Raw genomic sequence first — 69,563 nt, 5'->3', positions numbered from 1 at the left:
AAAGAGAGAGTTGAGAAAAAACAAGGACAGAGAGTTAATGGAAAAGACGGAGGCGAGTGAAACTGGGAAGTATTAGACACCGAGGGAAGAGAGATAACAGAGACTGCCGAGGGAAAGGGGGGAAAACTGACTGTCGAGGGGAAAGAGGGAAAAGAGAGGGTTGAGGGAAAGCAGGGGAAAAGAGACAGGCGAGGGAAGACAAGGACAAGAGAGAGTTCATGGAAAAGAGAGGGGCGAGGGAAAGTGGGAAGTATTAGACACCGAGGGAAGAGAGATAACAGAGACTGGCGAGGGAAAGGGGGGAAAAGTGACTGTCGAGGGGAAAGAGGGAAAAGAGAGGGTTGAGGGAAAGCAGGGGGGAGAGACTATGGAGGGAAAGCAGAGGGAAAGAGACAGGCGAGGGAAAACAAGGACAAGAGAGAGTTAATGGAAAAGAGGGAGGCGAGTGCAAGTGGGAAGAATTAGACACCAAGGGAAGAGACGTAAAAGAGACTGGCGAGGGAAAGAGAGAGGCGAGATAAACCAGGGGAAAGAGACTGGCGAGGGGGGGAAGAGGGAAAAGAGAGAGTTGACTGGAAATAGGGGAACGAGAGAGTTCATGGAAAAGAGGGAGTGGAGTGTAAGTGGGAAGAAGTAGACATGGAGGGAATAGAGTTTAAAAGAGACTGGCGAGGGAAAGGAAGGAAAAGTGACTGGCGAGTGGAAAGAGGGAAAAGAGAGGGTTGAGGGAAAGCAGGGGGGAGAGACTATGGAGGGAAAGCAGAGGGAAAGAGACAGGCGAGGGAAAACAAGGACAAGAGAGAGTTAATGGAAAAGAGGGAGGCGAGTGCAAGTGGGAAGAATTAGACACCAAGGGAAGAGACATAAAAGAGACTGGCGAGGGAAAGAGAGAGGCGAGATAAACCAGGGGAAAGAGACTGGCGAGGGGGGAAGAGGGAAGAGAGAGAGTTGACTGGAAATAGGGGAACGAGAGAGTTCATGGAAAAGAGGGAGTGGAGTGTAAGTGGGAAAATTAGACACGGAGGGAATAGAGGTTAAAAGAGACTGGCGAGGGGAAAGAGGGAAAAGAGAGGGCTGACTGGAAATAGGGAAAAGAGAGATTTCATAGAAAAGAGGAAAGCCAGGGAACAGAGAGAGGCGAGAGAAACCAGGGGAAAGAGACTGGCGAGGGAAAAGAGGGATAACAGAGTTGACGAATAACAGGGAAAAGAGAGAGGCGTGTGAAAGTGGAAAAATTAGACCTAGAGGAAAGAGAGGTAAAAGAGAGAGGGGAGGGCAACGAGGGACAACAGAGAATTGAGGAATGAGAGGGGAAAGAGGGAGTCGGGTGAAAGTGGGAAGAATTAGACACCGAGGGAAGAGACATAACAGAGACTGGCGAGGGAAACGGGGGAAAAGTGACAGTCGAGGGAAAACTTGGAAAAGAGAGAGTTGAGAAAAAACAAGGACAGAGAGTTAATGGAAAAGACGGAGGCGAGTGAAACTGGGAAGTATTAGACACCGAGGGAAGAGAGATAACAGAGACTGGCGAGGGAAAGGGGGGAAAAGTGACTGTCGAGGGGAAAGAGGGAAAAGAGAGGGTTGAGGGAAAGCAGGGGGGAGAGACTATGGAGGGAAAGCAGAGGGAAAGAGACAGGCGAGGGAAAACAAGGACAAGAGAGAGTTAATGGAAAAGAGGGAGGCGAGTGCAAGTGGGAAGAATTAGACACCAAGGGAAGAGACGTAAAAGAGACTGGCGAGGGAAAGAGAGAGGCGAGATAAACCAGGGGAAAGAGACTGGCGAGGGGGGAAGAGGGAAGAGAGAGAGTTGACTGGGAATAGGGGAACGAGAGAGTTCATGGAAAAGAGGGAGTGGAGTGTAAGTGGGAAAATTAGACACGGAGGGAATAGAGGTTAAAAGAGACTGGCGAGGGAAAGGAAGGAAAAGTGACTGGCGAGGGGAAAGAGGGAAAAGAGAGGGCTGACTGGAAATAGGGAAAAGAGAGATTTCATAGAAAAGAGGAAAGCCAGGGAACAGAGAGAGGCGAGAGAAACCAGGGGAAAGAGACTGGCGAGGGAAAAGAGGGATAACAGAGTTGACGAATAACAGGGAAAAGAGAGAGGCGAGGGAAAGTGGGAAGTATTAGACACCGACGGAAGAGAGATAACAGAGACTGGCGAGGGAAACGGGGGAAAAGTGACAGTCGAGGGAAAACTTGGAAAAGAGAGAGTTGAGAAAAAACAAGGACAGAGAGTTAATGGAAAAGACGGAGGCGAGTGAAACTGGGAAGTATTAGACACCGAGGGAAGAGAGATAACAGAGACTGCCGAGGGAAAGGGGGGAAAACTGACTGTCGAGGGGAAAGAGGGAAAAGAGAGGGTTGAGGGAAAGCAGGGGAAAGAGACTGACGAGGGAAATCAGAGGGAAAGAGACAGGCGAGGGAAAATAAGGACAAGAGAGAGTTAATGGAAAAGAGGGAGGCGAGTGCAAGTGGGAAGAATTAGACACCAAGGGAAGAGAGATAACAGAGACTGGCGAGGGAAAGGGGGGAAAAGTGACTGTCGAGGGGAAAGAGGGAAAAGAGAGGGTTGAGGGAAAGCAGGGGGGAGAGACTATGGAGGGAAAGCAGAGGGAAAGAGACAGGCGAGGGAAAACAAGGACAAGAGAGAGTTAATGGAAAAGAGGGAGGCGAGTGCAAGTGGGAAGAATTAGACACCAAGGGAAGAGACGTAAAAGAGACTGGCGAGGGAAAGAGAGAGGCGAGATAAACCAGGGGAAAGAGACTGGCGAGGGGGGAAGAGGGAAGAGAGAGAGTTGACTGGAAATAGGGGAACGAGAGAGTTCATGGAAAAGAGGGAGTGGAGTGTAAGTGGGAAAATTAGACACGGAGGGAATAGAGGTTAAAAGTGACTGGCGAGGGGAAGAGGGAAAAGAGAGGACTGACTGGAAATAGGGAAAAGAGAAATTTCATAGAAAAGAGGAAAGCCAGGGAACAGAGAGAGGCGAGAGAAACCAGGGGAAAGAGACTGGCGAGGGAAAAGAGGGATAACAGAGTTGACGAATAACAGGGAAAAGAGAGAGGCGAGGGAAAGTGGGAAGTATTAGACACCGACGGAAGAGAGATAACAGACACTTCCGAGGGAAAGGGGGGGAAAGTGCCTGTCGAGGGAAAACTTGGAAAAGAGAGGGTTGAGGGAAAGCAGGGGAAAAGAGACAGGCGAGGGAAGACAAGGACAAGAGAGAGTTCATGGAAAAGAGAGGGGCGAGGGAAAGTGGGAAGTATTAGACACCGACGGAAGAGAGATAACAGAGACTGGCGAGGGAAAGGGGGGAAAAGTGACTGGCGAGGGGAAAGAGGGAAAAGAGAGGGCTGACTGGAAATAGGGAAAAGAGAGATTTCATAGAAAAGAGGAAAGCCAGGGAACAGAGAGAGGCGAGAGAAACCAGGGGAAAGAGACTGGCGAGGGAAAAGAGGGATAACAGAGTTGACGAATAACAGGGAAAAGAGAGAGGCGTGTGAAAGTGGAAAAATTAGACCTAGAGGGAAGAGAGGTAAAAGAGAGAGGGGAGGGCAACGAGGGACAACAGACAATTGAGGAATGAGAGGGGAAAGAGGGAGTCGGGTGAAAGTGGGAAGAATTGGACACCGAGGGAAGAGAGGTAACAGAGACTGGCGAGGGAAACGGGGGAAAAGTGACAGTCGAGGGAAAACTTGGAAAAGAGAGAGCTGAGAAAAAAACAAGGACAGAGAGTTAATGGAAAAGACGGAGGCGAGTGAAACTGGGAAGTATTAGACACCGAGGGAAGAGAGATAACAGAGACTGCCGAGGGAAAGGGGGGAAAACTGACTGTCGAGGGGAAAGAGGGAAAAGAGAGGGTTGAGAAAAAACAAGGACAAGAGAGCTAATGGAAAAGACGGAGGCGAGTGAACCTGGGAAGTATTCGACACCGAGGGAAGAGAGATAACAGAGACTGGCGAGGGAAAGGGGGGAAAACTGACTGTCGAGGGGAAAGAGGGAAAATAGAGGGTTGAGGGAAAGCAGGGGAAAGAGACTATGGAGGGAAAGCAGAGGGAAAACAAGGACAAGAGAGAGTTAATGGAAAAGAGGGAGGCGAGTGAAAGTGGGAAGAATTAGACACCAAGGGAAGAGACATAAAAGAGACTGGCGAGGGAAAGAGAGAGGCGAGATAAACCAGGGGAAAGAGACCGGCGAGGGGGGAAGAGGGAAGAGAGAGAGTTGACTGGAAATAGGGGAACGAGAGAGTTCATGGAAAAGAGGGAGTGGAGTGTAAGTGGGAAAATTAGACACGGGGGGAATAGAGGTTAAAAGAGACTTGCGAGGGAAAGGAAGGAAAAGTGACTGGCGAGGGGAAGAGGGAAAAGAGAGGGCTGACTGGAAATAGGGAAAAGAGAGATTTCATAGAAAAGAGGAAAGCCAGGGAACAGAGAGAGGCGAGAGAAACCAGGGGAAAGAGACTGGCGAGGGAAAAGAGGGATAACAGAGTTGACGAATAACAGGGAAAAGAGAGAGGCGTGTGAAAGTGGAAAAATTAGACCTAGAGGGAAGAGAGGTAAAAGAGAGAGGGGAGGGCAACGAGGGACAACAGACAATTGAGGAATGAGAGGGGAAAGAGGGAGTCGGGTGAAAGTGGGAAGAATTGGACACCGAGGGAAGAGAGGTAACAGAGACTGGCGAGGGAAACGGGGGAAAAGTGACAGTCGAGGGAAAACTTGGAAAAGAGAGAGCTGAGAAAAAACAAGGACAAGAGAGTTAATGGAAAAGACGGAGGCGAGTGAAACTGGGAAGTATTAGACACCGAGGGAAGAGAGATAACAGAGACTGCCGAGGGAAAGGGGGGAAAACTGACTGTCGAGGGGAAAGAGGGAAAAGAGAGGGTTGAGGGAAAGCAGGGGAAAAGAGACAGGCGAGGGAAGACAAGGACAAGAGAGAGTTCATGGAAAAGAGAGGGGCGAGGGAAAGTGGGAAGTATTAGACACCGAGGGAAGAGAGATAACAGAGACTGGCGAGGGAAAGGGGGGAAAAGTGACTGTCGAGGGGAAAGAGGGAAAAGAGAGGGTTGAGGGAAAGCAGGGGAAAGATACTATGGAGGGAAAGCAGAGGGAAAACAAGGACAAGAGAGAGTTAATGGAAAAGAGGGAGGCGAGTGCAAGTGGGAAGAATTAGACACCGAGGGAAGAGACGTAAAAGAGACTGGCGAGGGAAAGAGAGAGGCGAGATAAACCAGGGGAAAGAGACTGGCGAGGGGGGAAGAGGGAAAAGAGAGAGTTGACTGGAAATAGGGGAACGAGAGAGTTCATGGAAAAGAGGGAGTGGAGTGTAAGTGGGAAGAAGTAGACATGGAGGGAATAGAGTTTAAAAGAGACTGGCGAGGGAAAGGAAGGAAAAGTGACTGGCGAGTGGAAAGAGGGAAAAGAGAGGGTTGAGGGAAAGCAGGGGGGAGAGACTATGGAGGGAAAGCAGAGGGAAAGAGACAGGCGAGGGAAAACAAGGACAAGAGAGAGTTAATGGAAAAGAGGGAGGCGAGTGCAAGTGGGAAGAATTAGACACCAAGGGAAGAGACATAAAAGAGACTGGCGAGGGAAAGAGAGAGGCGAGATAAACCAGGGGAAAGAGACTGGCGAGGGGGGAAGAGGGAAGAGAGAGAGTTGACTGGAAATAGGGGAACGAGAGAGTTCATGGAAAAGAGGGAGTGGAGTGTAAGTGGGAAAATTAGACACGGAGGGAATAGAGGTTAAAAGAGACTGGCGAGGGGAAAGAGGGAAAAGAGAGGGCTGACTGGAAATAGGGAAAAGAGAGATTTCATAGAAAAGAGGAAAGCCAGGGAACAGAGAGAGGCGAGAGAAACCAGGGGAAAGAGACTGGCGAGGGAAAAGAGGGATAACAGAGTTGACGAATAACAGGGAAAAGAGAGAGGCGTGTGAAAGTGGAAAAATTAGACCTAGAGGAAAGAGAGGTAAAAGAGAGAGGGGAGGGCAACGAGGGACAACAGAGAATTTAGGAATGAGAGGGGAAAGAGGGAGTCGGGTGAAAGTGGGAAGAATTAGACACCGAGGGAAGAGACATAACAGAGACTGGCGAGGGAAACGGGGGAAAAGTGACAGTCGAGGGAAAACTTGGAAAAGAGAGAGTTGAGAAAAAACAAGGACAGAGAGTTAATGGAAAAGACGGAGGCGAGTGAAACTGGGAAGTATTAGACACCGAGGGAAGAGAGATAACAGAGACTGCCGAGGGAAAGGGGGGAAAACTGACTGTCGAGGGGAAAGAGGGAAAAGAGAGGGTTGAGGGAAAGCAGGGGAAAAGAGACAGGCGAGGGAAGACAAGGACAAGAGAGAGTTCATGGAAAAGAGAGGGGCGAGTGAAACTGGGAAGTATTAGACACCGAGGGAAGAGAGATAACAGAGACTGCCGAGGGAAAGGGGGGAAAACTGACTGTCGAGGGGAAAGAGGGAAAAGAGAGGGTTGAGGGAAAGCAGGGGAAAGAGACTGACGAGGGAAATCAGAGGGAAAGAGACAGGCGAGGGAAAATAAGGACAAGAGAGAGTTAATGGAAAAGAGGGAGGCGAGTGCAAGTGGGAAGAATTAGACACCAAGGGAAGAGAGATAACAGAGACTGGCGAGGGAAAGGGGGGAAAAGTGACTGTCGAGGGGAAAGAGGGAAAAGAGAGGGTTGAGGGAAAGCAGGGGGGAGAGACTATGGAGGGAAAGCAGAGGGAAAGAGACAGGCGAGGGAAAACAAGGACAAGAGAGAGTTAATGGAAAAGAGGGAGGCGAGTGCAAGTGGGAAGAATTAGACACCAAGGGAAGAGACGTAAAAGAGACTGGCGAGGGAAAGAGAGAGGCGAGATAAACCAGGGGAAAGAGACTGGCGAGGGGGGAAGAGGGAAGAGAGAGAGTTGACTGGAAATAGGGGAACGAGAGAGTTCATGGAAAAGAGGGAGTGGAGTGTAAGTGGGAAAATTAGACACGGAGGGAATAGAGGTTAAAAGTGACTGGCGAGGGGAAGAGGGAAAAGAGAGGACTGACTGGAAATAGGGAAAAGAGAAATTTCATAGAAAAGAGGAAAGCCAGGGAACAGAGAGAGGCGAGAGAAACCAGGGGAAAGAGACTGGCGAGGGAAAAGAGGGATAACAGAGTTGACGAATAACAGGGAAAAGAGAGAGGCGAGGGAAAGTGGGAAGTATTAGACACCGACGGAAGAGAGATAACAGACACTTCCGAGGGAAAGGGGGGGAAAGTGCCTGTCGAGGGAAAACTTGGAAAAGAGAGGGTTGAGGGAAAGCAGGGGAAAAGAGACAGGCGAGGGAAGACAAGGACAAGAGAGAGTTCATGGAAAAGAGAGGGGCGAGGGAAAGTGGGAAGTATTAGACACCGACGGAAGAGAGATAACAGAGACTGGCGAGGGAAAGGGGGGAAAAGTGACTGGCGAGGGGAAAGAGGGAAAAGAGAGGGCTGACTGGAAATAGGGAAAAGAGAGATTTCATAGAAAAGAGGAAAGCCAGGGAACAGAGAGAGGCGAGAGAAACCAGGGGAAAGAGACTGGCGAGGGAAAAGAGGGATAACAGAGTTGACGAATAACAGGGAAAAGAGAGAGGCGTGTGAAAGTGGAAAAATTAGACCTAGAGGGAAGAGAGGTAAAAGAGAGAGGGGAGGGCAACGAGGGACAACAGACAATTGAGGAATGAGAGGGGAAAGAGGGAGTCGGGTGAAAGTGGGAAGAATTGGACACCGAGGGAAGAGAGGTAACAGAGACTGGCGAGGGAAACGGGGGAAAAGTGACAGTCGAGGGAAAACTTGGAAAAGAGAGAGCTGAGAAAAAAACAAGGACAGAGAGTTAATGGAAAAGACGGAGGCGAGTGAAACTGGGAAGTATTAGACACCGAGGGAAGAGAGATAACAGAGACTGCCGAGGGAAAGGGGGGAAAACTGACTGTCGAGGGGAAAGAGGGAAAAGAGAGGGTTGAGAAAAAACAAGGACAAGAGAGCTAATGGAAAAGACGGAGGCGAGTGAACCTGGGAAGTATTCGACACCGAGGGAAGAGAGATAACAGAGACTGGCGAGGGAAAGGGGGGAAAACTGACTGTCGAGGGGAAAGAGGGAAAATAGAGGGTTGAGGGAAAGCAGGGGAAAGAGACTATGGAGGGAAAGCAGAGGGAAAACAAGGACAAGAGAGAGTTAATGGAAAAGAGGGAGGCGAGTGAAAGTGGGAAGAATTAGACACCAAGGGAAGAGACATAAAAGAGACTGGCGAGGGAAAGAGAGAGGCGAGATAAACCAGGGGAAAGAGACCGGCGAGGGGGGAAGAGGGAAGAGAGAGAGTTGACTGGAAATAGGGGAACGAGAGAGTTCATGGAAAAGAGGGAGTGGAGTGTAAGTGGGAAAATTAGACACGGGGGGAATAGAGGTTAAAAGAGACTTGCGAGGGAAAGGAAGGAAAAGTGACTGGCGAGGGGAAGAGGGAAAAGAGAGGGCTGACTGGAAATAGGGAAAAGAGAGATTTCATAGAAAAGAGGAAAGCCAGGGAACAGAGAGAGGCGAGAGAAACCAGGGGAAAGAGACTGGCGAGGGAAAAGAGGGATAACAGAGTTGACGAATAACAGGGAAAAGAGAGAGGCGTGTGAAAGTGGAAAAATTAGACCTAGAGGGAAGAGAGGTAAAAGAGAGAGGGGAGGGCAACGAGGGACAACAGACAATTGAGGAATGAGAGGGGAAAGAGGGAGTCGGGTGAAAGTGGGAAGAATTGGACACCGAGGGAAGAGAGGTAACAGAGACTGGCGAGGGAAACGGGGGAAAAGTGACAGTCGAGGGAAAACTTGGAAAAGAGAGAGCTGAGAAAAAACAAGGACAAGAGAGTTAATGGAAAAGACGGAGGCGAGTGAAACTGGGAAGTATTAGACACCGAGGGAAGAGAGATAACAGAGACTGCCGAGGGAAAGGGGGGAAAACTGACTGTCGAGGGGAAAGAGGGAAAAGAGAGGGTTGAGGGAAAGCAGGGGAAAAGAGACAGGCGAGGGAAGACAAGGACAAGAGAGAGTTCATGGAAAAGAGAGGGGCGAGGGAAAGTGGGAAGTATTAGACACCGAGGGAAGAGAGATAACAGAGACTGGCGAGGGAAAGGGGGGAAAAGTGACTGTCGAGGGGAAAGAGGGAAAAGAGAGGGTTGAGGGAAAGCAGGGGAAAGATACTATGGAGGGAAAGCAGAGGGAAAACAAGGACAAGAGAGAGTTAATGGAAAAGAGGGAGGCGAGTGCAAGTGGGAAGAATTAGACACCGAGGGAAGAGACGTAAAAGAGACTGGCGAGGGAAAGAGAGAGGCGAGATAAACCAGGGGAAAGAGACTGGCGAGGGGGGAAGAGGGAAAAGAGAGAGTTGACTGGAAATAGGGGAACGAGAGAGTTCATGGAAAAGAGGGAGTGGAGTGTAAGTGGGAAGAAGTAGACATGGAGGGAATAGAGTTTAAAAGAGACTGGCGAGGGAAAGGAAGGAAAAGTGACTGGCGAGTGGAAAGAGGGAAAAGAGAGGGTTGAGGGAAAGCAGGGGGGAGAGACTATGGAGGGAAAGCAGAGGGAAAGAGACAGGCGAGGGAAAACAAGGACAAGAGAGAGTTAATGGAAAAGAGGGAGGCGAGTGCAAGTGGGAAGAATTAGACACCAAGGGAAGAGACATAAAAGAGACTGGCGAGGGAAAGAGAGAGGCGAGATAAACCAGGGGAAAGAGACTGGCGAGGGGGGAAGAGGGAAGAGAGAGAGTTGACTGGAAATAGGGGAACGAGAGAGTTCATGGAAAAGAGGGAGTGGAGTGTAAGTGGGAAAATTAGACACGGAGGGAATAGAGGTTAAAAGAGACTGGCGAGGGGAAAGAGGGAAAAGAGAGGGCTGACTGGAAATAGGGAAAAGAGAGATTTCATAGAAAAGAGGAAAGCCAGGGAACAGAGAGAGGCGAGAGAAACCAGGGGAAAGAGACTGGCGAGGGAAAAGAGGGATAACAGAGTTGACGAATAACAGGGAAAAGAGAGAGGCGTGTGAAAGTGGAAAAATTAGACCTAGAGGAAAGAGAGGTAAAAGAGAGAGGGGAGGGCAACGAGGGACAACAGAGAATTTAGGAATGAGAGGGGAAAGAGGGAGTCGGGTGAAAGTGGGAAGAATTAGACACCGAGGGAAGAGACATAACAGAGACTGGCGAGGGAAACGGGGGAAAAGTGACAGTCGAGGGAAAACTTGGAAAAGAGAGAGTTGAGAAAAAACAAGGACAGAGAGTTAATGGAAAAGACGGAGGCGAGTGAAACTGGGAAGTATTAGACACCGAGGGAAGAGAGATAACAGAGACTGCCGAGGGAAAGGGGGGAAAACTGACTGTCGAGGGGAAAGAGGGAAAAGAGAGGGTTGAGGGAAAGCAGGGGAAAAGAGACAGGCGAGGGAAGACAAGGACAAGAGAGAGTTCATGGAAAAGAGAGGGGCGAGGGAAAGTGGGAAGTATTAGACACCGAGGGAAGAGAGATAACAGAGACTGGCGAGGGAAAGGGGGGAAAAGTGACTGTCGAGGGGAAAGAGGGAAAAGAGAGGGTTGAGGGAAAGCAGGGGGGAGAGACTATGGAGGGAAAGCAGAGGGAAAGAGACAGGCGAGGGAAAACAAGGACAAGAGAGAGTTAATGGAAAAGAGGGAGGCGAGTGCAAGTGGGAAGAATTAGACACCAAGGGAAGAGACGTAAAAGAGACTGGCGAGGGAAAGAGAGAGGCGAGAGAAACCAGGGGAAAGAGACTGGCGAGGGGGGAAGAGGGAAGAGAGAGAGTTGACTGGGAATAGGGGAACGAGAGAGTTCATGGAAAAGAGGGAGTGGAGTGTAAGTGGGAAAATTAGACACGGAGGGAATAGAGGTTAAAAGAGACTGGCGAGGGAAAGGAAGGAAAAGTGACTGGCGAGGGGAAAGAGGGAAAAGAGAGGGCTGACTGGAAATAGGGAAAAGAGAGATTTCATAGAAAAGAGGAAAGCCAGGGAACAGAGAGAGGCGAGAGAAACCAGGGGAAAGAGACTGGCGAGGGAAAAGAGGGATAACAGAGTTGACGAATAACAGGGAAAAGAGAGAGGCGTGTGAAAGTGGAAAAATTAGACCTAGAGGAAAGAGAGGTAAAAGAGAGAGGGGAGGGCAACGAGGGACAACAGAGAATTGAGGAATGAGAGGGGAAAGAGGGAGTCGGGTGAAAGTGGGAAGAATTAGACACCGAGGGAAGAGACATAACAGAGACTGGCGAGGGAAACGGGGGGAAAGTGACAGTCGAGGGAAAACTTGGAAAAGAGAGAGTTGAGAAAAAAACAAGGACAGAGAGTTAATGGAAAAGAGGGAGGCGAGTGAAACTGGGAAGTATTAGACACCGAGGGAAGAGAGATAACAGAGACTGGCGAGGGAAAGGGGGGAAAAGTGACTGTCGAGGGGAAAGAGGGAAAAGAGAGGGTTGAGAAAAAACAAGGACAAGAGAGCTAATGGAAAAGACGGAGGCGAGTGAACCTGGGAAGTATTCGACACCGAGGGAAGAGAGATAACAGAGACTGGCGAGGGAAAGGGGGGAAAACTGACTGTCGAGGGGAAAGAGGGAAAATAGAGGGTTGAGGGAAAGCAGGGGAAAGAGACTATGGAGGGAAAGCAGAGGGAAAACAAGGACAAGAGAGAGTTAATGGAAAAGAGGGAGGCGAGTGAAAGTGGGAAGAATTAGACACCAAGGGAAGAGACATAAAAGAGACTGGCGAGGGAAAGAGAGAGGCGAGATAAACCAGGGGAAAGAGACCGGCGAGGGGGGAAGAGGGAAGAGAGAGAGTTGACTGGAAATAGGGGAACGAGAGAGTTCATGGAAAAGAGGGAGTGGAGTGTAAGTGGGAAAATTAGACACGGGGGGAATAGAGGTTAAAAGAGACTTGCGAGGGAAAGGAAGGAAAAGTGACTGGCGAGGGGAAGAGGGAAAAGAGAGGGCTGACTGGAAATAGGGAAAAGAGAGATTTCATAGAAAAGAGGAAAGCCAGGGAACAGAGAGAGGCGAGAGAAACCAGGGGAAAGAGACTGGCGAGGGAAAAGAGGGATAACAGAGTTGACGAATAACAGGGAAAAGAGAGAGGCGTGTGAAAGTGGAAAAATTAGACCTAGAGGGAAGAGAGGTAAAAGAGAGAGGGGAGGGCAACGAGGGACAACAGACAATTGAGGAATGAGAGGGGAAAGAGGGAGTCGGGTGAAAGTGGGAAGAATTGGACACCGAGGGAAGAGAGGTAACAGAGACTGGCGAGGGAAACGGGGGAAAAGTGACAGTCGAGGGAAAACTTGGAAAAGAGAGAGCTGAGAAAAAACAAGGACAAGAGAGTTAATGGAAAAGACGGAGGCGAGTGAAACTGGGAAGTATTAGACACCGAGGGAAGAGAGATAACAGAGACTGCCGAGGGAAAGGGGGGAAAACTGACTGTCGAGGGGAAAGAGGGAAAAGAGAGGGTTGAGGGAAAGCAGGGGAAAAGAGACAGGCGAGGGAAGACAAGGACAAGAGAGAGTTCATGGAAAAGAGAGGGGCGAGGGAAAGTGGGAAGTATTAGACACCGAGGGAAGAGAGATAACAGAGACTGGCGAGGGAAAGGGGGGAAAAGTGACTGTCGAGGGGAAAGAGGGAAAAGAGAGGGTTGAGGGAAAGCAGGGGAAAGATACTATGGAGGGAAAGCAGAGGGAAAACAAGGACAAGAGAGAGTTAATGGAAAAGAGGGAGGCGAGTGCAAGTGGGAAGAATTAGACACCGAGGGAAGAGACGTAAAAGAGACTGGCGAGGGAAAGAGAGAGGCGAGATAAACCAGGGGAAAGAGACTGGCGAGGGGGGAAGAGGGAAAAGAGAGAGTTGACTGGAAATAGGGGAACGAGAGAGTTCATGGAAAAGAGGGAGTGGAGTGTAAGTGGGAAGAAGTAGACATGGAGGGAATAGAGTTTAAAAGAGACTGGCGAGGGAAAGGAAGGAAAAGTGACTGGCGAGTGGAAAGAGGGAAAAGAGAGGGTTGAGGGAAAGCAGGGGGGAGAGACTATGGAGGGAAAGCAGAGGGAAAGAGACAGGCGAGGGAAAACAAGGACAAGAGAGAGTTAATGGAAAAGAGGGAGGCGAGTGCAAGTGGGAAGAATTAGACACCAAGGGAAGAGACATAAAAGAGACTGGCGAGGGAAAGAGAGAGGCGAGATAAACCAGGGGAAAGAGACTGGCGAGGGGGGAAGAGGGAAGAGAGAGAGTTGACTGGAAATAGGGGAACGAGAGAGTTCATGGAAAAGAGGGAGTGGAGTGTAAGTGGGAAAATTAGACACGGAGGGAATAGAGGTTAAAAGAGACTGGCGAGGGGAAAGAGGGAAAAGAGAGGGCTGACTGGAAATAGGGAAAAGAGAGATTTCATAGAAAAGAGGAAAGCCAGGGAACAGAGAGAGGCGAGAGAAACCAGGGGAAAGAGACTGGCGAGGGAAAAGAGGGATAACAGAGTTGACGAATAACAGGGAAAAGAGAGAGGCGTGTGAAAGTGGAAAAATTAGACCTAGAGGAAAGAGAGGTAAAAGAGAGAGGGGAGGGCAACGAGGGACAACAGAGAATTTAGGAATGAGAGGGGAAAGAGGGAGTCGGGTGAAAGTGGGAAGAATTAGACACCGAGGGAAGAGACATAACAGAGACTGGCGAGGGAAACGGGGGAAAAGTGACAGTCGAGGGAAAACTTGGAAAAGAGAGAGTTGAGAAAAAACAAGGACAGAGAGTTAATGGAAAAGACGGAGGCGAGTGAAACTGGGAAGTATTAGACACCGAGGGAAGAGAGATAACAGAGACTGCCGAGGGAAAGGGGGGAAAACTGACTGTCGAGGGGAAAGAGGGAAAAGAGAGGGTTGAGGGAAAGCAGGGGAAAAGAGACAGGCGAGGGAAGACAAGGACAAGAGAGAGTTCATGGAAAAGAGAGGGGCGAGGGAAAGTGGGAAGTATTAGACACCGAGGGAAGAGAGATAACAGAGACTGGCGAGGGAAAGGGGGGAAAAGTGACTGTCGAGGGGAAAGAGGGAAAAGAGAGGGTTGAGGGAAAGCAGGGGGGAGAGACTATGGAGGGAAAGCAGAGGGAAAGAGACAGGCGAGGGAAAACAAGGACAAGAGAGAGTTAATGGAAAAGAGGGAGGCGAGTGCAAGTGGGAAGAATTAGACACCAAGGGAAGAGACGTAAAAGAGACTGGCGAGGGAAAGAGAGAGGCGAGAGAAACCAGGGGAAAGAGACTGGCGAGGGGGGAAGAGGGAAGAGAGAGAGTTGACTGGGAATAGGGGAACGAGAGAGTTCATGGAAAAGAGGGAGTGGAGTGTAAGTGGGAAAATTAGACACGGAGGGAATAGAGGTTAAAAGAGACTGGCGAGGGAAAGGAAGGAAAAGTGACTGGCGAGGGGAAAGAGGGAAAAGAGAGGGCTGACTGGAAATAGGGAAAAGAGAGATTTCATAGAAAAGAGGAAAGCCAGGGAACAGAGAGAGGCGAGAGAAACCAGGGGAAAGAGACTGGCGAGGGAAAAGAGGGATAACAGAGTTGACGAATAACAGGGAAAAGAGAGAGGCGTGTGAAAGTGGAAAAATTAGACCTAGAGGAAAGAGAGGTAAAAGAGAGAGGGGAGGGCAACGAGGGACAACAGAGAATTGAGGAATGAGAGGGGAAAGAGGGAGTCGGGTGAAAGTGGGAAGAATTAGACACCGAGGGAAGAGACATAACAGAGACTGGCGAGGGAAACGGGGGGAAAGTGACAGTCGAGGGAAAACTTGGAAAAGAGAGAGTTGAGAAAAAAACAAGGACAGAGAGTTAATGGAAAAGACGGAGGCGAGTGAAACTGGGAAGTATTAGACACCGAGGGAAGAGAGATAACAGAGACTGCCGAGGGAAAGGGGGGAAAACTGACTGTCGAGGGGAAAGAGGGAAAAGAGAGGGTTGAGGGAAAGCAGGGGAAAGAGACTGACGAGGGAAATCAGAGGGAAAGAGACAGGCGAGGGAAAACAAGGACAAGAGAGAGTTAATGGAAAAGAGGGAGGCGAGTGCAAGTGGGAAGAATTAGACACCAAGGGAAGAGAGATAACAGAGACTGGCGAGGGAAAGGGGGGAAAAGTGACTGTCGAGGGGAAAGAGGGAAAAGAGAGGGTTGAGGGAAAGCAGGGGGGAGAGACTATGGAGGGAAAGCAGAGGGAAAGAGACAGGCGAGGGAAAACAAGGACAAGAGAGAGTTAATGGAAAAGAGGGAGGCGAGTGCAAGTGGGAAGAATTAGACACCGAGGGAAGAGACGTAAAAGAGACTGGCGAGGGAAAGAGAGAGGCGAGATAAACCAGGGGAAAGAGACTGGCGAGGGGGGAAGAGGGAAAAGAGAGAGTTGACTGGAAATAGGGGAACGAGAGAGTTCATGGAAAAGAGGGAGTGGAGTGTAAGTGGGAAGAAGTAGACATGGAGGGAATAGAGTTTAAAAGAGACTGGCGAGGGAAAGGAAGGAAAAGTGACTGGCGAGGGGAAAGAGGGAAAAGAGAGGGCTGACTGGAAATAGGGAAAAGAGAGATTTCATAGAAAAGAGGAAAGCCAGGGAACAGAGAGAGGCGAGAGAAACCAGGGGAAAGAGACTGGCGAGGGAAAAGAGGGATAACAGAGTTGACGAATAACAGGGAAAAGAGAGAGGCGAGGGAAAGTGGGAAGTATTAGACACCGACGGAAGAGAGATAACAGAGAATGGCGAGGGAAACGGGGGAAAACTGACAGTCGAGGGAAAACTTGGAAAAGAGAGAGTTGAGAAAAAAACAAGGAGAGAGAGTTAATGGAAAAGACGGAGGCGAGTGAAACTGGGAAGTATTAGACACCGAGGGAAGAGAGATAACAGAAACTGCCGAGGGAAAGGGGGGAAAAGTGACTGTCGAGGGAAAACTTGGAAAAGAGAGGGTTGAGGGAAAGCAGGGGAAAAGAGACAGGTGAGGGAAGACAAGGACAAGAGAGAGTTCATGGAAAAGAGAGGGGCGAGGGAAAGTGGGAAGTATTAGACACCGAGGGAAGAGAGATAACAGAGACTGGCGAGGGAAAGGGGGGAAAAGTGACTGTCGAGGGGAAAGAGGGAAAAGAGAGGGTTGAGAAAAAACAAGGACAAGAGAGCTAATGGAAAAGACGGAGGCGAGTGAAACTGGGAAGTATTCGACACCGAGGGAAGAGAGATAACAGAGACTGCCGAGGGAAAGGGGGGAAAAGTGACTGTCGAGGGGAAAGAGGGAAAAGAGAGGGTTGAGGGAAAGCAGGGGAAAGAGACTGACGAGGGAAATCAGAGGGAAAACAAGGACAAGAGAGAGTTAATGGAAAAGAGGGAGGCGAGTGCAAGTGGGAAGAATTAGACACCGAGGGAAGAGAGGTAAAAGAGACTGGCGAGGGAAAGAGAGAGGCGAGATAAACCAGGGGAAAGAGACTGGCGAGGGGGGGAAGAGGGAAGAGAGAGAGTTGACTGGAAATAGGGGAACGAGAGAGTTCATGGAAAAGAGGGAGTGGAGTGTAAGTGGGAAAATTAGACACGGAGGGAACAGAGGTTAAAAGAGACTGGCGAGGGGAAAGAGGGAAAAGAGAGGGCTGACTGGAAATAGGGAAAAGAGAGATTTCATAGAAAAGAGGAAAGCCAGGGAACAGAGAGGCGAGAGAAACCAGGGGAAAGAGACTGGCGAGGGAAAAGAGGGATAACAGAGTTGACGAATAACAGGGAAAAGAGAGAGGCGACGGAAAGTGGGAAGTATTAGACACCGACGGAAGAGAGATAACAGAGACTGCCGAGGGAAAGGCGGGGGAAGTGCCTGTCGAGGGAAAACTTGGAAAAGAGAGGGTTGAGGGAAAGCAGGGGAAAGAGACTATGGAGGGAAAGCAGAGGGAAAACAAGGACAAGAGAGAGTTAATGGAAAAGAGGGAGGCGAGTGCAAGTGGGAAGAATTAGACACCGAGGGAAGAGACGTAAAAGAGACTGGCGAGGGAAAGAGAGAGGCGAGATAAACCAGGCGAAAGAGACTGGCGAGGGGGGAAGAGGGAAAAGAGAGAGTTGACTGGAAATAGGGGAACGAGAGAGTTCATGGAAAAGAGGGAGTGGAGTGTAAGTGGGAAGAAGTAGACATGGAGGGAATAGAGTTTAAAAGAGACTGGCGAGGGAAAGGAAGGAAAAGTGACTGGCGAGTGGAAAGAGGGAAAAGAGAGGGTTGAGGGAAAGCAGGGGGGAGAGACTATGGAGGGAAAGCAGAGGGAAAGAGACAGGCGAGGGAAAACAAGGACAAGAGAGAGTTAATGGAAAAGAGGGAGGCGAGTGCAAGTGGGAAGAATTAGACACCAAGGGAAGAGACATAAAAGAGACTGGCGAGGGAAAGAGAGAGGCGAGATAAACCAGGGGAAAGAGACTGGCGAGGGGGGAAGAGGGAAGAGAGAGAGTTGACTGGAAATAGGGGAACGAGAGAGTTCATGGAAAAGAGGGAGTGGAGTGTAAGTGGGAAAATTAGACACGGAGGGAATAGAGGTTAAAAGAGACTGGCGAGGGGAAAGAGGGAAAAGAGAGGGCTGACTGGAAATAGGGAAAAGAGAGATTTCATAGAAAAGAGGAAAGCCAGGGAACAGAGAGAGGCGAGAGAAACCAGGGGAAAGAGACTGGCGAGGGAAAAGAGGGATAACAGAGTTGACGAATAACAGGGAAAAGAGAGAGGCGTGTGAAAGTGGAAAAATTAGACCTAGAGGAAAGAGAGGTAAAAGAGAGAGGGGAGGGCAACGAGGGACAACAGAGAATTGAGGAATGAGAGGGGAAAGAGGGAGTCGGGTGAAAGTGGGAAGAATTAGACACCGAGGGAAGAGACATAAAAGAGACTGGCGAGGGAAAGAGAGAGGCGAGATAAACCAGGGGAAAGAGACTGGCGAGGGGGGAAGAGGGAAGAGAGAGAGTTGACTGGGAATAGGGGAACGAGAGAGTTCATGGAAAAGAGGGAGTGGAGTGTAAGTGGGAAAATTAGACACGGAGGGAATAGAGGTTAAAAGAGACTGGCGAGGGGAAAGAGGGAAAAGAGAGGGCTGACTGGAAATAGGGAAAAGAGAGATTTCATAGAAAAGAGGAAAGCCAGGGAACAGAGAGAGGCGAGAGAAACCAGGGGAAAGAGACTGGCGAGGGAAAAGAGGGATAACAGAGTTGACGAATAACAGGGAAAAGAGAGAGGCGTGTGAAAGTGGAAAAATTAGACCTAGAGGAAAGAGAGGTAAAAGAGAGAGGGGAGGGCAACGAGGGACAACAGAGAATTGAGGAATGAGAGGGGAAAGAGGGAGTCGGGTGAAAGTGGGAAGAATTAGACACCGAGGGAAGAGACATAACAGAGACTGGCGAGGGAAACGGGGGAAAAGTGACAGTCGAGGGAAAACTTGGAAAAGAGAGAGTTGAGAAAAAACAAGGACAGAGAGTTAATGGAAAAGACGGAGGCGAGTGAAACTGGGAAGTATTAGACACCGAGGGAAGAGAGATAACAGAGACTGCCGAGGGAAAGGGGGGAAAACTGACTGTCGAGGGGAAAGAGGGAAAAGAGAGGGTTGAGGGAAAGCAGGGGAAAAGAGACAGGCGAGGGAAGACAAGGACAAGAGAGAGTTCATGGAAAAGAGAGGGGCGAGGGAAAGTGGGAAGTATTAGACACCGAGGGAAGAGAGATAACAGAGACTGGCGAGGGAAAGGGGGGAAAAGTGACTGTCGAGGGGAAAGAGGGAAAAGAGAGGGTTGAGGGAAAGCAGGGGGGAGAGACTATGGAGGGAAAGCAGAGGGAAAGAGACAGGCGAGGGAAAACAAGGACAAGAGAGAGTTAATGGAAAAGAGGGAGGCGAGTGCAAGTGGGAAGAATTAGACACCAAGGGAAGAGACGTAAAAGAGACTGGCGAGGGAAAGAGAGAGGCGAGATAAACCAGGGGAAAGAGACTGGCGAGGGGGGAAGAGGGAAGAGAGAGAGTTGACTGGGAATAGGGGAACGAGAGAGTTCATGGAAAAGAGGGAGTGGAGTGTAAGTGGGAAAATTAGACACGGAGGGAATAGAGGTTAAAAGAGACTGGCGAGGGAAAGGAAGGAAAAGTGACTGGCGAGGGGAAAGAGGGAAAAGAGAGGGCTGACTGGAAATAGGGAAAAGAGAGATTTCATAGAAAAGAGGAAAGCCAGGGAACAGAGAGAGGCGAGAGAAACCAGGGGAAAGAGACTGGCGAGGGAAAAGAGGGATAACAGAGTTGACGAATAACAGGGAAAAGAGAGAGGCGAGGGAAAGTGGGAAGTATTAGACACCGACGGAAGAGAGATAACAGAGACTGGCGAGGGAAACGGGGGAAAAGTGACAGTCGAGGGAAAACTTGGAAAAGAGAGAGTTGAGAAAAAACAAGGACAGAGAGTTAATGGAAAAGACGGAGGCGAGTGAAACTGGGAAGTATTAGACACCGAGGGAAGAGAGATAACAGAGACTGGCGAGGGAAAGGGGGGAAAAGTGACTGTCGAGGGGAAAGAGGGAAAAGAGAGGGTTGAGGGAAAGCAGGGGGGAGAGACTATGGAGGGAAAGCAGAGGGAAAGAGACAGGCGAGGGAAAACAAGGACAAGAGAGAGTTAATGGAAAAGAGGGAGGCGAGTGCAAGTGGGAAGAATTAGACACCAAGGGAAGAGACGTAAAAGAGACTGGCGAGGGAAAGAGAGAGGCGAGATAAACCAGGGGAAAGAGACTGGCGAGGGGGGAAGAGGGAAGAGAGAGAGTTGACTGGAAATAGGGGAACGAGAGAGTTCATGGAAAAGAGGGAGTGGAGTGTAAGTGGGAAAATTAGACACGGAGGGAATAGAGGTTAAAAGTGACTGGCGAGGGGAAGAGGGAAAAGAGAGGACTGACTGGAAATAGGGAAAAGAGAAATTTCATAGAAAAGAGGAAAGCCAGGGAACAGAGAGAGGCGAGAGAAACCAGGGGAAAGAGACTGGCGAGGGAAAAGAGGGATAACAGAGTTGACGAATAACAGGGAAAAGAGAGAGGCGTGTGAAAGTGGAAAAATTAGACCTAGAGGGAAGAGAGGTAAAAGACAGAGGGGAGGGCAACGAGGGACAACAGAGAATTGAGGAATGAGAGGGGAAAGAGGGAGTCGGGTGAAAGTGGGAAGAATTAGACACCGAGGGAAGAGACATAACAGAGACTGGCGAGGGAAACGGGGGAAAAGTGACAGTCGAGGGAAAACTTGGAAAAGAGAGAGTTGAGAAAAAACAAGGACAGAGAGTTAATGGAAAAGACGGAGGCGAGTGAAACTGGGAAGTATTAGACACCGAGGGAAGAGAGATAACAGAGACTGCCGAGGGAAAGGGGGGAAAACTGACTGTCGAGGGGAAAGAGGGAAAAGAGAGGGTTGAGGGAAAGCAGGGGAAAAGAGACAGGCGAGGGAAGACAAGGACAAGAGAGAGTTCATGGAAAAGAGAGGGGCGAGGGAAAGTGGGAAGTATTAGACACCGAGGGAAGAGAGATAACAGAGACTGGCGAGGGAAAGGGGGGAAAAGTGACTGTCGAGGGGAAAGAGGGAAAAGAGAGGGTTGAGGGAAAGCAGGGGAAAGATACTATGGAGGGAAAGCAGAGGCAAAACAAGGACAAGAGAGAGTTAATGGAAAAGAGGGAGGCGAGTGCAAGTGGGAAGAATTAGACACCGAGGGAAGAGACGTAAAAGAGACTGGCGAGGGAAAGAGAGAGGCGAGATAAACCAGGGGAAAGAGACTGGCGAGGGGGGAAGAGGGAAAAGAGAGAGTTGACTGGAAATAGGGGAACGAGAGAGTTCATGGAAAAGAGGGAGTGGAGTGTAAGTGGGAAGAAGTAGACATGGAGGGAATAGAGTTTAAAAGAGACTGGCGAGGGAAAGGAAGGAAAAGTGACTGGCGAGTGGAAAGAGGGAAAAGAGAGGGTTGAGGGAAAGCAGGGGGGAGAGACTATGGAGGGAAAGCAGAGGGAAAGAGACAGGCGAGGGAAAACAAGGACAAGAGAGAGTTAATGGAAAAGAGGGAGGCGAGTGCAAGTGGGAAGAATTAGACACCAAGGGAAGAGACATAAAAGAGACTGGCGAGGGAAAGAGAGAGGCGAGATAAACCAGGGGAAAGAGACTGGCGAGGGGGGAAGAGGGAAGAGAGAGAGTTGACTGGAAATAGGGGAACGAGAGAGTTCATGGAAAAGAGGGAGTGGAGTGTAAGTGGGAAAATTAGACACGGAGGGAATAGAGGTTAAAAGAGACTGGCGAGGGGAAAGAGGGAAAACAGAGGGCTGACTGGAAATAGGGAAAAGAGAGATTTCATAGAAAAGAGGAAAGCCAGGGAACAGAGAGAGGCGAGAGAAACCAGGGGAAAGAGACTGGCGAGGGAAAAGAGGGATAACAGAGTTGACGAATAACAGGGAAAAGAGAGAGGCGTGTGAAAGTGGAAAAATTAGACCTAGAGGAAAGAGAGGTAAAAGAGAGAGGGGAGGGCAACGAGGGACAACAGAGAATTGAGGAATGAGAGGGGAAAGAGGGAGTCGGGTGAAAGTGGGAAGAATTAGACACCGAGGGAAGAGACATAACAGAGACTGGCGAGGGAAACGGGGGAAAAGTGACAGTCGAGGGAAAACTTGGAAAAGAGAGAGTTGAGAAAAAACAAGGACAGAGAGTTAATGGAAAAGACGGAGGCGAGTGAAACTGGGAAGTATTAGACACCGAGGGAAGAGAGATAACAGAGACTGCCGAGGGAAAGGGGGGAAAACTGACTGTCGAGGGGAAAGAGGGAAAAGAGAGGGTTGAGGGAAAGCAGGGGAAAGAGACTGACGAGGGAAATCAGAGGGAAAGAGACAGGCGAGGGAAAATAAGGACAAGAGAGAGTTAATGGAAAAGAGGGAGGCGAGTGCAAGTGGGAAGAATTAGACACCAAGGGAAGAGAGATAACAGAGACTGGCGAGGGAAAGGGGGGAAAAGTGACTGTCGAGGGGAAAGAGGGAAAAGAGAGGGTTGAGGGAAAGCAGGGGGGAGAGACTATGGAGGGAAAGCAGAGGGAAAGAGACAGGCGAGGGAAAACAAGGACAAGAGAGAGTTAATGGAAAAGAGGGAGGCGAGTGCAAGTGGGAAGAATTAGACACCAAGGGAAGAGACGTAAAAGAGACTGGCGAGGGAAAGAGAGAGGCGAGATAAACCAGGGGAAAGAGACTGGCGAGGGGGGAAGAGGGAAGAGAGAGAGTTGACTGGAAATAGGGGAACGAGAGAGTTCATGGAAAAGAGGGAGTGGAGTGTAAGTGGGAAAATTAGACACGGAGGGAATAGAGGTTAAAAGTGACTGGCGAGGGGAAGAGGGAAAAGAGAGGACTGACTGGAAATAGGGAAAAGAGAAATTTCATAGAAAAGAGGAAAGCCAGGGAACAGAGAGAGGCGAGAGAAACCAGGGGAAAGAGACTGGCGAGGGAAAAGAGGGATAACAGAGTTGACGAATAACAGGGAAAAGAGAGAGGCGAGGGAAAGTGGGAAGTATTAGACACCGACGGAAGAGAGATAACAGACACTTCCGAGGGAAAGGGGGGGAAAGTGCCTGTCGAGGGAAAACTTGGAAAAGAGAGGGTTGAGGGAAAGCAGGGGAAAAGAGACAGGCGAGGGAAGACAAGGACAAGAGAGAGTTCATGGAAAAGAGAGGGGCGAGGGAAAGTGGGAAGTATTAGACACCGACGGAAGAGAGATAACAGAGACTGGCGAGGGAAAGGGGGGAAAAGTGACTGTCGAGGGGAAAGAGGGAAAAGAGAGGGTTGAGAAAAAACAAGGACAAGAGAGTTAATGGAAAAGACGGAGGCGAGTGAAACTGGGAAGTATTCGACACCGAGGGAAGAGAGATAACAGAGACTGGCGAGGGAAAGGGGGGAAAAGTGACTGTCGAGGGGAAAGAGGGAAAAGAGAGGGTTGAGGGAAAGCAGGGGAAAGAGACTATGGAGGGAAAGCAGAGGGAAAACAAGGACAAGAGAGAGTTAATGGAAAAGAGGGAGGCGAGTGAAAGTGGGAAGAATTAGACACCAAGGGAAGAGACATAAAAGAGACTGGCGAGGGAAAGAGAGAGGCGAGATAAACCAGGGGAAAGAGACCGGCGAGGGGGGAAGAGGGAAGAGAGAGAGTTGACTGGAAATAGGGGAACGAGAGAGTTCATGGAAAAGAGGGAGTGGAGTGTAAGTGGGAAAATTAGACACGGAGGGAATAGAGGTTAAAAGAGACTGGCGAGGGAAAGGAAGGAAAAGTGACTGGCGAGGGGAAGAGGGAAAAGAGAGGGCTGACTGGAAATAGGGAAAAGAGAGATTTCATAGAAAAGAGGAAAGCCAGGGAACAGAGAGAGGCGAGAGAAACCAGGGGGAAGAGACTGGCGAGGGAAAAGAGGGATAACAGAGTTGACGAATAACAGGGAAAAGAGAGAGGCGTGTGAAAGTGGAAAAATTAGACCTAGAGGAAAGAGAGGTAAAAGAGAGAGGGGAGGGCAACGAGGGACAACAGAGAATTGAGGAATGAGAGGGGAAAGAGGGAGTCGGGTGAAAGTGGGAAGAATTAGACACCGAGGGAAGAGACATAACAGAGACTGGCGAGGGAAACGGGGGAAAAGTGACAGTCGAGGGAAAACTTGGAAAAGAGAGAGTTGAGAAAAAACAAGGACAGAGAGTTAATGGAAAAGACGGAGGCGAGTGAAACTGGGAAGTATTAGACACCGAGGGAAGAGAGATAACAGAGACTGCCGAGGGAAAGGGGGGAAAACTGACTGTCGAGGGGAAAGAGGGAAAAGAGAGGGTTGAGGGAAAGCAGGGGAAAAGAGACAGGCGAGGGAAGACAAGGACAAGAGAGAGTTCATGGAAAAGAGAGGGGCGAGGGAAAGTGGGAAGTATTAGACACCGAGGGAAGAGAGATAACAGAGACTGGCGAGGGAAAGGGGGGAAAAGTGACTGTCGAGGGGAAAGAGGGAAAAGAGAGGGTTGAGGGAAAGCAGGGGAAAGATACTATGGAGGGAAAGCAGAGGGAAAACAAGGACAAGAGAGAGTTAATGGAAAAGAGGGAGGCGAGTGCAAGTGGGAAGAATTAGACACCGAGGGAAGAGACGTAAAAGAGACTGGCGAGGGAAAGAGAGAGGCGAGATAAACCAGGGGAAAGAGACTGGCGAGGGGGGAAGAGGGAAAAGAGAGAGTTGACTGGAAATAGGGGAACGAGAGAGTTCATGGAAAAGAGGGAGTGGAGTGTAAGTGGGAAGAAGTAGACATGGAGGGAATAGAGTTTAAAAGAGACTGGCGAGGGAAAGGAAGGAAAAGTGACTGGCGAGTGGAAAGAGGGAAAAGAGAGGGTTGAGGGAAAGCAGGGGGGAGAGACTATGGAGGGAAAGCAGAGGGAAAGAGACAGGCGAGGGAAAACAAGGACAAGAGAGAGTTAATGGAAAAGAGGGAGGCGAGTGCAAGTGGGAAGAATTAGACACCAAGGGAAGAGACGTAAAAGAGACTGGCGAGGGAAAGAGAGAGGCGAGATAAACCAGGGGAAAGAGACTGGCGAGGGGGGAAGAGGGAAGAGAGAGAGTTGACTGGAAATAGGGGAACGAGAGAGTTCATGGAAAAGAGGGAGTGGAGTGTAAGTGGGAAAATTAGACACGGAGGGAATAGAGGTTAAAAGTGACTGGCGAGGGGAAGAGGGAAAAGAGAGGACTGACTGGAAATAGGGAAAAGAGAAATTTCATAGAAAAGAGGAAAGCCAGGGAACAGAGAGAGGCGAGAGAAACCAGGGGAAAGAGACTGGCGAGGGAAAAGAGGGATAACAGAGTTGACGAATAACAGGGAAAAGAGAGAGGCGAGGGAAAGTGGGAAGTATTAGACACCGACGGAAGAGAGATAACAGACACTTCCGAGGGAAAGGGGGGGAAAGTGCCTGTCGAGGGAAAACTTGGAAAAGAGAGGGTTGAGGGAAAGCAGGGGAAAAGAGACAGGCGAGGGAAGACAAGGACAAGAGAGAGTTCATGGAAAAGAGAGGGGCGAGGGAAAGTGGGAAGTATTAGACACCGACGGAAGAGAGATAACAGAGACTGGCGAGGGAAAGGGGGGAAAAGTGACTGTCGAGGGGAAAGAGGGAAAAGAGAGGGTTGAGAAAAAACAAGGACAAGAGAGTTAATGGAAAAGACGGAGGCGAGTGAAACTGGGAAGTATTCGACACCGAGGGAAGAGAGATAACAGAGACTGGCGAGGGAAAGGGGGGAAAAGTGACTGTCGAGGGGAAAGAGGGAAAAGAGAGGGTTGAGGGAAAGCAGGGGAAAGAGACTATGGAGGGAAAGCAGAGGGAAAACAAGGACAAGAGAGAGTTAATGGAAAAGAGGGAGGCGAGTGAAAGTGGGAAGAATTAGACACCAAGGGAAGAGACATAAAAGAGACTGGCGAGGGAAAGAGAGAGGCGAGATAAACCAGGGGAAAGAGACCGGCGAGGGGGGAAGAGGGAAGAGAGAGAGTTGACTGGAAATAGGGGAACGAGAGAGTTCATGGAAAAGAGGGAGTGGAGTGTAAGTGGGAAAATTAGACACGGAGGGAATAGAGGTTAAAAGAGACTGGCGAGGGAAAGGAAGGAAAAGTGACTGGCGAGGGGAAGAGGGAAAAGAGAGGGCTGACTGGAAATAGGGAAAAGAGAGATTTCATAGAAAAGAGGAAAGCCAGGGAACAGAGAGAGGCGAGAGAAACCAGGGGGAAGAGACTGGCGAGGGAAAAGAGGGATAACAGAGTTGACGAATAACAGGGAAAAGAGAGAGGCGTGTGAAAGTGGAAAAATTAGACCTAGAGGAAAGAGAGGTAAAAGAGAGAGGGGAGGGCAACGAGGGACAACAGAGAATTGAGGAATGAGAGGGGAAAGAGGGAGTCGGGTGAAAGTGGGAAGAATTAGACACCGAGGGAAGAGACATAACAGAGACTGGCGAGGGAAACGGGGGAAAAGTGACAGTCGAGGGAAAACTTGGAAAAGAGAGAGTTGAGAAAAAACAAGGACAGAGAGTTAATGGAAAAGACGGAGGCGAGTGAAACTGGGAAGTATTAGACACCGAGGGAAGAGAGATAACAGAGACTGCCGAGGGAAAGGGGGGAAAACTGACTGTCGAGGGGAAAGAGGGAAAAGAGAGGGTTGAGGGAAAGCAGGGGAAAAGAGACAGGCGAGGGAAGACAAGGACAAGAGAGAGTTCATGGAAAAGAGAGGGGCGAGGGAAAGTGGGAAGTATTAGACACCGAGGGAAGAGAGATAACAGAGACTGGCGAGGGAAAGGGGGGAAAAGTGACTGTCGAGGGGAAAGAGGGAAAAGAGAGGGTTGAGGGAAAGCAGGGGAAAGATACTATGGAGGGAAAGCAGAGGGAAAACAAGGACAAGAGAGAGTTAATGGAAAAGAGGGAGGCGAGTGCAAGTGGGAAGAATTAGACACCGAGGGAAGAGACGTAAAAGAGACTGGCGAGGGAAAGAGAGAGGCGAGATAAACCAGGGGAAAGAGACTGGCGAGGGGGGAAGAGGGAAAAGAGAGAGTTGACTGGAAATAGGGGAACGAGAGAGTTCATGGAAAAGAGGGAGTGGAGTGTAAGTGGGAAGAAGTAGACATGGAGGGAATAGAGTTTAAAAGAGACTGGCGAGGGAAAGGAAGGAAAAGTGACTGGCGAGTGGAAAGAGGGAAAAGAGAGGGTTGAGGGAAAGCAGGGGGGAGAGACTATGGAGGGAAAGCAGAGGGAAAGAGACAGGCGAGGGAAAACAAGGACAAGAGAGAGTTAATGGAAAAGAGGGAGGCGAGTGCAAGTGGGAAGAATTAGACACCAAGGGAAGAGACGTAAAAGAGACTGGCGAGGGAAAGAGAGAGGCGAGATAAACCAGGGGAAAGAGACTGGCGAGGGGGGAAGAGGGAAGAGAGAGAGTTGACTGGAAATAGGGGAACGAGAGAGTTCATGGAAAAGAGGGAGTGGAGTGTAAGTGGGAAAATTAGACACGGAGGGAATAGAGGTTAAAAGTGACTGGCGAGGGGAAGAGGGAAAAGAGAGGACTGACTGGAAATAGGGAAAAGAGAAATTTCATAGAAAAGAGGAAAGCCAGGGAACAGAGAGAGGCGAGAGAAACCAGGGGAAAGAGACTGGCGAGGGAAAAGAGGGATAACAGAGTTGACGAATAACAGGGAAAAGAGAGAGGCGTGTGAAAGTGGAAAAATTAGACCTAGAGGGAAGAGAGGTAAAAGAGAGAGGGGAGGGCAACGAGGGACAACAGAGAATTGAGGAATGAGAGGGGAAAGAGGGAGTCGGGTGAAAGTGGGAAGAATTAGACACCGAGGGAAGAGACATAACAGAGACTGGCGAGGGAAACGGGGGAAAAGTGACAGTCGAGGGAAAACTTGGAAAAGAGAGAGTTGAGAAAAAACAAGGACAGAGAGTTAATGGAAAAGACGGAGGCGAGTGAAACTGGGAAGTATTAGACACCGAGGGAAGAGAGATAACAGAGACTGCCGAGGGAAAGGGGGGAAAACTGACTGTCGAGGGGAAAGAGGGAAAAGAGAGGGTTGAGGGAAAGCAGGGGAAAAGAGACAGGCGAGGGAAGACAAGGACAAGAGAGAGTTCATGGAAAAGAGAGGGGCGAGGGAAAGTGGGAAGTATTAGACACCGAGGGAAGAGAGATAACAGAGACTGGCGAGGGAAAGGGGGGAAAAGTGACTGTCGAGGGGAAAGAGGGAAAAGAGAGGGTTGAGGGAAAGCAGGGGAAAGATACTATGGAGGGAAAGCAGAGGGAAAACAAGGACAAGAGAGAGTTAATGGAAAAGAGGGAGGCGAGTGCAAGTGGGAAGAATTAGACACCGAGGGAAGAGACGTAAAAGAGACTGGCGAGGGAAAGAGAGAGGCGAGATAAACCAGGGGAAAGAGACTGGCGAGGGGGGAAGAGGGAAAAGAGAGAGTTGACTGGAAATAGGGGAACGAGAGAGTTCATGGAAAAGAGGGAGTGGAGTGTAAGTGGGAAGAAGTAGACATGGAGGGAATAGAGTTTAAAAGAGACTGGCGAGGGAAAGGAAGGAAAAGTGACTGGCGAGTGGAAAGAGGGAAAAGAGAGGGTTGAGGGAAAGCAGGGGGGAGAGACTATGGAGGGAAAGCAGAGGGAAAGAGACAGGCGAGGGAAAACAAGGACAAGAGAGAGTTAATGGAAAAGAGGGAGGCGAGTGCAAGTGGGAAGAATTAGACACCAAGGGAAGAGACATAAAAGAGACTGGCGAGGGAAAGAGAGAGGCGAGATAAACCAGGGGAAAGAGACTGGCGAGGGGGGAAGAGGGAAGAGAGAGAGTTGACTGGAAATAGGGGAACGAGAGAGTTCATGGAAAAGAGGGAGTGGAGTGTAAGTGGGAAAATTAGACACGGAGGGAATAGAGGTTAAAAGAGACTGGCGAGGGGAAAGAGGGAAAAGAGAGGGCTGACTGGAAATAGGGAAAAGAGAGATTTCATAGAAAAGAGGAAAGCCAGGGAACAGAGAGAGGCGAGAGAAACCAGGGGAAAGAGACTGGCGAGGGAAAAGAGGGATAACAGAGTTGACGAATAACAGGGAAAAGAGAGAGGCGTGTGAAAGTGGAAAAATTAGACCTAGAGGAAAGAGAGGTAAAAGAGAGAGGGGAGGGCAACGAGGGACAACAGAGAATTGAGGAATGAGAGGGGAAAGAGGGAGTCGGGTGAAAGTGGGAAGAATTAGACACCGAGGGAAGAGACATAACAGAGACTGGCGAGGGAAACGGGGGAAAAGTGACAGTCGAGGGAAAACTTGGAAAAGAGAGAGTTGAGAAAAAACAAGGACAGAGAGTTAATGGAAAAGACGGAGGCGAGTGAAACTGGGAAGTATTAGACACCGAGGGAAGAGAGATAACAGAGACTGCCGAGGGAAAGGGGGGAAAACTGACTGTCGAGGGGAAAGAGGGAAAAGAGAGGGTTGAGGGAAAGCAGGGGAAAGAGACTGACGAGGGAAATCAGAGGGAAAGAGACAGGCGAGGGAAAATAAGGACAAGAGAGAGTTAATGGAAAAGAGGGAGGCGAGTGCAAGTGGGAAGAATTAGACACCAAGGGAAGAGAGATAACAGAGACTGGCGAGGGAAAGGGGGGAAAAGTGACTGTCGAGGGGAAAGAGGGAAAAGAGAGGGTTGAGGGAAAGCAGGGGGGAGAGACTATGGAGGGAAAGCAGAGGGAAAGAGACAGGCGAGGGAAAACAAGGACAAGAGAGAGTTAATGGAAAAGAGGGAGGCGAGTGCAAGTGGGAAGAATTAGACACCAAGGGAAGAGACGTAAAAGAGACTGGCGAGGGAAAGAGAGAGGCGAGATAAACCAGGGGAAAGAGACTGGCGAGGGGGGAAGAGGGAAGAGAGAGAGTTGACTGGAAATAGGGGAACGAGAGAGTTCATGGAAAAGAGGGAGTGGAGTGTAAGTGGGAAAATTAGACACGGAGGGAATAGAGGTTAAAAGTGACTGGCGAGGGGAAGAGGGAAAAGAGAGGACTGACTGGAAATAGGGAAAAGAGAAATTTCATAGAAAAGAGGAAAGCCAGGGAACAGAGAGAGGCGAGAGAAACCAGGGGAAAGAGACTGGCGAGGGAAAAGAGGGATAACAGAGTTGACGAATAACAGGGAAAAGAGAGAGGCGAGGGAAAGTGGGAAGTATTAGACACCGACGGAAGAGAGATAACAGACACTTCCGAGGGAAAGGGGGGGAAAGTGCCTGTCGAGGGAAAACTTGGAAAAGAGAGGGTTGAGGGAAAGCAGGGGAAAAGAGACAGGCGAGGGAAGACAAGGACAAGAGAGAGTTCATGGAAAAGAGAGGGGCGAGGGAAAGTGGGAAGTATTAGACACCGACGGAAGAGAGATAACAGAGACTGGCGAGGGAAAGGGGGGAAAAGTGACTGTCGAGGGGAAAGAGGGAAAAGAGAGGGTTGAGAAAAAACAAGGACAAGAGAGTTAATGGAAAAGACGGAGGCGAGTGAAACTGGGAAGTATTCGACACCGAGGGAAGAGAGATAACAGAGACTGGCGAGGGAAAGGGGGGAAAAGTGACTGTCGAGGGGAAAGAGGGAAAAGAGAGGGTTGAGGGAAAGCAGGGGAAAGAGACTATGGAGGGAAAGCAGAGGGAAAACAAGGACAAGAGAGAGTTAATGGAAAAGAGGGAGGCGAGTGAAAGTGGGAAGAATTAGACACCAAGGGAAGAGACATAAAAGAGACTGGCGAGGGAAAGAGAGAGGCGAGATAAACCAGGGGAAAGAGACCGGCGAGGGGGGAAGAGGGAAGAGAGAGAGTTGACTGGAAATAGGGGAACGAGAGAGTTCATGGAAAAGAGGGAGTGGAGTGTAAGTGGGAAAATTAGACACGGAGGGAATAGAGGTTAAAAGAGACTGGCGAGGGAAAGGAAGGAAAAGTGACTGGCGAGGGGAAGAGGGAAAAGAGAGGGCTGACTGGAAATAGGGAAAAGAGAGATTTCATAGAAAAGAGGAAAGCCAGGGAACAGAGAGAGGCGAGAGAAACCAGGGGGAAGAGACTGGCGAGGGAAAAGAGGGATAACAGAGTTGACGAATAACAGGGAAAAGAGAGAGGCGTGTGAAAGTGGAAAAATTAGACCTAGAGGGAAGAGAGGTAAAAGAGAGAGGGGAGGGCAACGAGGGACAACAGAGAATTGAGGAATGAGAGGGGAAAGAGGGAGTCGGGTGAAAGTGGGAAGAATTAGACACCGAGGGAAGAGACATAACAGAGACTGGCGAGGGAAACGGGGGAAAAGTGACAGTCGAGGGAAAACTTGGAAAAGAGAGAGTTGAGAAAAAACAAGGACAGAGAGTTAATGGAAAAGACGGAGGCGAGTGAAACTGGGAAGTATTAGACACCGAGGGAAGAGAGATAACAGAGACTGCCGAGGGAAAGGGGGGAAAACTGACTGTCGAGGGGAAAGAGGGAAAAGAGAGGGTTGAGGGAAAGCAGGGGAAAAGAGACAGGCGAGGGAAGACAAGGACAAGAGAGAGTTCATGGAAAAGAGAGGGGCGAGGGAAAGTGGGAAGTATTAGACACCGAGGGAAGAGAGATAACAGAGACTGGCGAGGGAAAGGGGGGAAAAGTGACTGTCGAGGGGAAAGAGGGAAAAGAGAGGGTTGAGGGAAAGCAGGGGAAAGATACTATGGAGGGAAAGCAGAGGGAAAACAAGGACAAGAGAGAGTTAATGGAAAAGAGGGAGGCGAGTGCAAGTGGGAAGAATTAGACACCGAGGGAAGAGACGTAAAAGAGACTGGCGAGGGAAAGAGAGAGGCGAGATAAACCAGGGGAAAGAGACTGGCGAGGGGGGAAGAGGGAAAAGAGAGAGTTGACTGGAAATAGGGGAACGAGAGAGTTCATGGAAAAGAGGGAGTGGAGTGTAAGTGGGAAGAAGTAGACATGGAGGGAATAGAGTTTAAAAGAGACTGCCGAGGGAAAGGAAGGAAAAGTGACTGGCGAGTGGAAAGAGGGAAAAGAGAGGGTTGAGGGAAAGCAGGGGGGAGAGACTATGGAGGGAAAGCAGAGGGAAAGAGACAGGCGAGGGAAAACAAGGACAAGAGAGAGTTAATGGAAAAGAGGGAGGCGAGTGCAAGTGGGAAGAATTAGACACCAAGGGAAGAGACATAAAAGAGACTGGCGAGGGAAAGAGAGAGGCGAGATAAACCAGGGGAAAGAGACTGGCGAGGGGGGAAGAGGGAAGAGAGAGAGTTGACTGGAAGTAGGGGAACGAGAGAGTTCATGGAAAAGAGGGAGTGGAGTGTAAGTGGGAAAATTAGACACGGAGGGAATAGAGGTTAAAAGAGACTGGCGAGGGGAAAGAGGGAAAAGAGAGGGCTGACTGGAAATAGGGAAAAGAGAGATTTCATAGAAAAGAGGAAAGCCAGGGAACAGAGAGAGGCGAGAGAAACCAGGGGAAAGAGACTGGCGAGGGAAAAGAGGGATAACAGAGTTGACGAATAACAGGGAAAAGAGAGAGGCGTGTGAAAGTGGAAAAATTAGACCTAGAGGAAAGAGAGGTAAAAGAGAGAGGGGAGGGCAACGAGGGACAACAGAGAATTGAGGAATGAGAGGGGAAAGAGGGAGTCGGGTGAAAGTGGGAAGAATTAGACACCGAGGGAAGAGACATAACAGAGACTGGCGAGGGAAACGGGGGAAAAGTGACAGTCGAGGGAAAACTTGGAAAAGAGAGAGTTGAGAAAAAACAAGGACAGAGAGTTAATGGAAAAGACGGAGGCGAGTGAAACTGGGAAGTATTAGACACCGAGGGAAGAGAGATAACAGAGACTGCCGAGGGAAAGGGGGGAAAACTGACTGTCGAGGGGAAAGAGGGAAAAGAGAGGGTTGAGGGAAAGCAGGGGAAAAGAGACAGGCGAGGGAAGACAAGGACAAGAGAGAGTTCATGGAAAAGAGAGGGGCGAGGGAAAGTGGGAAGTATTAGACACCGAGGGAAGAGAGATAACAGAGACTGGCGAGGGAAAGGGGGGAAAAGTGACTGTCGAGGGGAAAGAGGGAAAAGAGAGGGTTGAGGGAAAGCAGGGGGGAGAGACTATGGAGGGAAAGCAGAGGGAAAGAGACAGGCGAGGGAAAACAAGGACAAGAGAGAGTTAATGGAAAAGAGGGAGGCGAGTGCAAGTGGGAAGAATTAGACACCAAGGGAAGAGACGTAAAAGAGACTGGCGAGGGAAAGAGAGAGGCGAGATAAACCAGGGGAAAGAGACTGGCGAGGGGGGAAGAGGGAAGAGAGAGAGTTGACTGGAAATAGGGGAACGAGAGAGTTCATGGAAAAGAGGGAGTGGAGTGTAAGTGGGAAAATTAGACACGGAGGGAATAGAGGTTAAAAGAGACTGGCGAGGGAAAGGAAGGAAAAGTGACTGGCGAGGGGAAAGAGGGAAAAGAGAGGGCTGACTGGAAATAGGGAAAAGAGAGATTTCATAGAAAAGAGGAAAGCCAGGGAACAGAGAGAGGCGAGAGAAACCAGGGGAAAGAGACTGGCGAGGGAAAAGAGGGATAACAGAGTTGACGAATAACAGGGAAAAGAGAGAGGCGAGGGAAAGTGGGAAGTATTAGACACCGACGGAAGAGAGATAACAGAGACTGGCGAGGGAAACGGGGGAAAAGTGACAGTCGAGGGAAAACTTGGAAAAGAGAGAGTTGAGAAAAAACAAGGACAGAGAGTTAATGGAAAAGACGGAGGCGAGTGAAACTGGGAAGTATTAGACACCGAGGGAAGAGAGATAACAGAGACTGCCGAGGGAAAGGGGGGAAAACTGACTGTCGAGGGGAAAGAGGGAAAAGAGAGGGTTGAGGGAAAGCAGGGGAAAGAGACTGACGAGGGAAATCAGAGGGAAAGAGACAGGCGAGGGAAAATAAGGACAAGAGAGAGTTAATGGAAAAGAGGGAGGCGAGTGCAAGTGGGAAGAATTAGACACCAAGGGAAGAGAGATAACAGAGACTGGCGAGGGAAAGGGGGGAAAAGTGACTGTCGAGGGGAAAGAGGGAAAAGAGAGGGTTGAGGGAAAGCAGGGGGGAGAGACTATGGAGGGAAAGCAGAGGGAAAGAGACAGGCGAGGGAAAACAAGGACAAGAGAGAGTTAATGGAAAAGAGGGAGGCGAGTGCAAGTGGGAAGAATTAGACACCAAGGGAAGAGACGTAAAAGAGACTGGCGAGGGAAAGAGAGAGGCGAGATAAACCAGGGGAAAGAGACTGGCGAGGGGGGAAGAGGGAAGAGAGAGAGTTGACTGGAAATAGGGGAACGAGAGAGTTCATGGAAAAGAGGGAGTGGAGTGTAAGTGGGAAAATTAGACACGGAGGGAATAGAGGTTAAAAGTGACTGGCGAGGGGAAGAGGGAAAAGAGAGGACTGACTGGAAATAGGGAAAAGAGAAATTTCATAGAAAAGAGGAAAGCCAGGGAACAGAGAGAGGCGAGAGAAACCAGGGGAAAGAGACTGGCGAGGGAAAAGAGGGATAACAGAGTTGACGAATAACAGGGAAAAGAGAGAGGCGAGGGAAAGTGGGAAGTATTAGACACCGACGGAAGAGAGATAACAGACACTTCCGAGGGAAAGGGGGGGAAAGTGCCTGTCGAGGGAAAACTTGGAAAAGAGAGGGTTGTGGGAAAGCAGGGGAAAAGAGACAGGCGAGGGAAGACAAGGACAAGAGAGAGTTCATGGAAAAGAGCGGGGCGAGGGAAAGTGGGAAGTATTAGACACCGACGGAAGAGAGATAACAGAGACTGGCGAGGGAAAGGGGGGAAAAGTGACTGGCGAGGGGAAAGAGGGAAAAGAGAGGGCTGACTGGAAATAGGGAAAAGAGAGATTTCATAGAAAAGAGGAAAGCCAGGGAACAGAGAGAGGCGAGAGAAACCAGGGGAAAGAGACTGGCGAGGGAAAAGAGGGATAACAGAGTTGACGAATAACAGGGAAAAGAGAGAGGCGTGTGAAAGTGGAAAAATTAGACCTAGAGGGAAGAGAGGTAAAAGAGAGAGGGGAGGGCAACGAGGGACAACAGACAATTGAGGAATGAGAGGGGAAAGAGGGAGTCGGGTGAAAGTGGGAAGAATTGGACACCGAGGGAAGAGAGGTAACAGAGACTGGCGAGGGAAACGGGGGAAAAGTGACAGTCGAGGGAAAACTTGGAAAAGAGAGAGCTGAGAAAAAACAAGGACAAGAGAGTTAATGGAAAAGAGGGAGGCGAGTGAAACTGGGAAGTATTAGACACCGAGGGAAGAGAGATAACAGAGACTGGCGAGGGAAAGGGGGGAAAAGTGACTGTCGAGGGGAAAGAGGGAAAAGAGAGGGTTGAGAAAAAACAAGGACAAGAGAGCTAATGGAAAAGACGGAGGCGAGTGAACCTGGGAAGTATTCGACACCGAGGGAAGAGAGATAACAGAGACTGGCGAGGGAAAGGGGGGAAAACTGACTGTCGAGGGGAAAGAGGGAAAATAGAGGGTTGAGGGAAAGCAGGGGAAAGAGACTATGGAGGGAAAGCAGAGGGAAAACAAGGACAAGAGAGAGTTAATGGAAAAGAGGGAGGCGAGTGAAAGTGGGAAGAATTAGACACCAAGGGAAGAGACATAAAAGAGACTGGCGAGGGAAAGAGAGAGGCGAGATAAACCAGGGGAAAGAGACCGGCGAGGGGGGAAGAGGGAAGAGAGAGAGTTGACTGGAAATAGGGGAACGAGAGAGTTCATGGAAAAGAGGGAGTGGAGTGTAAGTGGGAAAATTAGACACGGGGGGAATAGAGGTTAAAAGAGACTTGCGAGGGAAAGGAAGGAAAAGTGACTGGCGAGGGGAAGAGGGAAAAGAGAGGGCTGACTGGAAATAGGGAAAAGAGAGATTTCATAGAAAAGAGGAAAGCCAGGGAACAGAGAGAGGCGAGAGAAACCAGGGGAAAGAGACTGGCGAGGGAAAAGAGGGATAACAGAGTTGACGAATAACAGGGAAAAGAGAGAGGCGTGTGAAAGTGGAAAAATTAGACCTAGAGGGAAGAGAGGTAAAAGAGAGAGGGGAGGGCAACGAGGGACAACAGACAATTGAGGAATGAGAGGGGAAAGAGGGAGTCGGGTGAAAGTGGGAAGAATTGGACACCGAGGGAAGAGAGGTAACAGAGACTGGCGAGGGAAACGGGGGAAAAGTGACAGTCGAGGGAAAACTTGGAAAAGAGAGAGCTGAGAAAAAACAAGGACAAGAGAGTTAATGGAAAAGAGGGAGGCGAGTGAAAGTGGGAAGAATTAGACACCAAGGGAAGAGACATAAAAAAGACTGGCGAGGGAAAGAGAGAGGCGAGATAAACCAGGGGAAAGAGACCGGCGAGGGGGGAAGAGGGAAGAGAGAGAGTTGACTGGAAATAGGGGAACGAGAGAGTTCATGGAAAAGAGGGAGTGGAGTGTAAGTGGGAAAATTAGACACGGGGGGAATAGAGGTTAAAAGAGACTTGCGAGGGAAAGGAAGGAAAAGTGACTGGCGAGGGGAAGAGGGAAAAGAGAGGGCTGACTGGAAATAGGGAAAAGAGAGATTTCATAGAAAAGAGGAAAGCCAGGGAACAGAGAGAGGCGAGAGAAACCAGGGGAAAGAGACTGGCGAGGGAAAAGAGGGATAACAGAGTTGACGAATAACAGGGAAAAGAGAGAGGCGTGTGAAAGTGGAAAAATTAGACCTAGAGGGAAGAGAGGTAAAAGAGAGAGGGGAGGGCAACGAGGGACAACAGACAATTGAGGAATGAGAGGGGAAAGAGGGAGTCGGGTGAAAGTGGGAAGAATTGGACACCGAGGGAAGAGAGGTAACAGAGACTGGCGAGGGAAACGGGGGAAAAGTGACAGTCGAGGGAAAACTTGGAAAAGAGAGAGCTGAGAAAAAACAAGGACAAGAGAGTTAATGGAAAAGAGGGAGGCGAGTGAAACTGGGAAGTATTAGACACCGAGGGAAGAGAGATAAAAGAGACTGGCGAGGGAAAGGGGGGAAAAGTGACTGTCGAGGGGAAAGAGGGAAAAGAGAGGGTTGAGAAAAAACAAGGACAAGAGAGCTAATGGAAAAGACGGAGGCGAGTGAACCTGGGAAGTATTCGACACCGAGGGAAGAGAGATAACAGAGACTGGCGAGGGAAAGGGGGGAAAACTGACTGTCGAGGGGAAAGAGGGAAAAGAGAGGGTTGAGGGAAAGCAGGGGAAAGAGACTATGGAGGGAAAGCAGAGGGAAAACAAGGACAAGAGAGAGTTAATGGAAAAGAGGGAGGCGAGTGCAAGTGGGAAGAATTAGACACCGAGGGAAGAGACGTAAAAGAGACTGGCGAGGGAAAGAGAGAGGCGAGATAAACCAGGGGAAAGAGACTGGCGAGGGAAAAGAGGGATAACAGAGTTGACGAATAACAGGGAAAAGAGAGAGGCGTGTGAAAGTGGAAAAATTAGACCTAGAGGGAAGAGAGGTAAAAGAGAGAGGGGAGGGCAACGAGGGACAACAGAGAATTGAGGAATGAGAGGGGAAAGAGGGAGTCGGGTGAAAGTGGGAAGAATTAGACACCGAGGGAAGAGACATAACAGAGACTGGCGAGGGAAACGGGGGGAAAGTGACAGTCGAGGGAAAACTTGGAAAAGAGAGAGTTGAGAAAAAAACAAGGACAGAGAGTTAATGGAAAAGACGGAGGCGAGTGAAACTGGGAAGTATTAGACACCGAGGGAAGAGAGATAACAGAGACTGCCGAGGGAAAGGGGGGAAAAGTGACTGTCGAGGGGAAAGAGGGAAAAGAGAGGGTTGAGGGAAAGCAGGGGAAAGAGACTGACGAGGGAAATCAGAGGGAAAGAGACAGGCGAGGGAAAAAAAGGACAAGAGAGAGTTAATGGAAAAGAGGGAGGCGAGTGCAAGTGGGAAGAATTAGACACCAAGGGAAGAGAGGTAACAGAGACTGGCGAGGGAAAGAGAGAGGCGAGATAAACCAGGGGAAAGAGACTGGCGAGGGGGGAAGAGGGAAAAGAGAGAGTTGACTGGAAATAGGGGAACGAGAGAGTTCATGGAAAAGAGGGAGTGGAGTGTAAGTGGGAAGAAGTAGACATGGAGGGAATAGAGTTTAAAAGAGACTGGCGAGGGAAAGGAAGGAAAAGTGACTGGCGAGTGGAAAGAGGGAAAAGAGAGGGCTGACTGGAAATAGGGAAAAGAGAGATTTCATAGAAAAGAGGAAAGCCAGGGAACAGAGAGAGGCGAGAGAAACCAGGGGAAAGAGACTGGCGAGGGAAAAGAGGGATAACAGAGTTGACGAATAACAGGGAAAAGAGAGAGGCGTGTGAAAGTGGAAAAATTAGACCTAGAGGGAAGAGAGGTAAAAGAGAGAGGGGAGGGCAACGAGGGACAACAGAGAATTGAGGAATGAGAGGGGAAAGAGGGAGTCGGGTGAAAGTGGGAAGAATTAGACACCGAGAGAAGAGACATAACAGAGACTGGCGAGGGAAACGGGGGAAAAGTGACAGTCGAGGGAAAACTTGGAAAAGAGAGAGTTGAGAAAAAACAAGGAGAGAGAGTTAATGGAAAAGACGGAGGCGAGTGAAACTGGGAAGTATTAGACACCGAGGGAAGAGAGATAACAGAGACTGCCGAGGGAAAGGGGGGAAAAGTGACTGTCGAGGGGAAAGAGGGAAAAGAGAGGGTTGAGAAAAAACAAGGACAAGAGAGCTAATGGAAAAGACGGAGGCGAGTGAAACTGGGAAGTATTCGACACCGAGGGAAGAGAGATAACAGAGACTGCCGAGGGAAAGGGGGGAAAAGTGACTGTCGAGGGGAAAGAGGGAAAAGAGAGGGTTGAGGGAAAGCAGGGGAAAGAGACTGACGAGGGAAATCAGAGGGAAAACAAGGACAAGAGAGAGTTAATGGAAAAGAGGGAGGCGAGTGAAAGTGGGAAGAATTAGACACCAAGGGAAGAGACATAAAAGAGACTGGCGAGGGAAAGAGAGAGGCGAGATAAACCAGGGGAAAGAGACTGGCGAGGGGGGAAGAGGGAAGAGAGAGAGTTGACTGGAAATAGGGGAACGAGAGAGTTCATGGAAAAGAGGGAGTGGAGTGTAAGTGGGAAAATTAGACACGGAGGGAATAGAGGTTAAAAGAGACTTGCGAGGGAAAGGAAGGAAAAGTGACTGGCGAGGGGAAGAGGGAAAAGAGAGGGCTGACTGGAAATAGGGAAAAGAGAGATTTCATAGAAAAGAGGAAAGCCAGGGAACAGAGAGAGGCGAGAGAAACCAGGGGAAAGAGACTGGCGAGGGAAAAGAGGGATAACAGAGTTGACGAATAACAGGGAAAAGAGAGAGGCGTGTGAAAGTGGAAAAATTAGACCTAGAGGAAAGAGAGGTAAAAGAGAGAGGGGAGGGCAACGAGGGACAACAGAGAATTGAGGAATGAGAGGGGAAAGAGGGAGTCGGGTGAAAGTGGGAAGAATTAGACACCGAGGGAAGAGACATAACAGAGACTGGCGAGGGAAACGGGGGAAAAGTGACAGTCGAGGGAAAACTTGGAAAAGAGAGAGTTGAGAAAAAACAAGGACAGAGAGTTAATGGAAAAGACGGAGGCGAGTGAAACTGGGAAGTATTAGACACCGAGGGAAGAGAGATAACAGAGACTGCCGAGGGAAAGGGGGGAAAACTGACTGTCGAGGGGAAAGAGGGAAAAGAGAGGGTTGAGGGAAAGCAGGGGAAAAGAGACAGGCGAGGGAAGACAAGGACAAGAGAGAGTTCATGGAAAAGAGAGGGGCGAGGGAAAGTGGGAAGTATTAGACACCGAGGGAAGAGAGATAACAGAGACTGGCGAGGGAAAGGGGGAAAGTGACTGTCGAGGGGAAAGAGGGAAAAGAGAGGGTTGAGGGAAAGCAGGGGGGAGAGACTATGGAGGGAAAGCAGAGGGAAAGAGACAGGCGAGGGAAAACAAGGACAAGAGAGAGTTAATGGAAAAGAGGGAGGCGAGTGCAAGTGGGAAGAATTAGACACCAAGGGAAGAGACGTAAAAGAGACTGGCGAGGGAAAGAGAGAGGCGAGATAAACCAGGGGAAAGAGACTGGCGAGGGGGGAAGAGGGAAGAGAGAGAGTTGACTGGGAATAGGGGAACGAGAGAGTTAATGGAAAAGAGGGAGTGGAGTGTAAGTGGGAAAATTAGACACGGAGGGAATAGAGGTTAAAAGAGACTGGCGAGGGAAAGGAAGGAAAAGTGACTGGCGAGGGGAAAGAGGGAAAAGAGAGGGCTGACTGGAAATAGGGAAAAGAGAGATTTCATAGAAAAGAGGAAAGCCAGGGAACAGAGAGAGGCGAGAGAAACCAGGGGAAAGAGACTGGCGAGGGAAAAGAGGGATAACAGAGTTGACGAATAACAGGGAAAAGAGAGAGGCGAGGGAAAGTGGGAAGTATTAGACACCGACGGAAGAGAGATAACAGAGACTGGCGAGGGAAACGGGGGAAAAGTGACAGTCGAGGGAAACTTGGAAAAGAGAGAGTTGAGAAAAAACAAGGACAGAGAGTTAATGGAAAAGACGGAGGCGAGTGAAACTGGGAAGTATTAGACACCGAGGGAAGAGAGATAACAGAGACTGGCGAGGGAAAGAGACTGGCGAGGGAAAGGGGGGAAAACTGACTGTCGAGGGGAAAGAGGGAAAAGAGAGGGTTGAGGGAAAGCAGGGGAAAGAGACTGACGAGGGAAATCAGAGGGAAAGAGACAGGCGAGGGAAAACAAGGACAAGAGAGAGTTAATGGAAAAGAGGGAGGCGAGTGCAAGTGGGAAGAATTAGACACCAAGGGAAGAGAGATAACAGAGACTGGCGAGGGAAAGGGGGGAAAAGTGACTGTCGAGGGGAAAGAGGGAAAAGAGAGGGTTGAGGGAAAGCAGGGGGGAGAGACTATGGAGGGAAAGAAGAGGGAAAGAGACAGGCGAGGGAAAACAAGGACAAGAGAGAGTTAATGGAAAAGAGGGAGGCGAGTGCAAGTGGGAAGAATTAGACACCAAGGGAAGAGACGTAAAAGAGACTGGCGAGGGAAAGAGAGAGGCGAGATAAACCAGGGGAAAGAGACTGGCGAGGGGGGAAGAGGGAAGAGAGAGAGTTGACTGGAAATAGGGGAACGAGAGAGTTCATGGAAAAGAGGGAGTGGAGTGTAAGTGGGAAAATTAGACACGGAGGGAATAGAGGTTAAAAGTGACTGGCGAGGGGAAGAGGGAAAAGAGAGGACTGACTGGAAATAGGGAAAAGAGAAATTTCATAGAAAAGAGGAAAGCCAGGGAACAGAGAGAGGCGAGAGAAACCAGGGGAAAGAGACTGGCGAGGGAAAAGAGGGATAACAGAGTTGACGAATAACAGGGAAAAGAGAGAGGCGAGGGAAAGTGGGAAGTATTAGACACCGACGGAAGAGAGATAACAGACACTTCCGAGGGAAAGGGGGGGAAAGTGCCTGTCGAGGGAAAACTTGGAAAAGAGAGGGTTGAGGGAAAGCAGGGGAAAAGAGACAGGCGAGGGAAGACAAGGACAAGAGAGAGTTCATGGAAAAGAGAGGGGCGAGGGAAAGTGGGAAGTATTAGACACCGACGGAAGAGAGATAACAGAGACTGGCGAGGGAAAGGGGGGAAAAGTGACTGTCGAGGGGAAAGAGGGAAAAGAGAGGGTTGAGAAAAAACAAGGACAAGAGAGTTAATGGAAAAGACGGAGGCGAGTGAAACTGGGAAGTATTCGACACCGAGGGAAGAGAGATAACAGAGACTGGCGAGGGAAAGGGGGGAAAAGTGACTGTCGAGGGGAAAGAGGGAAAAGAGAGGGTTGAGGGAAAGCAGGGGAAAGAGACTATGGAGGGAAAGCAGAGGGAAAACAAGGACAAGAGAGAGTTAATGGAAAAGAGGGAGGCGAGTGAAAGTGGGAAGAATTAGACACCAAGGGAAGAGACATAAAAGAGACTGGCGAGGGAAAGAGAGAGGCGAGATAAACCAGGGGAAAGAGACCGGCGAGGGGGGAAGAGGGAAGAGAGAGAGTTGACTGGAAATAGGGGAACGAGAGAGTTCATGGAAAAGAGGGAGTGGAGTGTAAGTGGGAAAATTAGACACGGAGGGAATAGAGGTTAAAAGAGACTGGCGAGGGAAAGGAAGGAAAAGTGACTGGCGAGGGGAAGAGGGAAAAGAGAGGGCTGACTGGAAATAGGGAAAAGAGAGATTTCATAGAAAAGAGGAAAGCCAGGGAACAGAGAGAGGCGAGAGAAACCAGGGGAAAGAGACTGGCGAGGGAAAAGAGGGATAACAGAGTTGACGAATAACAGGGAAAAGAGAGAGGCGTGTGAAAGTGGAAAAATTAGACCTAGAGGGAAGAGAGGTAAAAGAGAGAGGGGAGGGCAACGAGGGACAAAAGACAATTGAGGAATGAGAGGGGAAAGAGGGAGTCGGGTGAAAGTGGGAAGAATTGGACACCGAGGGAAGAGAGGTAACAGAGACTGGCGAGGGAAACGGGGGAAAAGTGACAGTCGAGGGAAAACTTGGAAAAGAGAGAGCTGAGAAAAAACAAGGACAAGAGAGTTAATGGAAAAGAGGGAGGCGAGTGAAACTGGGAAGTATTAGACACCGAGGGAAGAGAGATAACAGAGACTGGCGAGGGAAAGGGGGGAAAAGTGACTGTCGAGGGGAAAGAGGGAAAAGAGAGGGTTGAGAAAAAACAAGGACAAGAGAGCTAATGGAAAAGACGGAGGCGAGTGAACCTGGGAAGTATTCGACACCGAGGGAAGAGAGATAACAGAGACTGGCGAGGGAAAGGGGGGAAAAGTGACTGTCGAGGGGAAAGAGGGAAAAGAGAGGGTTGAGGGAAAGCAGGGGAAAGAGACTATGGAGGGAAAGCAAAGGGAAAACAAGGACAAGAGAGAGTTAATGGAAAAGAGGGAGGCGAGTGAAAGTGGGAAGAATTAGACACCAAGGGAAGAGACATAAAAGAGACTGGCGAGGGAAAGAGAGAGGCGAGATAAACCAGGGGAAAGAGACTGGCGAGGGAAAAGAGGGAAGAGAGAGAGTTGACTGGAAATAGGGGAACGAGAGAGTTCATGGAAAAGAGGGAGTGGAGTGTAAGTGGGAAAATTAGACACGGAGGGAATAGAGGTTAAAAGAGACTTGCGAGGGAAAGGAAGGAAAAGTGACTGGCGAGGGGAAGAGGGAAAAGAGAGGGCTGACTGGAAATAGGGAAAAGAGAGATTTCATAGAAAAGAGGAAAGCCAGGGAACAGAGAGAGGCGAGAGAAACCAGGGGAAAGAGACTGGCGAGGGAAAAGAGGGATAACAGAGTTGACGAATAACAGGGAAAAGAGAGAGGCGTGTGAAAGTGGAAAAATTAGACCTAGAGGGAAGAGAGGTAAAAGAGAGAGGGGAGGGCAACGAGGGACAACAGACAATTGAGGAATGAGAGGGGAAAGAGGGAGTCGGGTGAAAGTGGGAAGAATTGGACACCGAGGGAAGAGAGGTAACAGAGACTGGCGAGGGAAACGGGGGAAAAGTGACAGTCGAGGGAAAACTTGGAAAAGAGAGAGCTGAGAAAAAACAAGGACAAGAGAGTTAATGGAAAAGAGGGAGGCGAGTGAAACTGGGAAGTATTAGACACCGAGGGAAGAGAGATAAAAGAGACTGCCGAGGGAAAGGGGGGAAAAGTGACTGTCGAGGGGAAAGAGGGAAAAGAGAGGGTTGAGAAAAAACAAGGACAAGAGAGCTAATGGAAAAGACGGAGGCGAGTGAACCTGGGAAGTATTCGACACCGAGGGAAGAGAGATAACAGAGACTGGCGAGGGAAAGGGGGGAAAAGTGACTGTCGAGGGGAAAGAGGGAAAAGAGAGGGTTGAGGGAAAGCAGGGGAAAGAGACTATGGAGGGAAATCAGAGGGAAAACAAGGACAAGAGAGAGTTAATGGAAAAGAGGGAGGCGAGTGCAAGTGGGAAGAATTAGACACCGAGGGAAGAGACGTAAAAGAGACTGGCGAGGGAAAGAGAGAGGCGAGATAAACCAGGGGAAAGAGACTGGCGAGGGAAAAGAGGGATAACAGAGTTGACGAATAACAGGGAAAAGAGAGAGGCGTGTGAAAGTGGAAAAATTAGACCTAGAGGAAAGAGAGGTAAAAGAGAGAGGGGAGGGCAACGAGGGACAACAGAGAATTGAGGAATGAGAGGGGAAAGAGGGAGTCGGGTGAAAGTGGGAAGAATTAGACACCGAGGGAAGAGACATAACAGAGACTGGCGAGGGAAACGGGGGGAAAGTGACAGTCGAGGGAAAACTTGGAAAAGAGAGAGTTGAGAAAAAAACAAGGACAGAGAGTTAATGGAAAAGACGGAGGCGAGTGAAACTGGGAAGTATTAGACACCGAGGGAAGAGAGATAACAGAGACTGCCGAGGGAAAGGGGGGAAAACTGACTGTCGAGGGGAAAGAGGGAAAAGAGAGGGTTGAGGGAAAGCAGGGGAAAGAGACTGACGAGGGAAATCAGAGGGAAAGAGACAGGCGAGGGAAAACAAGGACAAGAGAGAGTTAATGGAAAAGAGGGAGGCGAGTGCAAGTGGGAAGAATTAGACACCAAGGGAAGAGAGATAACAGAGACTGGCGAGGGAAAGGGGGGAAAAGTGACTGTCGAGGGGAAAGAGGGAAAAGAGAGGGTTGAGGGAAAGCAGGGGGGAGAGACTATGGAGGGAAAGCAGAGGGAAAGAGACAGGCGAGGGAAAACAAGGACAAGAGAGAGTTAATGGAAAAGAGGGAGGCGAGTGAAACTGGGAAGAATTAGACACCAAGGGAAGAGACGTAAAAGAGACTGGCGAGGGAAAGAGAGAGGCGAGATAAACCAGGGGAAAGAGACTGGCGAGGGGGGAAGAGGGAAGAGAGAGAGTTGACTGGAAATAGGGGAACGAGAGAGTTCATGGAAAAGAGGGAGTGGAGTGTAAGTGGGAAAATTAGACACGGAGGGAATAGAGGTTAAAAGAGACTGGCGAGGGAAAGGAAGGAAAAGTGACTGGCGAGGGGAAAGAGGGAAAAGAGAGGGCTGACTGGAAATAGGGAAAAGAGAGATTTCATAGAAAAGAGGAAAGCCAGGGAACAGAGAGGCGAGAGAAACCAGGGGAAAGAGACTGGCGAGGGAAAAGAGGGATAACAGAGTTGACGAATAACAGGGAAAAGAGAGAGGCGAGGGAAAGTGGGAAGTATTAGACACCGACGGAAGAGAGATAACAGAGACTGGCGAGGGAAACGGGGGAAAACTGACAGTCGAGGGAAAACTTGGAAAAGAGAGAGTTGAGAAAAAAACAAGGAGAGAGAGTTAATGGAAAAGACGGAGGCGAGTGAAACTGGGAAGTATTAGACACCGAGGGAAGAGAGATAACAGAGACTGCCGAGGGAAAGGGGGGAAAAGTGACTGTCGAGGGAAAACTTGGAAAAGAGAGGGTTGAGGGAAAGCAGGGGAAAAGAGACAGGTGAGGGAAGACAAGGACAAGAGAGAGTTCATGGAAAAGAGAGGGGCGAGGGAAAGTGGGAAGTATTAGACACCGAGGGAAGAGAGATAACAGAGACTGGCGAGGGAAAGGGGGGAAAAGTGACTGTCGAGGGGAAAGAGGGAAAAGAGAGGGTTGAGAAAAAACAAGGACAAGAGAGCTAATGGAAAAGACGGAGGCGAGTGAAACTGGGAAGTATTCGACACCGAGGGAAGAGAGATAACAGAGACTGCCGAGGGAAAGGGGGGAAAAGTGACTGTCGAGGGGAAAGAGGGAAAAGAGAGGGTTGAGGGAAAGCAGGGGAAAGAGACTGACGAGGGAAATCAGAGGGAAAACAAGGACAAGAGAGAGTTAATGGAAAAGAGGGAGGCGAGTGCAAGTGGGAAGAATTAGACACCGAGGGAAGAGAGGTAAAAGAGACTGGCGAGGGAAAGAGAGAGGCGAGATAAACCAGGGGAAAGAGACTGGCGAGGGGGGGAAGAGGGAAGAGAGAGAGTTGACTGGAAATAGGGGAACGAGAGAGTTCATGGAAAAGAGGGAGTGGAGTGTAAGTGGGAAAATTAGACACGGAGGGAACAGAGGTTAAAAGAGACTGGCGAGGGGAAAGAGGGAAAAGAGAGGGCTGACTGGAAATAGGGAAAAGAGAGATTTCATAGAAAAGAGGAAAGCCAGGGAACAGAGAGGCGAGAGAAACCAGGGGAAAGAGACTGGCGAGGGAAAAGAGGGATAACAGAGTTGACGAATAACAGGGAAAAGAGAGAGGCGACGGAAAGTGGGAAGTATTAGACACCGACGGAAGAGAGATAACAGAGACTGCCGAGGGAAAGGCGGGGGAAGTGCCTGTCGAGGGAAAACTTGGAAAAGAGAGGGTTGAGGGAAAGCAGGGGAAAGAGACTATGGAGGGAAAGCAGAGGGAAAACAAGGACAAGAGAGAGTTAATGGAAAAGAGGGAGGCGAGTGCAAGTGGGAAGAATTAGACACCGAGGGAAGAGACGTAAAAGAGACTGGCGAGGGAAAGAGAGAGGCGAGATAAACCAGGGGAAAGAGACTGGCGAGGGGGGAAGAGGGAAAAGAGAGAGTTGACTGGAAATAGGGGAACGAGAGAGTTCATGGAAAAGAGGGAGTGGAGTGTAAGTGGGAAGAAGTAGACATGGAGGGAATAGAGTTTAAAAGAGACTGGCGAGGGAAAGGAAGGAAAAGTGACTGGCGAGTGGAAAGAGGGAAAAGAGAGGGCTGACTGGAAATAGGGAAAAGAGAGATTTCATAGAAAAGAGGAAAGCCAGGGAACAGAGAGAGGCGAGAGAAACCAGGGGAAAGAGACTGGCGAGGGAAAAGAGGGATAACAGAGTTGACGAATAACAGGGAAAAGAGAGAGGCGTGTGAAAGTGGAAAAATTAGACCTAGAGGGAAGAGAGGTAAAAGAGAGAGGGGAGGGCAACGAGGGACAACAGAGAATTGAGGAATGAGAGGGGAAAGAGGGAGTCGGGTGAAAGTGGGAAGAATTAGACACCGAGGGAAGAGACATAACAGAGACTGGCGAGGGAAACGGGGGAAAAGTGACAGTCGAGGGAAAACTTGGAAAAGAGAGAGTTGAGAAAAAACAAGGACAGAGAGTTAATGGAAAAGACGGAGGCGAGTGAAACTGGGAAGTATTAGACACCGAGGGAAGAGAGATAACAGAGACTGCCGAGGGAAAGGGGGGAAAACTGACTGTCGAGGGGAAAGAGGGAAAAGAGAGGGTTGAGGGAAAGCAGGGGTAAAGAGACAGGCGAGGGAAGACAAGGACAAGAGAGAGTTCATGGAAAAGAGAGGGGCGAGGGAAAGTGGGAAGTATTAGACACCGAGGGAAGAGAGATAACAGAGACTGGCGAGGGAAAGGGGGGAAAAGTGACTGTCGAGGGGAAAGAGGGAAAAGAGAGGGTTGAGGGAAAGCAGGGGAAAGATACTATGGAGGGAAAGCAGAGGGAAAACAAGGACAAGAGAGAGTTAATGGAAAAGAGGGAGGCGAGTGCAAGTGGGAAGAATTAGACACCGAGGGAAGAGACGTAAAAGAGACTGGCGAGGGAAAGAGAGAGGCGAGATAAACCAGGGGAAAGAGACTGGCGAGGGGGGAAGAGGGAAAAGAGAGAGTTGACTGGAAATAGGGGAACGAGAGAGTTCATGGAAAAGAGGGAGTGGAGTGTAAGTGGGAAGAAGTAGACATGGAGGGAATAGAGTTTAAAAGAGACTGGCGAGGGAAAGGAAGGAAAAGTGACTGGCGAGTGGAAAGAGGGAAAAGAGAGGGTTGAGGGAAAGCAGGGGGGAGAGACTATGGAGGGAAAGCAGAGGGAAAGAGACAGGCGAGGGAAAACAAGGACAAGAGAGAGTTAATGGAAAAGAGGGAGGCGAGTGCAAGTGGGAAGAATTAGACACCAAGGGAAGAGACATAAAAGAGACTGGCGAGGGAAAGAGAGAGGCGAGATAAACCAGGGGAAAGAGACTGGCGAGGGAAAAGAGGGAAGAGAGAGAGTTGACTGGAAATAGGGGAACGAGAGAGTTCATGGAAAAGAGGGAGTGGAGTGTAAGTGGGAAAATTAGACACGGAGGGAATAGAGGTTAAAAGAGACTTGCGAGGGAAAGGAAGGAAAAGTGACTGGCGAGGGGAAGAGGGAAAAGAGAGGGCTGACTGGAAATAGGGAAAAGAGAGATTTCATAGAAAAGAGGAAAGCCAGGGAACAGAGAGAGGCGAGAGAAACCAGGGGAAAGAGACTGGCGAGGGAAAAGAGGGATAACAGAGTTGACGAATAACAGGGAAAAGAGAGAGGCGTGTGAAAGTGGAAAAATTAGACCTAGAGGGAAGAGAGGTAAAAGAGAGAGGGGAGGGCAACGAGGGACAACAGACAATTGAGGAATGAGAGGGGAAAGAGGGAGTCGGGTGAAAGTGGGAAGAATTGGACACCGAGGGAAGAGAGGTAACAGAGACTGGCGAGGGAAACGGGGGAAAAGTGACAGTCGAGGGAAAACTTGGAAAAGAGAGAGCTGAGAAAAAACAAGGACAAGAGAGTTAATGGAAAAGAGGGAGGCGAGTGAAACTGGGAAGTATTAGACACCGAGGGAAGAGAGATAACAGAGACTGGCGAGGGAAAGGGGGGAAAAGTGACTGTCGAGGGGAAAGAGGGAAAAGAGAGGGTTGAGAAAAAACAAGGACAAGAGAGCTAATGGAAAAGACGGAGGCGAGTGAACCTGGGAAGTATTCGACACCGAGGGAAGAGAGATAACAGAGACTGGCGAGGGAAAGGGGGGAAAAGTGACTGTCGAGGGGAAAGAGGGAAAAGAGAGGGTTGAGGGAAAGCAGGGGAAAGAGACTATGGAGGGAAAGCAGAGGGAAAACAAGGACAAGAGAGAGTTAATGGAAAAGAGGGAGGCGAGTGCAAGTGGGAAGAATTAGACACCGAGGGAAGAGACGTAAAAGAGACTGGCGAGGGAAAGAGAGAGGCGAGATAAACCAGGGGAAAGAGACTGGCGAGGGAAAAGAGGGATAACAGAGTTGACGAATAACAGGGAAAAGAGAGAGGCGTGTGAAAGTGGAAAAATTAGACCTAGAGGGAAGAGAGGTAAAAGAGAGAGGGGAGGGCAACGAGGGACAACAGAGAATTGAGGAATGAGAGGGGAAAGAGGGAGTCGGGTGAAAGTGGGAAGAATTAGACACCGAGAGAAGAGACATAACAGAGACTGGCGAGGGAAACGGGGGAAAAGTGACAGTCGAGGGAAAACTTGGAAAAGAGAGAGTTGAGAAAAAACAAGGACAGAGAGTTAATGGAAAAGACGGAGGCGAGTGAAACTGGGAAGTATTAGACACCGAGGGAAGAGAGATAACAGAGACTGCCGAGGGAAAGGGGGGAAAAGTGACTGTCGAGGGGAAAGAGGGAAAAGAGAGGGTTGAGGGAAAGCAGGGGGGAGAGACTATGGAGGGAAAGCAGAGGGAAAGAGACAGGCGAGGGAAAACAAGGACAAGAGAGAGTTAATGGAAAAGAGGGAGGCGAGTGAAACTGGGAAGTATTAGACACCAAGGGAAGAGACGTAAAAGAGACTGGCGAGGGAAAGAGAGAGGCGAGATAAACCAGGGGAAAGAGACTGGCGAGGGGGGAAGAGGGAAGAGAGAGAGTTGACTGGAAATAGGGGAACGAGAGAGTTCATGGAAAAGAGGGAGTGGAGTGTAAGTGGGAAAATTAGACACGGAGGGAATAGAGGTTAAAAGAGACTGGCGAGGGAAAGGAAGGAAAAGTGACTGGCGAGGGGAAAGAGGGAAAAGAGAGGGCTGACTGGAAATAGGGAAAAGAGAGATTTCATAGAAAAGAGGAAAGCCAGGGAACAGAGAGGCGAGAGAAACCAGGGGAAAGAGACTGGCGAGGGAAAAGAGGGATAACAGAGTTGACGAATAACAGGGAAAAGAGAGAGGCGACGGAAAGTGGGAAGTATTAGACACCGACGGAAGAGAGATAACAGACACTGCCGAGGGAAAGGGGGGAAAAGTGACTGTCGAGGGGAAAGAGGGAAAAGAGAGGGTTGAGGGAAAGCAGGGGAAAGAGACTATGGAGGGAAAGCAGAGGGAAAACAAGGACAAGAGAGAGTTAATGGAAAAGAGGGAGGCGAGTGCAAGTGGGAAGAATTAGACACCGAGGGAAGAGACGTAAAAGAGACTGGCGAGGGAAAGAGAGAGGCGAGATAAACCAGGGGAAAGAGACTGGCGAGGGGGGAAGAGGGAAGAGAGAGAGTTGACTGGGAATAGGGGAACGAGAGAGTTCATGGAAAAGAGGGAGTGGAGTGTAAGTGGGAAAATTAGACACGGAGGGAATAGAGGTTAAAAGAGACTGGCGAGGGAAAGGAAGGAAAAGTGACTGGCGAGGGGAAAGAGGGAAAAGAGAGGGCTGACTGGAAATAGGGAAAAGAGAGATTTCATAGAAAAGAGGAAAGCCAGGGAACAGAGAGAGGCGAGAGAAACCAGGCGAAAGAGACTGGCGAGGGAAAAGAGGGATAACAGAGTTGACGAATAACAGGGAAAAGAGAGAGGCGAGGGAAAGTGGGAAGTATTAGACACCGACGGAAGAGAGATAACAGAGACTGGCGAGGGAAACGGGGGAAAAGTGACAGTCGAGGGAAAACTTGGAAAACAGAGACTTGAGAAAAAACAAGGACAAGAGAGTTAATGGAAAAGAGGGAGGCGAGTGAAACTGGGAAGTATTAGACACCGAGGGAAGAGAGATAAAAGAGACTGGCGAGGGAAAGGGGGGAAAAGTGACTGTCGAGGGGAAAGAGGGAAAAGAGAGGGTTGAGAAAAAACAAGGACAAGAGAGCTAATGGAAAAGACGGAGGCGAGTGAACCTGGGAAGTATTCGACACCGAGGGAAGAGAGATAACAGAGACTGGCGAGGGAAAGGGGGGAAAAGTGACTGTCGAGGGGAAAGAGGGAAAAGAGAGGGTTGAGGGAAAGCAGGGGAAAGAGACTATGGAGGGAAAGCAGAGGGAAAACAAGGACAAGAGAGAGTTAATGGAAAAGAGGGAGGCGAGTGCAAGTGGGAAGAATTAGACACCAAGGGAAGAGACATAAAAGAGACTGGCGAGGGAAAGAGAGAGGCGAGATAAACCAGGGGAAAGAGACTGGCGAGGGGGGAAGAGGGAAGAGAGAGAGTTGACTGGAAATAGGGGAACGAGAGAGTTCATGGAAAAGAGGGAGTGGAGTGTAAGTGGGAAAATTAGACACGGAGGGAATAGAGGTTAAAAGAGACTTGCGAGGGAAAGGAAGGAAAAGTGACTGGCGAGGGGAAGAGGGAAAAGAGAGGGCTGACTGGAAATAGGGAAAAGAGAGATTTCATAGAAAAGAGGAAAGCCAGGGAACAGAGAGAGGCGAGAGAAACCAGGGGAAAGAGACTGGCGAGGGAAAAGAGGGATAACAGAGTTGACGAATAACAGGGAAAAGAGAGAGGCGTGTGAAAGTGGAAAAATTAGACCTAGAGGGAAGAGAGGTAAAAGAGAGAGGGGAGGGCAACGAGGGACAACAGAGAATTGAGGAATGAGAGGGGACAGAGGGAGTCGGGTGAAAGTGGGAAGAATTGGACACCGAGGGAAGAGAGGTAACAGAGACTGGCGAGGGAAACGGGGGAAAAGTGACAGTCGAGGGAAAACTTGGAAAAGAGAGAGCTGAGAAAAAACAAGGACAAGAGAGTTAATGGAAAAGAGGGAGGCGAGTGAAACTGGGAAGTATTAGACACCGAGGGAAGAGAGATAAAAGAGACTGGCGAGGGAAAGGGGGGAAAAGTGACTGTCGAGGGGAAAGAGGGAAAAGAGAGGGTTGAGAAAAAACAAGGACAACAGAGCTAATGGAAAAGACGGAGGCGAGTGAACCTGGGAAGTATTCGACACCGAGGGAAGAGAGATAACAGAGACTGGCGAGGGAAAGGGGGGAAAAGTGACTGTCGAGGGGAAAGAGGGAAAAGAGAGGGTTGAGGGAAAGCAGGGGAAAGAGACTATGGAGGGAAAGCAGAGGGAAAACAAGGACAAGAGAGAGTTAATGGAAAAGAGGGAGGCGAGTGCAAGTGGGAAGAATTAGACACCGAGGGAAGAGACGTAAAAGAGACTGGCGAGGGAAAGAGAGAGGCGAGATAAACCAGGGGAAAGAGACTGGCGAGGGGGGAAGAGGGAAGAGAGAGAGTTGACTGGGAATAGGGGAACGACAGAGTTCATGGAAAAGAGGGAGTGGAGTGTAAGTGGGAAGAAGTAGACATGGAGGGAATAGAGTTTAAAAGAGACTGGCGAGGGAAAGGAAGGAAAAGTGACTGGCGAGTGGAAAGAGGGAAAAGAGAGGGTTGAGGGAAAGCAGGGGGGAGAGACTATGGAGGGAAAGCAGAGGGAAAGAGACAGGCGAGGGAAAACAAGGACAAGAGAGAGTTAATGGAAAAGAGGGAGGCGAGTGCAAGTGGGAAGAATTAGACACCAAGGGAAGAGACATAAAAGAGACTGGCGAGGGAAAGAGAGAGGCGAGATAAACCAGGGGAAAGAGACTGGCGAGGGGGGAAGAGGGAAGAGAGAGAGTTGACTGGAAATAGGGGAACGAGAGAGTTCATGGAAAAGAGGGAGTGGAGTGTAAGTGGGAAAATTAGACACGGAGGGAATAGAGGTTAAAAGAGACTGGCGAGGGGAAAGAGGGAAAAGAGAGGGCTGACTGGAAATAGGGAAAAGAGAGATTTCATAGAAAAGAGGAAAGCCAGGGAACAGAGAGAGGCGAGAGAAACCAGGGGAAAGAGACTGGCGAGGGAAAAGAGGGATAACAGAGTTGACGAATAACAGGGAAAAGAGAGAGGCGTGTGAAAGTGGAAAAATTAGACCTAGAGGGAAGAGAGGTAAAAGAGAGAGGGGAGGGCAACGAGGGACAACAGAGAATTGAGGAATGAGAGGGGAAAGAGGGAGTCGGGTGAAAGTGGGAAGAATTAGACACCGAGGGAAGAGAGATAACAGAGACTGGCGAGGGAAACGGGGGGAAAGTGACAGTCGAGGGAAAACTTGGAAAAGAGAGAGTTGAGAAAAAAACAAGGACAGAGAGTTAATGGAAAAGACGGAGGCGAGTGAAACTGGGAAGTATTAGACACCGAGGGAAGAGAGATAACAGAGACTGCCGAGGGAAAGGGGGGAAAACTGACTGTCGAGGGGAAAGAGGGAAAAGAGAGGGTTGAGGGAAAGCAGGGGAAAGAGACTGACGAGGGAAATCAGAGGGAAAGAGACAGGCGAGGGAAAACAAGGACAAGAGAGAGTTAATGGAAAAGAGGGAGGCGAGTGCAAGTGGGAAGAATTAGACACCAAGGGAAGAGACGTAAAAGAGACTGGCGAGGGATAGAGAGAGGCGAGATAAACCAGGGGAAAGAGACTGGCGAGGGGGGAAGAGGGAAGAGAGAGAGTTGACTGGAAATAGGGGAACGAGAGAGTTCATGGAAAAGAGGGAGTGGAGTGTAAGTGGGAAAATTAGACACGGAGGGAATAGAGGTTAAAAGAGACTGGCGAGGGAAAGGAAGGAAAAGTGACTGGCGAGGGGAAAGAGGGAAAAGAGAGGGCTGACTGGAAATAGGGAAAAGAGAGATTTCATAGAAAAGAGGAAAGCCAGGGAACAGAGAGAGGCGAGAGAAACCAGGGGAAAGAGACTGGCGAGGGAAAAGAGGGATAAGAGAGTTGACGAATAACAGGGAAAAGAGAGAGGCGAGGGAAAGTGGGAAGTATTAGACACCGACGGAAGAGAGATAACAGAGACTGCCGAGGGAAAGGGGGGGAAAGTGCCTGTCGAGGGAAAACTTGGAAAACAGAGACTTGAGAAAAAACAAGGACAAGAGAGTTAATGGAAAAGAGGGAGGCGAGTGAAACTGGGAAGTATTAGACACAGAGGGAAGAGAGATAACAGAGACTGCCGAGGGAAAGGGGGGAAAACTGACTGTCGAGGGGAAAGAGGGAAAATAGAGGGTTGAGGGAAAGCAGGGGAAAGAGACTATGGAGGGAAAGCAGAGGGTAAGAGACAGGCGAGGGAAAACAAGGACAAGAGAGAGTTAATGGAAAAGAGGGAGGCGAGTGCAAGTGGGAAGAATTAGACACCGAGGGAAGAGAGGTAACAGAGACTGGCGAGGGAAAGAGAGAGGCGAGATAAACCAGGGGAAAGAGACTGGCGAGGGGGGGAAGAGGGAAGAGAGAGAGTTGACTGGAAATAGGGGAACGAGAGAGTTCATGGAAAAGAGGGAGTGGAGTGTAAGTGGGAAAATTAGACACGGAGGGAACAGAGGTTAAAAGAGACTGGCGAGGGGAAAGAGGGAAAAGAGAGGGCTGACTGGAAATAGGGAAAAGAGAGATTTCATAGAAAAGAGGAAAGCCAGGGAACAGAGAGGCGAGAGAAACCAGGGGAAAGAGACTGGCGAGGGAAAAGAGGGATAACAGAGTTGACGAATAACAGGGAAAAGAGAGAGGCGAGGGAAAGTGGGAAGTATTAGACACCGACGGAAGAGAGATAACAGACACTTCCGAGGGAAAGGGGGGGAAAGTGCCTGTCGAGGGAAAACTTGGAAAAGAGAGGGTTGAGGGAAAGCAGGGGAAAAGAGACAGGCGAGGGAAGACAAGGACAAGAGAGAGTTCATGGAAAAGAGAGGGGCGAGGGAAAGTGGGAAGTATTAGACACCGACGGAAGAGAGATAACAGAGACTGGCGAGGGAAAGGGGGGAAAAGTGACTGTCGAGGGGAAAGAGGGAAAAGAGAGGGTTGAGAAAAAACAAGGACAAGAGAGTTAATGGAAAAGACGGAGGCGAGTGAAACTGGGAAGTATTCGACACCGAGGGAAGAGAGATAACAGAGACTGGCGAGGGAAAGGGGGGAAAAGTGACTGTCGAGGGGAAAGAGGGAAAAGAGAGGGTTGAGGGAAAGCAGGGGAAAGAGACTATGGAGGGAAAGCAGAGGGAAAACAAGGACAAGAGAGAGTTAATGGAAAAGAGGGAGGCGAGTGAAAGTGGGAAGAATTAGACACCAAGGGAAGAGACATAAAAGAGACTGGCGAGGGAAAGAGAGAGGCGAGATAAACCAGGGGAAAGAGACCGGCGAGGGGGGAAGAGGGAAGAGAGAGAGTTGACTGGAAATAGGGGAACGAGAGAGTTCATGGAAAAGAGGGAGTGGAGTGTAAGTGGGAAAATTAGACACGGAGGGAATAGAGGTTAAAAGAGACTGGCGAGGGAAAGGAAGGAAAAGTGACTGGCGAGGGGAAGAGGGAAAAGAGAGGGCTGACTGGAAATAGGGAAAAGAGAGATTTCATAGAAAAGAGGAAAGCCAGGGAACAGAGAGAGGCGAGAGAAACCAGGGGGAAGAGACTGGCGAGGGAAAAGAGGGATAACAGAGTTGACGAATAACAGGGAAAAGAGAGAGGCGTGTGAAAGTGGAAAAATTAGACCTAGAGGAAAGAGAGGTAAAAGAGAGAGGGGAGGGCAACGAGGGACAACAGAGAATTGAGGAATGAGAGGGGAAAGAGGGAGTCGGGTGAAAGTGGGAAGAATTAGACACCGAGGGAAGAGACATAACAGAGACTGGCGAGGGAAACGGGGGAAAAGTGACAGTCGAGGGAAAACTTGGAAAAGAGAGAGTTGAGAAAAAACAAGGACAGAGAGTTAATGGAAAAGACGGAGGCGAGTGAAACTGGGAAGTATTAGACACCGAGGGAAGAGAGATAACAGAGACTGCCGAGGGAAAGGGGGGAAAACTGACTGTCGAGGGGAAAGAGGGAAAAGAGAGGGTTGAGGGAAAGCAGGGGAAAAGAGACAGGCGAGGGAAGACAAGGACAAGAGAGAGTTCATGGAAAAGAGAGGGGCGAGGGAATGTGGGAAGTATTAGACACCGAGGGAAGAGAGATAACAGAGACTGGCGAGGGAAAGGGGGGAAAAGTGACTGTCGAGGGGAAAGAGGGAAAAGAGAGGGTTGAGGGAAAGCAGGGGAAAGATACTATGGAGGGAAAGCAGAGGGAAAACAAGGACAAGAGAGAGTTAATGGAAAAGAGGGAGGCGAGTGCAAGTGGGAAGAATTAGACACCGAGGGAAGAGACGTAAAAGAGACTGGCGAGGGAAAGAGAGAGGCGAGATAAACCAGGGGAAAGAGACTGGCGAGGGGGGAAGAGGGAAAAGAGAGAGTTGACTGGAAATAGGGGAACGAGAGAGTTCATGGAAAAGAGGGAGTGGAGTGTAAGTGGGAAGAAGTAGACATGGAGGGAATAGAGTTTAAAAGAGACTGGCGAGGGAAAGGAAGGAAAAGTGACTGGCGAGTGGAAAGAGGGAAAAGAGAGGGTTGAGGGAAAGCAGGGGGGAGAGACTATGGAGGGAAAGCAGAGGGAAAGAGACAGGCGAGGGAAAACAAGGACAAGAGAGAGTTAATGGAAAAGAGGGAGGCGAGTGCAAGTGGGAAGAATTAGACACCAAGGGAAGAAACATAAAAGAGACTGGCGAGGGAAAGAGAGAGGCGAGAGAAACCAGGGGAAAGAGACTGGCGAGGGGGGAAGAGGGAAGAGAGAGAGTTGACTGGAAATAGGGGAACGAGAGAGTTCATGGAAAAGAGGGAGTGGAGTGTAAGTGGGAAAATTAGACACGGAGGGAATAGAGGTTAAAAGAGACTGGCGAGGGGAAAGAGGGAAAAGAGAGGGCTGACTGGAAATAGGGAAAAGAGAGATTTCATAGAAAAGAGGAAAGCCAGGGAACAGAGAGAGGCGAGAGAAACCAGGGGAAAGAGACTGGCGAGGGAAAAGAGGGATAACAGAGTTGACGAATAACAGGGAAAAGAGAGAGGCGTGTGAAAGTGGAAAAATTAGACCTAGAGGAAAGAGAGGTAAAAGAGAGAGGGGAGGGCAACGAGGGACAACAGAGAATTGAGGAATGAGAGGGGAAAGAGGGAGTCGGGTGAAAGTGGGAAGAATTAGACACCGAGGGAAGAGACATAACAGAGACTGGCGAGGGAAACGGGGGAAAAGTGACAGTCGAGGGAAAACTTGGAAAAGAGAGAGTTGAGAAAAAACAAGGACAGAGAGTTAATGGAAAAGACGGAGGCGAGTGAAACTGGGAAGTATTAGACACCGAGGGAAGAGAGATAACAGAGACTGCCGAGGGAAAGGGGGGAAAACTGACTGTCGAGGGGAAAGAGGGAAAAGAGAGGGTTGAGGGAAAGCAGGGGAAAAGAGACAGGCGAGGGAAGACAAGGACAAGAGAGAGTTCATGGAAAAGAGAGGGGCGAGGGAAAGTGGGAAGTATTAGACACCGAGGGAAGAGAGATAACAGAGACTGGCGAGGGAAAGGGGGGAAAAGTGACTGTCGAGGGGAAAGAGGGAAAAGAGAGGGTTGAGGGAAAGCAGGGGGGAGAGACTATGGAGGGAAAGCAGAGGGAAAGAGACAGGCGAGGGAAAACAAGGACAAGAGAGAGTTAATGGAAAAGAGGGAGGCGAGTGCAAGTGGGAAGAATTAGACACCAAGGGAAGAGACGTAAAAGAGACTGGCGAGGGAAAGAGAGAGGCGAGATAAACCAGGGGAAAGAGACTGGCGAGGGGGGAAGAGGGAAGAGAGAGAGTTGACTGGAAATAGGGGAACGAGAGAGTTCATGGAAAAGAGGGAGTGGAGTGTAAGTGGGAAAATTAGACACGGAGGGAATAGAGGTTAAAAGAGACTGGCGAGGGAAAGGAAGGAAAAGTGACTGGCGAGGGGAAAGAGGGAAAAGAGAGGGCTGACTGGAAATAGGGAAAAGAGAGATTTCATAGAAAAGAGGAAAGCCAGGGAACAGAGAGAGGCGAGAGAAACCAGGGGAAAGAGACTGGCGAGGGAAAAGAGGGATAACAGAGTTGACGAATAACAGGGAAAAGAGAGAGGCGAGGGAAAGTGGGAAGTATTAGACACCGACGGAAGAGAGATAACAGAGACTGGCGAGGGAAACGGGGGAAAAGTGACAGTCGAGGGAAAACTTGGAAAAGAGAGAGTTGAGAAAAAACAAGGACAGAGAGTTAATGGAAAAGACGGAGGCGAGTGAAACTGGGAAGTATTAGACACCGAGGGAAGAGAGATAACAGAGACTGCCGAGGGAAAGGGGGGAAAACTGACTGTCGAGGGGAAAGAGGGAAAAGAGAGGGTTGAGGGAAAGCAGGGGAAAGAGACTGACGAGGGAAATCAGAGGGAAAGAGACAGGCGAGGGAAAATAAGGACAAGAGAGAGTTAATGGAAAAGAGGGAGGCGAGTGCAAGTGGGAAGAATTAGACACCAAGGGAAGAGAGATAACAGAGACTGGCGAGGGAAAGGGGGGAAAAGTGACTGTCGAGGGGAAAGAGGGAAAAGAGAGGGTTGAGGGAAAGCAGGGGGGAGAGACTATGGAGGGAAAGCAGAGGGAAAGAGACAGGCGAGGGAAAACAAGGACAAGAGAGAGTTAATGGAAAAGAGGGAGGCGAGTGCAAGTGGGAAGAATTAGACACCAAGGGAAGAGACGTAAAAGAGACTGGCGAGGGAAAGAGAGAGGCGAGATAAACCAGGGGAAAGAGACTGGCGAGGGGGGAAGAGGGAAGAGAGAGAGTTGACTGGGAATAGGGGAACGAGAGAGTTCATGGAAAAGAGGGAGTGGAGTGTAAGTGGGAAAATTAGACACGGAGGGAATAGAGGTTAAAAGTGACTGGCGAGGGGAAGAGGGAAAAGAGAGGACTGACTGGAAATAGGGAAAAGAGAAATTTCATAGAAAAGAGGAAAGCCAGGGAACAGAGAGAGGCGAGAGAAACCAGGGGAAAGAGACTGGCGAGGGAAAAGAGGGATAACAGAGTTGACGAATAACAGGGAAAAGAGAGAGGCGAGGGAAAGTGGGAAGTATTAGACACCGACGGAAGAGAGATAACAGAGACTGGCGAGGGAAAGGGGGGGAAAGTGCCTGTCGAGGGAAAACTTGGAAAAGAGAGGGTTGTGGGAAAGCAGGGGAAAAGAGACAGGCGAGGGAAGACAAGGACAAGAGAGAGTTCATGGAAAAGAGCGGGGCGAGGGAAAGTGGGAAGTATTAGACACCGACGGAAGAGAGATAACAGAGACTGGCGAGGGAAAGGGGGGAAAAGTGACTGGCGAGGGGAAAGAGGGAAAAGAGAGGGCTGACTGGAAATAGGGAAAAGAGAGATTTCATAGAAAAGAGGAAAGCCAGGGAACAGAGAGAGGCGAGAGAAACCAGGGGAAAGAGACTGGCGAGGGAAAAGAGGGATAACAGAGTTGACGAATAACAGGGAAAAGAGAGAGGCGTGTGAAAGTGGAAAAATTAGACCTAGAGGGAAGAGAGGTAAAAGAGAGAGGGGAGGGCAACGAGGGACAACAGACAATTGAGGAATGAGAGGGGAAAGAGGGAGTCGGGTGAAAGTGGGAAGAATTGGACACCGAGGGAAGAGAGGTAACAGAGACTGGCGAGGGAAACGGGGGAAAAGTGACAGTCGAGGGAAAACTTGGAAAAGAGAGAGCTGAGAAAAAACAAGGACAAGAGAGTTAATGGAAAAGAGGGAGGCGAGTGAAACTGGGAAGTATTAGACACCGAGGGAAGAGAGATAACAGAGACTGGCGAGGGAAAGGGGGGAAAAGTGACTGTCGAGGGGAAAGAGGGAAAAGAGAGGGTTGAGAAAAAACAAGGACAAGAGAGCTAATGGAAAAGACGGAGGCGAGTGAACCTGGGAAGTATTCGACACCGAGGGAAGAGAGATAACAGAGACTGGCGAGGGAAAGGGGGGAAAACTGACTGTCGAGGGGAAAGAGGGAAAATAGAGGGTTGAGGGAAAGCAGGGGAAAGAGACTATGGAGGGAAAGCAGAGGGAAAACAAGGACAAGAGAGAGTTAATGGAAAAGAGGGAGGCGAGTGAAAGTGGGAAGAATTAGACACCAAGGGAAGAGACATAAAAGAGACTGGCGAGGGAAAGAGAGAGGCGAGATAAACCAGGGGAAAGAGACCGGCGAGGGGGGAAGAGGGAAGAGAGAGAGTTGACTGGAAATAGGGGAACGAGAGAGTTCATGGAAAAGAGGGAGTGGAGTGTAAGTGGGAAAATTAGACACGGGGGGAATAGAGGTTAAAAGAGACTTGCGAGGGAAAGGAAGGAAAAGTGACTGGCGAGGGGAAGAGGGAAAAGAGAGGGCTGACTGGAAATAGGGAAAAGAGAGATTTCATAGAAAAGAGGAAAGCCAGGGAACAGAGAGAGGCGAGAGAAACCAGGGGAAAGAGACTGGCGAGGGAAAAGAGGGATAACAGAGTTGACGAATAACAGGGAAAAGAGAGAGGCGTGTGAAAGTGGAAAAATTAGACCTAGAGGGAAGAGAGGTAAAAGAGAGAGGGGAGGGCAACGAGGGACAACAGACAATTGAGGAATGAGAGGGGAAAGAGGGAGTCGGGTGAAAGTGGGAAGAATTGGACACCGAGGGAAGAGAGGTAACAGAGACTGGCGAGGGAAACGGGGGAAAAGTGACAGTCGAGGGAAAACTTGGAAAAGAGAGAGCTGAGAAAAAACAAGGACAAGAGAGTTAATGGAAAAGAGGGAGGCGAGTGAAACTGGGAAGTATTAGACACCGAGGGAAGAGAGATAAAAGAGACTGGCGAGGGAAAGGGGGGAAAAGTGACTGTCGAGGGGAAAGAGGGAAAAGAGAGGGTTGAGAAAAAACAAGGACAAGAGAGCTAATGGAAAAGACGGAGGCGAGTGAACCTGGGAAGTATTCGACACCGAGGGAAGAGAGATAACAGAGACTGGCGAGGGAAAGGGGGGAAAAGTGACTGTCGAGGGGAAAGAGGGAAAAGAGAGGGTTGAGGGAAAGCAGGGGAAAGAGACTATGGAGGGAAAGCAGAGGGAAAACAAGGACAAGAGAGAGTTAATGGAAAAGAGGGAGGCGAGTGCAAGTGGGAAGAATTAGACACCGAGGGAAGAGACGTAAAAGAGACTGGCGAGGGAAAGAGAGAGGCGAGATAAACCAGGGGAAAGAGACTGGCGAGGGAAAAGAGGGATAACAGAGTTGACGAATAACAGGGAAAAGAGAGAGGCGTGTGAAAGTGGAAAAATTAGACCTAGAGGGAAGAGAGGTAAAAGAGAGAGGGGAGGGCAACGAGGGACAACAGACAATTGAGGAATGAGAGGGGAAAGAGGGAGTCGGGTGAAAGTGGGAAGAATTGGACACCGAGGGAAGAGAGGTAACAGAGACTGGCGAGGGAAACGGGGGGAAAGTGACAGTCGAGGGAAAACTTGGAAAAGAGAGAGTTGAGAAAAAAACAAGGACAGAGAGTTAATGGAAAAGACGGAGGCGAGTGAAACTGGGAAGTATTCGACACCGAGGGAAGAGAGATAACAGAGACTGGCGAGGGAAAGGGGGGAAAACTGACTGTCGAGGGGAAAGAGGGAAAAGAGAGGGTTGAGGGAAAGCAGGGGAAAGAGACTGACGAGGGAAATCAGAGGGAAAGAGACAGGCGAGGGAAAACAAGGACAAGAGAGAGTTAATGGAAAAGAGGGAGGCGAGTGCAAGTGGGAAGAATTAGACACCAAGGGAAGAGAGGTAACAGAGACTGGCGAGGGAAAGAGAGAGGCGAGATAAACCAGGGGAAAGAGACTGGCGAGGGGGGAAGAGGGAAAAGAGAGAGTTGACTGGAAATAGGGGAACGAGAGAGTTCATGGAAAAGAGGGAGTGGAGTGTAAGTGGGAAGAAGTAGACATGGAGGGAATAGAGTTTAAAAGAGACTGGCGAGGGAAAGGAAGGAAAAGTGACTGGCGAGTGGAAAGAGGGAAAAGAGAGGGCTGACTGGAAATAGGGAAAAGAGAGATTTCATAGAAAAGAGGAAAGCCAGGGAACAGAGAGAGGCGAGAGAAACCAGGGGAAAGAGACTGGCGAGGGAAAAGAGGGATAACAGAGTTGACGAATAACAGGGAAAAGAGAGAGGCGTGTGAAAGTGGAAAAATTAGACCTAGAGGGAAGAGAGGTAAAAGAGAGAGGGGAGGGCAACGAGGGACAACAGAGAATTGAGGAATGAGAGGGGAAAGAGGGAGTCGGGTGAAAGTGGGAAGAATTAGACACCGAGAGAAGAGACATAACAGAGACTGGCGAGGGAAACGGGGGAAAAGTGACAGTCGAGGGAAAACTTGGAAAAGAGAGAGTTGAGAAAAAACAAGGAGAGAGAGTTAATGGAAAAGAGGGAGGCGAGTGAAACTGGGAAGTATTAGACACCGAGGGAAGAGAGATAACAGAGACTGCCGAGGGAAAGGGGGGAAAAGTGACTGTCGAGGGGAAAGAGGGAAAAGAGAGGGTTGAGAAAAAACAAGGACAAGAGAGCTAATGGAAAAGACGGAGGCGAGTGAAACTGGGAAGTATTCGACACCGAGGGAAGAGAGATAACAGAGACTGCCGAGGGAAAGGGGGGAAAAGTGACTGTCGAGGGGAAAGAGGGAAAAGAGAGGGTTGAGGGAAAGCAGGGGAAAGAGACTGACGAGGGAAATCAGAGGGAAAACAAGGACAAGAGAGAGTTAATGGAAAAGAGGGAGGCGAGTGAAAGTGGGAAGAATTAGACACCAAGGGAAGAGACATAAAAGAGACTGGCGAGGGAAAGAGAGAGGCGAGATAAACCAGGGGAAAGAGACTGGCGAGGGGGGAAGAGGGAAGAGAGAGAGTTGACTGGAAATAGGGGAACGAGAGAGTTCATGGAAAAGAGGGAGTGGAGTGTAAGTGGGAAAATTAGACACGGAGGGAATAGAGGTTAAAAGAGACTTGCGAGGGAAAGGAAGGAAAAGTGACTGGCGAGGGGAAGAGGGAAAAGAGAGGGCTGACTGGAAATAGGGAAAAGAGAGATTTCATAGAAAAGAGGAAAGCCAGGGAACAGAGAGAGGCGAGAGAAACCAGGGGAAAGAGACTGGCGAGGGAAAAGAGGGATAACAGAGTTGACGAATAACAGGGAAAAGAGAGAGGCGTGTGAAAGTGGAAAAATTAGACCTAGAGGAAAGAGAGGTAAAAGAGAGAGGGGAGGGCAACGAGGGACAACAGAGAATTGAGGAATGAGAGGGGAAAGAGGGAGTCGGGTGAAAGTGGGAAGAATTAGACACCGAGGGAAGAGACATAACAGAGACTGGCGAGGGAAACGGGGGAAAAGTGACAGTCGAGGGAAAACTTGGAAAAGAGAGAGTTGAGAAAAAACAAGGACAGAGAGTTAATGGAAAAGACGGAGGCGAGTGAAACTGGGAAGTATTAGACACCGAGGGAAGAGAGATAACAGAGACTGCCGAGGGAAAGGGGGGAAAACTGACTGTCGAGGGGAAAGAGGGAAAAGAGAGGGTTGAGGGAAAGCAGGGGAAAAGAGACAGGCGAGGGAAGACAAGGACAAGAGAGAGTTCATGGAAAAGAGAGGGGCGAGGGAAAGTGGGAAGTATTAGACACCGAGGGAAGAGAGATAACAGAGACTGGCGAGGGAAAGGGGGGAAAAGTGACTGTCGAGGGGAAAGAGGGAAAAGAGAGGGTTGAGGGAAAGCAGGGGAAAGATACTATGGAGGGAAAGCAGAGGGAAAACAAGGACAAGAGAGAGTTAATGGAAAAGAGGGAGGCGAGTGCAAGTGGGAAGAATTAGACACCGAGGGAAGAGACGTAAAAGAGACTGGCGAGGGAAAGAGAGAGGCGAGATAAACCAGGGGAAAGAGACTGGCGAGGGGGGAAGAGGGAAAAGAGAGAGTTGACTGGAAATAGGGGAACGAGAGAGTTCATGGAAAAGAGGGAGTGGAGTGTAAGTGGGAAGAAGTAGACATGGAGGGAATAGAGTTTAAAAGAGACTGGCGAGGGAAAGGAAGGAAAAGTGACTGGCGAGTGGAAAGAGGGAAAAGAGAGGGTTGAGGGAAAGCAGGGGGGAGAGACTATGGAGGGAAAGCAGAGGGAAAGAGACAGGCGAGGGAAAACAAGGACAAGAGAGAGTTAATGGAAAAGAGGGAGGCGAGTGCAAGTGGGAAGAATTAGACACCAAGGGAAGAGACATAAAAGAGACTGGCGAGGGAAAGAGAGAGGCGAGATAAACCAGGGGAAAGAGACTGGCGAGGGGGGAAGAGGGAAGAGAGAGAGTTGACTGGAAATAGGGGAACGAGAGAGTTCATGGAAAAGAGGGAGTGGAGTGTAAGTGGGAAAATTAGACACGGAGGGAATAGAGGTTAAAAGAGACTGGCGAGGGGAAAGAGGGAAAAGAGAGGGCTGACTGGAAATAGGGAAAAGAGAGATTTCATAGAAAAGAGGAAAGCCAGGGAACAGAGAGAGGCGAGAGAAACCAGGGGAAAGAGACTGGCGAGGGAAAAGAGGGATAACAGAGTTGACGAATAACAGGGAAAAGAGAGAGGCGTGTGAAAGTGGAAAAATTAGACCTAGAGGAAAGAGAGGTAAAAGAGAGAGGGGAGGGCAACGAGGGACAACAGAGAATTGAGGAATGAGAGGGGAAAGAGGGAGTCGGGTGAAAGTGGGAAGAATTAGACACCGAGGGAAGAGACATAACAGAGACTGGCGAGGGAAACGGGGGAAAAGTGACAGTCGAGGGAAAACTTGGAAAAGAGAGAGTTGAGAAAAAACAAGGACAGAGAGTTAATGGAAAAGACGGAGGCGAGTGAAACTGGGAAGTATTAGACACCGAGGGAAGAGAGATAACAGAGACTGCCGAGGGAAAGGGGGGAAAACTGACTGTCGAGGGGAAAGAGGGAAAAGAGAGGGTTGAGGGAAAGCAGGGGAAAGAGACTGACGAGGGAAATCAGAGGGAAAGAGACAGGCGAGGGAAAATAAGGACAAGAGAGAGTTAATGGAAAAGAGGGAGGCGAGTGCAAGTGGGAAGAATTAGACACCAAGGGAAGAGAGATAACAGAGACTGGCGAAGGAAAGGGGGGAAAAGTGACTGTCGAGGGGAAAGAGGGAAAAGAGAGGGTTGAGGGAAAGCAGGGGGGAGAGACTATGGAGGGAAAGCAGAGGGAAAGAGACAGGCGAGGGAAAACAAGGACAAGAGAGAGTTAATGGAAAAGAGGGAGGCGAGTGCAAGTGGGAAGAATTAGACACCAAGGGAAGAGACGTAAAAGAGACTGGCGAGGGAAAGAGAGAGGCGAGATAAACCAGGGGAAAGAGACTGGCGAGGGGGGAAGAGGGAAGAGAGAGAGTTGACTGGAAATAGGGGAACGAGAGAGTTCATGGAAAAGAGGGAGTGGAGTGTAAGTGGGAAAATTAGACACGGAGGGAATAGAGGTTAAAAGTGACTGGCGAGGGGAAGAGGGAAAAGAGAGGACTGACTGGAAATAGGGAAAAGAGAAATTTCATAGAAAAGAGGAAAGCCAGGGAACAGAGAGAGGCGAGAGAAACCAGGGGAAAGAGACTGGCGAGGGAAAAGAGGGATAACAGAGTTGACGAATAACAGGGAAAAGAGAGAGGCGAGGGAAAGTGGGAAGTATTAGACACCGACGGAAGAGAGATAACAGACACTTCCGAGGGAAAGGGGGGGGAAAGTGCCTGTCGAGGGAAAACTTGGAAAAGAGAGGGTTGAGGGAAAGCAGGGGAAAAGAGACAGGCGAGGGAAGACAAGGACAAGAGAGAGTTCATGGAAAAGAGAGGGGCGAGGGAAAGTGGGAAGTATTAGACACCGACGGAAGAGAGATAACAGAGACTGGCGAGGGAAAGGGGGGAAAAGTGACTGTCGAGGGGAAAGAGGGAAAAGAGAGGGTTGAGAAAAAACAAGGACAAGAGAGTTAATGGAAAAGACGGAGGCGAGTGAAACTGGGAAGTATTCGACACCGAGGGAAGAGAGATAACAGAGACTGGCGAGGGAAAGGGGGGAAAAGTGACTGTCGAGGGGAAAGAGGGAAAAGAGAGGGTTGAGGGAAAGCAGGGGAAAGAGACTATGGAGGGAAAGCAGAGGGAAAACAAGGACAAGAGAGAGTTAATGGAAAAGAGGGAGGCGAGTGAAAGTGGGAAGAATTAGACACCAAGGGAAGAGACATAAAAGAGACTGGCGAGGGAAAGAGAGAGGCGAGATAAACCAGGGGAAAGAGACCGGCGAGGGGGGAAGAGGGAAGAGAGAGAGTTGACTGGAAATAGGGGAACGAGAGAGTTCATGGAAAAGAGGGAGTGGAGTGTAAGTGGGAAAATTAGACACGGAGGGAATAGAGGTTAAAAGAGACTGGCGAGGGAAAGGAAGGAAAAGTGACTGGCGAGGGGAAGAGGGAAAAGAGAGGGCTGACTGGAAATAGGGAAAAGAGAGATTTCATAGAAAAGAGGAAAGCCAGGGAACAGAGAGAGGCGAGAGAAACCAGGGGGAAGAGACTGGCGAGGGAAAAGAGGGATAACAGAGTTGACGAATAACAGGGAAAAGAGAGAGGCGTGTGAAAGTGGAAAAATTAGACCTAGAGGGAAGAGAGGTAAAAGAGAGAGGGGAGGGCAACGAGGGACAACAGAGAATTGAGGAATGAGAGGGGAAAGAGGGAGTCGGGTGAAAGTGGGAAGAATTAGACACCGAGGGAAGAGACATAACAGAGACTGGCGAGGGAAACGGGGGAAAAGTGACAGTCGAGGGAAAACTTGGAAAAGAGAGAGTTGAGAAAAAACAAGGACAGAGAGTTAATGGAAAAGACGGAGGCGAGTGAAACTGGGAAGTATTAGACACCGAGGGAAGAGAGATAACAGAGACTGCCGAGGGAAAGGGGGGAAAACTGACTGTCGAGGGGAAAGAGGGAAAAGAGAGGGTTGAGGGAAAGCAGGGGAAAAGAGACAGGCGAGGGAAGACAAGGACAAGAGAGAGTTCATGGAAAAGAGAGGGGCGAGGGAAAGTGGGAAGTATTAGACACCGAGGGAAGAGAGATAACAGAGACTGGCGAGGGAAAGGGGGGAAAAGTGACTGTCGAGGGGAAAGAGGGAAAAGAGAGGGTTGAGGGAAAGCAGGGGAAAGATACTATGGAGGGAAAGCAGAGGGAAAACAAGGACAAGAGAGAGTTAATGGAAAAGAGGGAGGCGAGTGCAAGTGGGAAGAATTAGACACCGAGGGAAGAGACGTAAAAGAGACTGGCGAGGGAAAGAGAGAGGCGAGATAAACCAGGGGAAAGAGACTGGCGAGGGGGGAAGAGGGAAAAGAGAGAGTTGACTGGAAATAGGGGAACGAGAGAGTTCATGGAAAAGAGGGAGTGGAGTGTAAGTGGGAAGAAGTAGACATGGAGGGAATAGAGTTTAAAAGAGACTGCCGAGGGAAAGGAAGGAAAAGTGACTGGCGAGTGGAAAGAGGGAAAAGAGAGGGTTGAGGGAAAGCAGGGGGGAGAGACTATGGAGGGAAAGCAGAGGGAAAGAGACAGGCGAGGGAAAACAAGGACAAGAGAGAGTTAATGGAAAAGAGGGAGGCGAGTGCAAGTGGGAAGAATTAGACACCAAGGGAAGAGACATAAAAGAGACTGGCGAGGGAAAGAGAGAGGCGAGATAAACCAGGGGAAAGAGACTGGCGAGGGGGGAAGAGGGAAGAGAGAGAGTTGACTGGAAATAGGGGAACGAGAGAGTTCATGGAAAAGAGGGAGTGGAGTGTAAGTGGGAAAATTAGACACGGAGGGAATAGAGGTTAAAAGAGACTGGCGAGGGGAAAGAGGGAAAAGAGAGGGCTGACTGGAAATAGGGAAAAGAGAGATTTCATAGAAAAGAGGAAAGCCAGGGAACAGAGAGAGGCGAGAGAAACCAGGGGAAAGAGACTGGCGAGGGAAAAGAGGGATAACAGAGTTGACGAATAACAGGGAAAAGAGAGAGGCGTGTGAAAGTGGAAAAATTAGACCTAGAGGAAAGAGAGGTAAAAGAGAGAGGGGAGGGCAACGAGGGACAACAGAGAATTGAGGAATGAGAGGGGAAAGAGGGAGTCGGGTGAAAGTGGGAAGAATTAGACACCGAGGGAAGAGACATAACAGAGACTGGCGAGGGAAACGGGGGAAAAGTGACAGTCGAGGGAAAACTTGGAAAAGAGAGAGTTGAGAAAAAACAAGGACAGAGAGTTAATGGAAAAGACGGAGGCGAGTGAAACTGGGAAGTATTAGACACCGAGGGAAGAGAGATAACAGAGACTGCCGAGGGAAAGGGGGGAAAACTGACTGTCGAGGGGAAAGAGGGAAAAGAGAGGGTTGAGGGAAAGCAGGGGAAAAGAGACAGGCGAGGGAAGACAAGGACAAGAGAGAGTTCATGGAAAAGAGAGGGGCGAGGGAAAGTGGGAAGTATTAGACACCGAGGGAAGAGAGATAACAGAGACTGGCGAGGGAAAGGGGGGAAAAGTGACTGTCGAGGGGAAAGAGGGAAAAGAGAGGGTTGAGGGAAAGCAGGGGGGAGAGACTATGGAGGGAAAGCAGAGGGAAAGAGACAGGCGAGGGAAAACAAGGACAAGAGAGAGTTAATGGAAAAGAGGGAGGCGAGTGCAAGTGGGAAGAATTAGACACCAAGGGAAGAGACGTAAAAGAGACTGGCGAGGGAAAGAGAGAGGCGAGATAAACCAGGGGAAAGAGACTGGCGAGGGGGGAAGAGGGAAGAGAGAGAGTTGACTGGAAATAGGGGAACGAGAGAGTTCATGGAAAAGAGGGAGTGGAGTGTAAGTGGGAAAATTAGACACGGAGGGAATAGAGGTTAAAAGAGACTGGCGAGGGAAAGGAAGGAAAAGTGACTGGCGAGGGGAAAGAGGGAAAAGAGAGGGCTGACTGGAAATAGGGAAAAGAGAGATTTCATAGAAAAGAGGAAAGCCAGGGAACAGAGAGAGGCGAGAGAAACCAGGGGAAAGAGACTGGCGAGGGAAAAGAGGGATAACAGAGTTGACGAATAACAGGGAAAAGAGAGAGGCGAGGGAAAGTGGGAAGTATTAGACACCGACGGAAGAGAGATAACAGAGACTGGCGAGGGAAACGGGGGAAAAGTGACAGTCGAGGGAAAACTTGGAAAAGAGAGAGTTGAGAAAAAACAAGGACAGAGAGTTAATGGAAAAGACGGAGGCGAGTGAAACTGGGAAGTATTAGACACCGAGGGAAGAGAGATAACAGAGACTGCCGAGGGAAAGGGGGGAAAACTGACTGTCGAGGGGAAAGAGGGAAAAGAGAGGGTTGAGGGAAAGCAGGGGAAAGAGACTGACGAGGGAAATCAGAGGGAAAGAGACAGGCGAGGGAAAATAAGGACAAGAGAGAGTTAATGGAAAAGAGGGAGGCGAGTGCAAGTGGGAAGAATTAGACACCAAGGGAAGAGAGATAACAGAGACTGGCGAGGGAAAGGGGGGAAAAGTGACTGTCGAGGGGAAAGAGGGAAAAGAGAGGGTTGAGGGAAAGCAGGGGGGAGAGACTATGGAGGGAAAGCAGAGGGAAAGAGACAGGCGAGGGAAAACAAGGACAAGAGAGAGTTAATGGAAAAGAGGGAGGCGAGTGCAAGTGGGAAGAATTAGACACCAAGGGAAGAGACGTAAAAGAGACTGGCGAGGGAAAGAGAGAGGCGAGATAAACCAGGGGAAAGAGACTGGCGAGGGGGGAAGAGGGAAGAGAGAGAGTTGACTGGAAATAGGGGAACGAGAGAGTTCATGGAAAAGAGGGAGTGGAGTGTAAGTGGGAAAATTAGACACGGAGGGAATAGAGGTTAAAAGTGACTGGCGAGGGGAAGAGGGAAAAGAGAGGACTGACTGGAAATAGGGAAAAGAGAAATTTCATAGAAAAGAGGAAAGCCAGGGAACAGAGAGAGGCGAGAGAAACCAGGGGAAAGAGACTGGCGAGGGAAAAGAGGGATAACAGAGTTGACGAATAACAGGGAAAAGAGAGAGGCGAGGGAAAGTGGGAAGTATTAGACACCGACGGAAGAGAGATAACAGACACTTCCGAGGGAAAGGGGGGGAAAGTGCCTGTCGAGGGAAAACTTGGAAAAGAGAGGGTTGTGGGAAAGCAGGGGAAAAGAGACAGGCGAGGGAAGACAAGGACAAGAGAGAGTTCATGGAAAAGAGCGGGGCGAGGGAAAGTGGGAAGTATTAGACACCGACGGAAGAGAGATAACAGAGACTGGCGAGGGAAAGGGGGGAAAAGTGACTGGCGAGGGGAAAGAGGGAAAAGAGAGGGCTGACTGGAAATAGGGAA

The sequence above is a fragment of the Harpia harpyja genome, chromosome W (assembly GCF_026419915.1).
Source record: "Harpia harpyja isolate bHarHar1 chromosome W, bHarHar1 primary haplotype, whole genome shotgun sequence".
Taxonomy (NCBI): domain Eukaryota; kingdom Metazoa; phylum Chordata; class Aves; order Accipitriformes; family Accipitridae; genus Harpia; species Harpia harpyja.
Note: the sequence above shows the minus strand (reverse complement) of the source record.